Source organism: Mercenaria mercenaria, chromosome 5, assembly GCF_021730395.1.
Source record: "Mercenaria mercenaria strain notata chromosome 5, MADL_Memer_1, whole genome shotgun sequence".
Lineage (NCBI taxonomy): Eukaryota > Metazoa > Mollusca > Bivalvia > Venerida > Veneridae > Mercenaria > Mercenaria mercenaria.
In genome coordinates, this window is record NC_069365.1 from 37179453 (window position 1) to 37251541 (window position 72089).

The following is a 72089-nucleotide window of genomic DNA, read 5'->3' on the forward strand; positions in this document are numbered from 1 at the left end:
TGCTATTTTAGAGGCTTAAATTTTTCTTACTGTTTCCAGTATTTATATAAAAAATAACCATGCAGCCAGGGTGCCAGGCTAGCCCACGCGCACAGGTCTATTAACCATTACATGAAGGTAAACATGTCTAATGTTGAGCGTACTTTACTCTTGTATTCGTCCATTGTTTTGAATCCTTTGCGAATGTGTAACAGGAACGCAATATTACGATATGATTACATTAACACTACGATGTAAAAGTCGTAACAATGAAACCACCATGGTGAAAAGTCGGAGGTATGATAATGAAAGTTCGAAATAATTTGTTTCGACGTTTAATGTTTTCATCATCGTAGTTTTGACTTTTTACCATCGTAGTTTCGTTATTTCGACTTTCAACATCGTAGTATAATTATTTCTTTCGTTTTTCCGAGCTCAAACTATGCGGCGTTGGCCCTTACGGGACACCGTAAAATGTACAGTTATTGATTAAAGTTTCCGCATGAAGCACATGTATTGAAGGAATATCGGATTTCCACAAGCAAAATTTCATACCACTGTTTGGTCTACAAAAAAACAAGTTCGTTTCAATCTCCCTTTAAATATCCCTTACGAAATTGTCAAAAAACTGCGAACATGCCGCGAACATACCTATTCGCAGGAAGTATTCGCGGGATATTCACTGCTACCCGCGATCATGCCGCGATTGATTTGATACTAGTTCGCGGGATATTCACAAGAAGACCAATGATCGCGGCATGTTCGCGAGAAGAACTTAGAAGATTATAACCTTTTGGTAAACTGTTAATGAAGGGCTTTGATAAGAGCAGGTAACTGTAGATCAATTAATTTGTAACATTATCTGTAAGGTCACAGTATGAGTCTGATAAGTTAATTACAACCAGAAGGAAATCTGTATGCATTACAGACCTTTTTCATTTATAAGTGAATGGTGATAGGAATATATTCTTATTTGTGGTAAGTCAGAAAATTTATGTTTAATATCTATACTCATATATCTGAATAAACACGAGGAATTTTGAAAATGAAATAAATGCTTAAACTTTTTCAGAGCTGAAACAGATTATCTAAAAATATATATAGAACTAAGCTTCATAAGTTAATTAACATGTTAAACTATGACAGATTTGTAGTCATACATATAACTTATAAGCAGTATGGAGAAAAAACATTGGAATGAAATGATTACATGTACTGAGACACTTATTATAATTATAGTTGTTATTGAATAAATTCAATTAACAGTTATAATTCAAGTGTATTTTATTTAAGTTCAAAATGTACCAAAAAGGATATAAAAAGCTCAGACACTGACAATTTGAATTTGTTACAGCCTCAGTGCTCAAGTTTATTCAATAAATTTATATCCCTGATTCCTATTAATTTATTTGTTTTTGCACTTTTTCTGTGCACAATTTCTGGCCAGGTTTTGCTTAGTAGTCATGGTTTTCAGCTAGTTCGCGGCATGTTCGCAGCAACTAGTTCGCGGGATGTTTGTAGCAACTAGTTCGCGGGATGATCGCAGCAAATTGTTCGCGGGAAGCTCACAGCTACTTGTTCGCGGCAACATATTCGCGGCAAAACTAATTTGCATGTGAAAAGTGAACACCAAACGAACATCCCGCGAACATTATATCAGTTGTATCAAAAGTGTTCGCGGCATGTTCGCCTGATATTCGCGGCATGATCGCAACAAGTGTTAGGGATATGACAATACTTTATCATAAACAGTTAAGTGTTTTAAAATACATTGGTATTCAACTTACATCTTTTATTTCGTTAATCTCTTCCTTTAAAGAATCTAGAGTTTGTTTATATGTTAGCTTGCAAATTTCCAAATGTTTACTTTTTAACTGCTTTTCCTTTTTCTTGATTTTTTCTCTGTATTTATGCAACTTTTTTAAGTCTCCAGAAATCGTAGTGGCATGTAGTTTCAGCTTGTCTGTAGAGTGATCGAAGTCTGTAGATCCATATGTATGCTCTTCCGGCCTGTTAATATTTCAAATTAAACATGCTATCAACTTATGTATCAAATATTAATCAGGATGTATGTTACCTCTGGTATTGTATTGTTATCTATTCGTGTTGACATACCAACATTTATAAACCTCTTTACTTTAGTTACATTGTACATTTGATTTGTATTTACATGTACAATTTAATCGAACTTAATAGCAGATGTTATAACACAACAAGAAAATAACAAATGTAATATTGAACATAAGAAATTTTAACCTTCCTTGTATCAAAATGTCAAAAAACAACTTTAAAAACGAAAGTGATAAAAAATATTAAAAGCAAAAATAATATTGAGAAAGAAAAAAGGTTTAAACAAACCTTTTATCTTCTAAAAAAACATCATTTCCACTATTGAAGCGTCTCCCTCTTTCCCTTGATAAAGACATTTTCCGATTTTTCGAATATATTTTCTCTTTGCAGACCGGGAAGGTTAAATCTGTATATATATTCCCTTTACCTGGCGATCAATAACGTTAGAAATATTTACTTCCCCTGATATCTTACACACAAGTTCACGGGGCGGATCAAGAGGGCGGGTTTCGAGAGAGGATCAAATGTATGAAGATATCATTAAAATGATGAATCAAAGTTGTATCAATATAGGGTAATAATTATTTGCTAAATACATAACACCAGCAGCTCCAAGGTTCGAGGCTCTATGCTTATAACTTTGCAATTACTCACATAGAACGCGAGGTATAAATCCTCCGTGGGATTATAAGGCTTCGGTCTTTTTCCTGCTTTTTAACAAAAATCCTATCGTAACAGCGAATCGCCTAGAGAGTCGAAATAAATACCCGCCAATTAACCCCTAACAAACGAAACAGTAAACAGAGGAACAGGAATAGATTGTAAAACACAAATATGCTTACGTAAATATATAAAAAGCAAAACCTACGGAAACGTTAATGTACATACTCAATGACTTCACAGATGTCAACAAAGCAGCACAGGGGGCAGTTATCAAACCAATCTGTCTTTTGGCAGATTCAAGAGCTAATTTTCATGGAGTCTCAACCTGTCTCGCCCTCGCACAATAAATGAGGAAATCAGCCAAGTTTATAATAGTTTCCGTCATCGAAGTGATGCGTATTAGCTTCGTTGGTGCAATAGTTTGGAATATGGTGCAATCACAATTGTTAAGATGATCGTTGTTGCTAGGTTACATATTTAAAATTGTATTATAGACAACGATCTTGTCCCTTATGTTAACTACGATCTTTGCCTTCTTCCTTGACTTCTAACCAGTACTCGCTCTCTTGGCTTTCACTGGATAAGAATCCCCGGGTTAGGAGTAATATTAATATTTTTGTTACAATAGCTAATTTAGTATGTTGTTATATAGGGTAAAATGGGGGTGAATTGGACGTTTAAAGAAACACTGTTATGTACTTTTGTAGAAAGACAAAGTATAAACTTGATTTATTGATATGTCACTAAGGTCAACCTATCCAATATATGAGGAATATATACAATGACTGTGTAATATATAATTTTCTATTTTTGTATGATTAGTTATACCCATATCAAATAGCTAAGAGAATCGATCCTTGCATTATTTCTCTATTCCATCGGGAAAACCTTTACCATAAAAGGCTATGTTTCTGAATGTTCTTTCAGAACATCTTATTAAGGGAACGTAACCTGTATTTCAAAGTGTGAAGTGCACGGGTTATCCCATTGTTCCAGTTATTGTTGACCTCATATATCACACCGACTTTATCGAAGTCAGTGTGTAGGCCAGCAGCGAACAAAAAACTGTTTCAGTCCTCCTGTTAAATATACAAGGTCTTGCCAAAAAACTTGATGATGGAGATTTTCTTAATTTAAAAGAGGAGTATGATTTGTTAATTTTCACTGAAACTTGGTGTACTCAATTGACAAATATCAATTTAAAAGGATTTGAGTGTCTTAATTGTCCAAGATCGAAAACCAATAAAAAGGCCAAGCGTAATAGTGGAGGAATTATTGTTTACTATAAAAATACATTGTGTGGATTGATTGAGCTGGTGAAACATGACCGTAGGGGTATATTGTGGTATAAGATTAACTCGGGTGAAAAGAGCTTATATTTTGCTGTGTGCTATATTCCGCCGGAGGACTCGTGTGTTTATACCAGCAATAGTTCTTGTCTTTTCCAATTTGACTTTTTTGAGCAGTTATCGGAAGATATCCAGTCATATAAACAGCTAGGCGAAGTATTTATCTGTGGCGATTTGAATAGCCGTACCGGTGAATCGCCGGATTTCGTTACAGATATTAACCTATCGAGATTCGTAAATACTCCACAACTTGACAGTTACAATATTCCGATTCGTGAATCAGATGATAAAATGATAAATGCTTACGGCAGAAAACTCTTAACGTTGTGTAAGGAGAATGACTTATTCTTAACAAACGGTAGATTAGAGACTGGGAAATACACGTATCATTGTGTAAGTAGGGGTAGACATGGCGCAAGTGTTGTTGACTATTTGATCACTAGTGCGGAAAATTTTAAAATTATTTCTGATATGTGTGTGCGGGATTTGAACGAATTTTCAGATCATTGTCCTATATCATTTAATTTGCTTTGTGAAAATAAACGCATACAAAAAGAGAATGCACAAACAATAACAAAATTAAAATGGGACCCAAATGTAAAAGGTGATCTATTAGATCTGCTTGAATCAAAAAGAAACATTTTTAATGACTTGACAGAAAATATCATGGAAGACAGAGGTGAAATTAGTGATAATATTGTATCTTTTACAAATGCTATTAACGAGTGTTCTTTTCAGATGTTTGGTAAAGTTATTACTGTCAAAAATGATAGTACCCAGAAAAATAGAAATCCATGGTTTAATAGTGACTGTAGAAATGCAAAACGTCAATTTATGCAAGACAAACGTACACTTAAATCAAATTATTCAGAGTTTAATAGACTTAAGTTTTTAGAAAGTAGAAGATTATTCGTAAATGTAAAACGTAAAACCAAGAAAACATATTTTTCAGATGAAAAACGTAAGCTATCTGAAATGAGTAGAAAATCGCCTAGGTCGTTTTGGAAGAAAGTTAATTGTTACAGAAACAAAAATTCTTGTAATGATGATATAAACTTAGATGAATTTGCTACATATTATAACAATTTGTTAAACGCGGATAATGCATCCGCATATGATACAGAAACATTTAATTTTGATATTCCTGAGAACAATAATGTATATATTGATTGTCTAGACAAGTCTTTCACACAAGATGAAATAGAAAAAACTATTTCTAGCTTGACGCGAAACAAAGCACCAGGATATGATCAAGTAGTTTCGGATTTCTTTATTGATTCAAAACAATTCATTTCACCCTTTTTAGTAAAGATATTTAATAAGTTATATTCAGATGGAAATTACCCCAGTTGTTGGACAAAGGGTATTATTGTACCATTGCATAAAAAGGGAGACAAATCTAACCCTGCGAATTATAGAGGTATAACTCTTGTTAGTACAATGGGGAAAATATTCTCTCTTGCTCTTCGTAATAGATTGAATAAGTGGTGCGAAGAACAACATGTAATGATTCACAATTTGGTTTTAGGAATAATAAAAGTACATCTGATTGTGTTTTTATTTTACATAGTATTATTAAGAAAATAATTTCAAGTAAACAATCTTTACATTGTTGTTTTGTAGACTATGAAAAGGCATTTGACACTGTAAATAGGGAAGCTTTATGGTATAAACTTACACATATTGGATTAAGTTCTAAAATTTTGAAAATCGTGAATTCAGTGTATGCACAGGTAACAGCATGTGTCAGAAATTTTACGACACTGTCAGAGTTCTTTGACGTCTCTTTGGGCCTTAAACAAGGAGAACCCCTTTCTCCTATTCTCTTTCTCCTTTACGTGAATGACGTCACATGTAATATGAATTTTAATGCATTGACGGAAACCGACTTAAACCAACTATGTTTGTATATGCTTTTATTTGCAGATGATATGTTATTATTCACAACTACGCCAGAGAGCCTACAGGCTCAGATTGATAGTCTTTATATGTATTCACTAAAATGGGGATTGAAAATCAATATAAATAAAACAAAAATTTGTATTTTTAATAACAAGAGATTGCAACCTAATGTACAATTCTTTGTAAATAACGAACCGTTAGAAATTGTTGATTCATTTTGTTACCTTGGGGTAAAATTTACCCGTAACGGTAATTTTACAGAAGCTATCTCAACATTATCCGATCAGGCATTGAGAGCTTTGAACGGTCTTTATTCATTTTTTTTCAAGGGTAAAAATGGACGTTAAAACTAAGCTTTTACTGTTTGACCGAATGGTTATGCCTATTCTTCTATACTGTGCAGAAATATGGGGAGTATATAATGTAAAAGATATAGAAAAAATACACATGCAATTTTGCAAAAGAATACTAGGGGTAAAAACTCAGACACCAGATATGGCTGTCCTAGGAGAGCTAGGTAGATATTCTTTGTCAGTTATGTGTAAAGAAAGAGTAATAAAATACTGGTTTAAAATTATGAAAAATAAACAGTCTATCATGTACAAAATATTCATAAATGAAAGAGAACATGTGAATGGAACCAATTGAATACCATGGGTTAAATCTGTGAAAAAGTTTCTAGACGAATTAGGTTTTGGGTATATTTTCTATCAGAACGATATTGATGGCAAGTTATTTCCTATGTTAAAACAAAGATTGAAAGACCAGTTTACTCAAGAATGGCATGCCTCCATAGAAAGCTGTACAAAACTAGAGTATTATAGAAAAAGTAAAACATCATTTGGTTTTGAAAATTATTTGACTTTTTGCGAAAATGATCACCTAAGGAGATTAATCACATGTTTTCGTTTATCATCTCATCGTTTAGCTATAGAAACAGGGAGATAATTATAATGGTGTAGAAAGAAATAATAGAACATGTCAAAATTGTACCAATTTAGTTGAAACTGAGTACCATTTTATTATGTGTTGTCCTAAATATAGAGAGCTAAGAAAAATGTTTTTACCAAAATATTGTATGAATTGGCCAACAATTGAAAAGTTTATTACACTTATGAAAACAAAAAATCAGAGAACCATAGTTAAGTTTGGAAAAATTTTAAAAGCTGCATATAAATACATGTAACACAAATAAATAAGTAATAAAGTTCATGTTCTTCTGTTCTGGTAATACGTACATAACGCTTTAGTTATAATAGGTATATCTCTGTATCATTTACACAACAGCCTACCCTTCTCAAGAGCTCCGATGTTAACTTTCCCAAATTGTTTATTTGTGTACGTTCTATGTCTGCTTTTAGGGAGAAAAACAATCAGTTTTAAATAATAATGGTAATATTTGGCACATACTGAACGCCCCTCGTATCCCTATACAGTAACCAAAGCACAGCACTGAAAGTGCAGACAGCAAGGAGTTCATTGCAGATCATGGATGTCAGTTGGACAAAATAATGTATACACTCAGTAATACCAGACTATTAAGTACTACCATTGAAGTTATATACATTCGAAAACCCTCTTTGTTTTGTTGGTTTCGTGCCAGATTTCAACAGACTTTAAAATTCAGTAAGAACCAAGTTGAAGGAGATATCAATATCTCATTTTAGTCCATGATGTCTAGCTGTTGAATGTTGATAATTACAGTTACTGCTGATGCGCAAGACCATGACTAAGACATGATTACTCGTAATAACGAACTTACAGAAAAATCAGATTAACATAAAAGCTATCCGACCATTATACTAACTGTACAATAATAACAACGAGGAGATGACTACACAATAATTAAAATCTCGAAAACTTGCTTCCAGTGGTTTGTCGAAATTGTGGAGACACTTCAGAAAAGGAATATTGTTTTCGAAAGGATTTTTTTAACAAATCCGAAACTTGCACCGAAAAACAAATGGCCATATTGGGATATATATATTGTATTATATTGGCTAATTGTATAATCATTCCAAAGCACTAACGCTATTTTGGTATTTATCCTATCACTAAGGGAAAAAATAAAAGTATTTTTTTCTAAGTCGGTATTTAAACTGATTCCATTTGTAGTCTGTTCCACTGATCTGTCTGAGCAATGTAGCGTCAATTCAATTCAATTCAATTTATTTGCATATTTATTTGCATTATATGGCCTCCGGCCCAAATACAATATATACAACATGAGATAAACATACTGCATGAGGTTATGACATAAACAGTTAGACAACATAGTCAATGTTAAACCATGATGACGTATTATAGTTAACAATATATATCAAAAGTCATTTTTAGCTCGACTATTCATAGAATAGTAGAGCTATTGGACTCGCCTATGCGTCGGCGTCCGCGTCAGCGTCCGCGTCAGCGTCCGCGTCCCGATTTGGTAAGTTTTTGTATGTAAGCTGGTATCTCAGTAACCACTTGTGGGAATGGATTGAAACTTCACACACTTATTCACTGTGATAAACTGACTTACATTGCACAGGTTCCATAACTCTATTTGTTTTTTTTTTACAAAATTATGCCCCTTTTTTGACTTAGAAATTTTTGGTTAAGGTTTTGTATGTAAGCTGGTATTTCAGTAACCACTTGTGGGAATGGATTGAAACTTCACACACTTATTTACTGTGATAAACTGACTTACATTACACAGGTTCCATAACTCTGTTTTGCTTTTTTACAGAATTATGCCCCTTTTTCAACATAGAAATTTTCGGTAAAGTTTTTGTATGTAAGCTGATATCTCAGTATCCACTAATGGGAAAGGATTGAAACTTCACACATTTGTTCACTGTCATGATATGACATGCAGTGCAAATTGTCAATAACTCAACTTCGCATTTTACAAAATTATGCCCCTTTTTTCAACTTAGGGGTTTTGGGTTAAATTCTTATATGTAAGCTAGTATCTCAGTACCCATTAATGGGAATGGATTGAAACTTCACACACTTGTCCACTGTCATGATAAGCACTGTGCAGGTTCCATAACCCTATTTTCCTTTTTTACTAAATTATCCCCCTTTTTCGACTTTCGTATTCATTCAGTTGACAAGGCTGTTGAATAGTCGAGAGTTACTGTCCTCCGACAGCTCTTGTTAACATTTCTAAATATTTGTTCCTTTCTTTAAAGGAGTAGTAAAGATACATGGCAACTTTTCTAATTAAATTCACATTTTCGTCTGACATCAAAGCATAAAACTTTTCCAAGGTTGGATATTGACAATAATACATAGGTAGATATCTTGTACGAATATCAGCATATGAAGGGCATGATAACATGAAATGATATTCATCTTCCAGTACAGTTTCACAGTACAGACATACACGATATTCTCTAGATATGTTATAATGTCTACCTTTTTTATATCATTAAACAATGTGAAGAGCTACGGAATCTTGCCATACAGTTTCTAAATTTCTCAACATCTATAGCAATAATAAATTTTTCAACTCCAAAACAATATTTATAGTTACAATATTATTGCAGTTTAATATTGTCTCTACACCTTGACTGCCAGTTTTGAATGAACTGGTCTTTTAAATTTTGAACATACTAAATTAAAAATAACCTTGGATTTGCAACATTTTGTGTTTCCTATACATATCCAAACCCGTTGCTGTATAAGTTACACTTAACATCTGTAACCCAGTTTTCATACCATATATTGTCATAATACATAAGCATTTCATAGCACAATCTTGTTATTTATCTTTGGGAAGATTAAGTAATCTTAATCAATATTTAATACATCATTTTGAAGCATAAATGTGCATAGGATATATCCCTGTATCCCCAAGTATCGACTGATCAACTGAATCAAAGGCTTTTCGAAAGTCTATGAAAGCTACATATACAGGATTCCCTTTCATACATAAGTATCTATTAACAATGAAATATAAAATAAAAGCATTATCAACTGTAGTATAGCCCGCTCTAAAACCTGCTTGGGATTCCGAGAGTTTGTTAAAAGCCTCAACATAAAAGGTAAGTCTTTTAGTAATTATTGAGATATACACTTTACTAAAAACATCTAGTGATGCTATACCCCTGTAATTATCAGGGCTGCTATAACTGCCCTTTTTGTGTAGTGGTTTATTGACTGATTTTGCGCAGTTATCTGGAAATTCACCTCTAGAAGATAATCTATTAAAAAGTTTACATATAAATGGTAACAATACATGTACGCCATACACTAACTGCCTGGGTACAAGGCTTTATTTATATTCAACGCTTTTACACTATGTAATATCTTTCAGTTGTAATCTCAGAGTTAAAACAAATAACTGTTCAATATCATCAAAATTTGTATCTGTATCAAAAGTGACACATACATTGTCACATACATGGTAATTTTCTACAGTATTCGAAAATAAATTACTAAAGTGATCATACCATTTGTCCAATAATATAATAATCTCTGATTTAGGTTTATTTTATACCCGTTTGATTCACTCTAGAATTTTCTGGAGTTCTTTACAGAGGACTCAACTTTATTTAAGTATTTTCTGTTGTCTACATACATTTACTTAAGCATTCAAATTCTCATCACACCTGTGTTCCTGAATCTTTTCAAAAGCTTTCTAGTAGTACGTTTTGCCTGCTTACATTCTAAATCAAACCACTCATTGCACTTTTTTGGTTTGCCTTTTCTTCTAACCTTTTGAACACTGGTACTACTGTTGCAAATCACAGTTTCAATTCCTGAATTACTGAATTTACATGTGTTTCATCATCTGACAACATAGTTTCTACATTTGTAAAATACCCATTTAGGATGTTTTCAGAGAAAGAATTTAAGTACTCCTCACAATTATTCTGATTTAGGTCATAAAACATTTACAATTATTAACAGGTATATCACCTTGATCTATCTTCAAACCCAACGATAAAGGAATATGACTACTTTCAGTGCAAGAATTGATCTCAAACAATGCAGTTTGTACTTTTTGCCCAGATCTCAGAGAATTTCTCTGCTTTCACCTAATCCATGCATTTAATTTTATGTCCGTTTAATGGACATTAGTTAATCGAAAGCTGTTTATTGAGACAAGGTGCAAATTGGTATGATCAGTGTTAATGCCTCGCCTAACTATGGTCTAAGAAACCACTGCATGGCTATCCTATCTGCAGAAATAAGACTGACTAGATACTTGAGTTTATAATTTATCTATCAACTGGCTGAAAGATTCCAACAATAATACACTTTGGTTTTCCATCTGTTTGAGTACAGAATGTTAAGCCAAATGCATGAAAAATACTTGAATTTAACAGTTCTTGATTTTGTTTTATTCTTTATGAACACAGCACTGTTTTTAAAAGTATTCATAAATTTATCTGAAGGCAGCATAAAGTTACTGGAATTATAGCTGTAGTAAATATAAAAAAGGTTTTATGGATAAAAAGCTTCGAGTGCATGGTATAAAGTTTTATGGTACATTCAACTTCATTTGCACGAACTCAGCCTGCTATACTCTTGACCTATGGTCCTTATAAAACATCTTTCTTCATACGGTATATAATTAATGTGATTTTTTTAATAAGCATAAAACTGTTATTCATAACATTTACATACTTTCTTTAGTCAATTGCTTAGTAAGATATGCCGTAGATCATGTTTCTCTAGTAATTCTTACCTAATTATATTTGAAATTCAGTTGGTTCGAACTGCCTATGGCTCGAATAAATTTGAGGATTTCTTTTTTTCGAGAAGTGAGTTTTGAGTTGGAAAAGTGAATTTCGAGATGGAAAAGTAAGTTTCGAGTTAAATTTTAAACTCACCCCTGTGGGTTGGAAACCTTGCTTGTGGTGCAGAACTCTCGGGTGAGGAAGCCATCTAGCTGGATGGTTGTGCATGGCACAATGCATGGAGAGGCACCTCGGATCTTAGTAGGGTCTTCCTTTAGTACCATGCATGGAGGAGGACCTGGGGTCTTCCTCTGGTACCATGCATGGAGGGGCACCTAGGGTCTTCCTCTGGTACCATGCATGGAGGGGCACCTGGGGTCTTCCTCTGGTACCATGCATAGAGGGGTACCTAGGGTCATCCTTTAGTACTATGCATAGAGGTGCACCTGGAGTCTTCCTTCAGTACCATGCATGGCGGGGCATCTGGGGTCTTCCTCTGATACCATGCATAAAGGGGCACCTAGGGTCTTCCTTAAGTACCATGCATGTTGGGGCACCTGGAGTCTTCCTTTAGTACCATGCATGGAGGGGCACCTGGGTCTTCCTCTGGTACCATGCATGGAGGGGCACGGGGGTCTTCCTTTAGTACCATGCATGTTGGGGCACCTGGAGTCTTCCTCTGGTTCCATGCATGGAGGGGCACCTAGGGTCTTCCTTTAGTACCATGCATGTTTGGGCACTTGGAGTCTTCCTTCAGTACCATGCATGGAGGGGGACCTGGGGTCTTCCTCTGGTACAATGCTTGGAGGGGCACCTAGAGTCTTCCTCTGGTACCATGCTTGGAGGGGCACCTAGGGTCTTCCTCTGGTACCATGCATGGAGGGGCACCTAGGGTCTTCCTTTAGAACTATGCATGGAGGGGCATCTTGGGTCTTCCTCTGATACCATGCATGGAGGGGCACCTGGGGTCTTCCTTTAGTACGATACATGTTGGGGCACCAGGAGTCTTCCTTTAGTACCATGCATGGAGGGGCACCTAGGGTCTTCCTCTGGTACCATGCTTGGAGGGGCACCTAGGGTTTTCCTTTAGTACCATGCATGGAGGCGCACCTGGGGTCTTCCTTTAGTAACATGCATGGTGGGGCACCTGGGGTCTTCCTTTAGTACCATGCACGGAGGGGCACCTGGAGTCTTCCTTCAGTACCATGCATGGAGAGGCACGTGGGGTCTTCCTCTAGTACCATGAATGGATGGACACCTGGGGTCTTCCTCTAATACCATGCATGGATATACTATGCATGGAGGGACACCTAGGGTCTTCCTTTAGTACCATGCATGGAGGGGCATCTGGGTTCTTCCTTAAGTACCATGCATGGTGGGGCACCTGGGGGTCTTCCTTAAGTATCATGCATGGTGGGGCACCTAGGGTCTTCCTCTGGTACCATGCATGGTGGTGCACCTAGGGTCTTCCTTAAGTATCATGCATGTTGGGGCACCTGGAGTCTTCCTTTAGTACCATGCATGGAGGGGCACCTGGGGTCTTCCTCTGGTACCATGCATGGAGGGGCACCTGGGGTCTTCCTCTGGTACCATGCATGGAGGGGCACCTAGGGTCTTCCTCTGGTATCATGCATGGAGGGGCACCTGGTGTCTTCCTTTAGTACCATGCATGGAGGGGCACTTGGGTCTTCCTCTGGTACCATGCATGGAGGGGCACGGGGGTCTTCCTTTAGTACCATGCATGTTGGGGCACCTGGAGTCTTCCTTGAGTACCATGCATGGAGGGGCACCTGGGGTCTTCCTTTAGTACCATGCATGTTTGGGCACTTGGAGTCTTCCTTTAGTACCATGCATGGAGGGGGACCTAGGGTCTTCCTCTGGTACCATGCATGGAGGGGCACCTAGGGTCTTCCTCTGGTACCATGCATGGAGGGGCACCTAGGGTCTTCCTCTGGTACCATGCATGGAGGGGCACCTAGGGTCTTCCTCTGGTACCATGCATGGAGGGGCACCTAGGGTCTTTCTTTATAACTATGCATTGAGGGGCATCTGGGGTCTTCCTCTGATACCATGCATGGAGGGGCACCTGGGGTCTTCCTTTAGTACGATACATGTTGGGGCACCAGGAGTCTTCCTTTAGTACCATGCATGGAGGGGCACCTAGGGTCTTCCTCTGGTTCCATGCATGGAGGGGCACCTAGGGTCTTCCTTTAGTACCATGCATGTTTGGGCACTTGGAGTCTTCCTTAAGTACCATGCATGGAGGGGGACCTGGGGTCTTCCTCTGGTACCATGCATGGAGGGGCACCTAGGGTCTTCCTCTGGTACCATGCATGGAGGGGCACCTAGGGTCTTCCTCTGGTACCATGCATGGAGGGGCACCTAGGGTCTTCCTTTAGAACTATGCATGGAGGGGCATCTGGGGTCTTCCTCTGATACCATGCATGGAGGGGCACCTGGGGTCTTCCTTTAGTACGATACATGTTGGGGCACCAGGAGTCTTCCTTTAGTACCATGCATGGAGGGGCACCTAGGGTCTTCCTCTGGTACCATGCTTGGAGGGGCACCTAGGGTTTTCCTCTTATTACCATGCATGGAGGCGCACCTGGGGTCTTCCTTTAGTAACATGCATGGTGGGGCACCTGGGGTCTTCCTTTAGTACCATGCACGGAGGGGCACCTGGAGTCTTCCTTCAGTACCATGCATGGAGAGGCACCTGGGGTCTTCCTCTAGTACCATGTATGGATGGGCACCTGGAGTCTTCCTTCAGTACCATGCATGGAGAGGCACCTGGGGTCTTCCTCTAGTACCATGTATGGATGGGCACCTGGGGTCTTCCTCTTATACCATGCATGGATATACTATGCATGGAGGGACACCTAGGGTCTTCCTTTAGTACCATGCATGGAGGGGCACCTGGGTTCTTCCTTAAGTACCATGCATGGTGGGGCACCTGGGGGTCTTCCTTTAGTATCATGCATGGTGGGGCACCTAGGGTCTTCCTCTGGTACCATGCATGGTGGTGCACCTAGGGTCTTCCTCTAGTACCATGCATGGAGGGGCACCTGGTGTTTTTTTCTTGTACCATGCATGTTGGGGCACCTGGATTCTTCCTCTAGTTTCAGAAAGGTTGGGAAATCATCAAATGACATATTTTCGTGTCAGTGTTATGTTAAACGAAAACACACAAAATATGTACTGTCCAACGAAAACCTTAATGCATGAATATTTGATCACCACTTAAACTTATTTTCCTTGAAAAGCTCAAATACCCAAAATTTTATGCAGCTTCTTCAACCCACGTCCTTTAACAAGTGCATGTACTTATTTCACATCTGCCAGATAAGTAGTGTATCTATTGTGAAATTGGCGAATTCACCTAGATTTTCCGCCTTTCCAAACAAAACATATGAAAACGCTCTAAGAATCTGAAACCCCTTATCTAATGTATTGTTTTATAAGAATACTTATAATATTTTCTAGATGTTCACAAGCACATACAGTAATTGTGGTCTAAATTCTTAAAAAGAAACCTTGAAAACCTTGAAAAATTAAACAAATTCCTTGAAAAACTACAAACTATTATCTGATGAATTGTTCTTCCACCGCTATAAACCATTTATATACCTGGTACTAACAATATATCGGTAATTATTGGTTTTCAACCGATATTGCGCTAAGTTCAGTGATTTGAATATTACTTTCTTTTCTTTAAAACAATGCAAAAAAGCACTTACATATCTTAAAAATGATTATCTCTAAGTGAATTGAAAAAATAAGTCAATTAATTTGGATGGTATCTACTTAGTGTTGCGATCATTCTGTTAACTATGTATCAACAACAAGAGCCGTCAGAGGACATCAACGCTTCATTCTACAGCTATATGAAAGTCGAAAAGGGGCTTAATTTTATGAAAATGCAAAGTAGAAGTATGAAATCTGTGAATTGCATGCCAGATCATCACAGTGAACAAGTGTGAGAAGTTTCAATCCATTCCCATTAGCAAGTACTGATAAGCCAGCTTACATACACAAACTTAACCAAAAGTTGCGGTGTTAAAAGAGGGACATCATTTTGTAAACAAGAGGGTTATGATGACCCTATATCGCTAATGAGGATTTCTATTATTCTAGTAGTGAGTTTCGAGTTTAAAAATGTTAGTTTCGAGTTAAATTTAAAAAAGTGAGTTTCGAGTAAAAAAAAGTGGGTTTTCGAGTTTAAAAAAGTGAGTTAAGGGAAGATCTGGGAAGCACAAACTGTGGTTTGAAATGAAATGGTACGGCCTGAAATACATAGTTTGACGTGGTATGCGTTCTAAATCCAGTTAGACCTCAGATATTTCTGTTAGTTCTATTTTCTATATGTTCTGTTACATTTGTGTATTTTCGGATATTTTGTTTGTCGGCTAGAACACGACAGATACGCCAGGTTCATTTATAATACTTTTCAGCAATGAATTATAAAAGATAATAGGTAAGGGTAGATTTCTTGGAAGAACAACACCACAAACACAGCCTCATTGACCCGCATTTGCAAAGTAAGCCCACAACAAATAGAAGCTGTAACGGAAAAAAATATTACAGACAGGTTTCTTCAAAAATCCAACCATTATATGCTTAATGAGTTTAAATAAAAGTCTACAATATATATATAATTTTTTAGAACGAATATCATTTTGTGCTGGTTTATGACGCATTTACACTTTTGACACAGCAGTATATACCGTCATATTTTACGCGGATGCCAAGCGTGTTCAAGCTAACAGAACTGTTTTGAAGCACTAATAAGACATTATTACATCATTTATCAAAGCAAATGTTTAAACCCTTACACTGCTAAATTTCTATAATGAACTTGTCCATCTTTCAATTAGAATAGTACCATTAACTGTTAAAAGGGATGTTTACCAAAAATATACTGGCTGAATGGCGAACAGTGCAGATCATGATTAGACAGCACGAATATACAGACTGATCATGATCTACACTGGTCGCAAAGGCAGAATTAATCGTGTCCAGCCTGGTACATGACCGAGCAAGTTGGACCACTTGAACAAAGTTGGACTGTACTATATTTCGTTGAACAATTATTAAGTTATATATTAATGTTTCTTGGTACATCTCAATATCAAAACTTTCGAAACAGCAACATCTAAATTAAAGACACGTGTTTTTTCTTCAAAATCATGTAAACTACGTAAATGATGTGAATCATAAGGATATTTTTGCTTATTTTTAACAGAATTCGCTCATCTGACTTTGACTGTATGACCTTAATTGTGTACGACACGTTAGATCATAAATGGTTAGATCTGTAGGTTAGTGCCTTTAATACGTTTTCAATAAAACAGCCTGAAACACTGTTAAAACTAAATCGCTTTCTCAAAGGGACTGGACTCCAGATTTTGGCTAAAAATGATTTTCTTTTAAAGCTGAAGGTTTTTGTCATATTACGACTTTTATAACATGAATGTTTATTTCCATTTTTTTTATCCACTTGATGCTCTATGCATTTTATCTTGGTCAAGCAGTTTAATTAGGAAATAGAATATGGAAATTCATGTAAATAGTATTCTTTATAATATTATTTTCAGATGATATAGAATATTAGAAATTATTTTCTTCTGCAAATAATTTACTTTATTTTGCAAGAAAAAGTTGTCAACACCGTTGCTATGCAGTTACGTCACGATCACAAGGCAATTGGAGATCTTCGGATATTATCGTCCGTTACGCATGGTTTCTAGCCAGCATGCTATCATTAAGCCGGGTATCAGTTCTACCAACGGTATATAAGCACCAAAAGTCCGTGCAAATTTCTCTTTCTCGATTCAAGATAAACTACACTGCTAAAAGCTCAATTTCACAGCTGTAAACTCAATTACGTTTATCATGCCACGTGGTCGAGGCGTACGGAGGAGGAATTTTGCTGCTGCTGGGCCAAGGCAGCAAGGCGCTGCTGGTCGTAATCCTAATGCTAGGCGGGCACATAACGTAAATAATGCCGATGTCAATCCTGTCAATGATGATGCCGTTTCCGGTGGTCAAAGATTGGTCGATTCACATTGCCAGACGGACTCTCCAAATCCGGTGGTAGCTACACGGGGACAGAAGCACACGAGCGAGGACCTCGATGGTGCAAGCAACAGCTTATTACAGCCAGATGCGGGTAGGTCTATTATTGGTTTTGAAACTATTATTAGGGATTCGGGTGTTCTGCCTCCGAACAATTCACATCAGTGGTCAGGTCCCGATAATTTAAGTCTCGGTGTTGAAAATACTGCCCAGGGTATTAATGTCCCATTTTTCCCCAGTCTGTTTTCCAGCCTACTTCAGGCGGCTTGTTTACGCCGCCGGATATGCGTTTAGCAGGAGATGATCTGGCCGCCCATGTTCCGACGTCAATTAAACAACAAATTTGCAAGGGTGAATACACTAATTTAGCTCTCTTATTGAAAGGTGCTGTAGAACTGGTCGAATTTTCCAACAGCAGTGTTCTCAGATTAGTAGATTCCGACGGCCATATTGAGGCTTCCAAAAAAGTTTGTAAGGATAAAATCGGTTCTATCGAGTGATGGACCGATGCCTTCATAATTTACGCATCTATTTAATTGTCCACACATTCTGATAAAGTTTACGAACTTTTGCATTACATGTTTACCATCAGAGAGTGTGCCGCGCGTCAAGGGGGATTCGCTTGGCGGACCTATGATGAACAGCCTCCGGCAAGCATTAGTGCCTTCCCCTTGGTCAGTTATTAATAACGATCTATGGTGGCGCTGCGTCCAGGTGCGGGACAGTTCTAGGCCGACAACCCTTTTCAGCTATAAATGCAATGACTTTAACCAGTCTAAATGTAAATGGCCAAACTGTAGGTTCGCACATCTCTGTAAAATATGCGGCGGCACGCATCCGGCTGTAATCTGCTCCAAAAATCAACCATATACTACGCCAAATGTTAATAGATTTCCGACGAATCAGGCATTTCGCGCCCGTTTATATTATCGATCCTTCAGAGGCCAAGGTCGGGGACAGGCACAAAAATAGAAATATTTCACAAGAACCATGCAATCTCGATGTATTTACACTAGCATTCTCACCAATTGATGTTTCAGTCCTGGAAAAATATTTACAATTTTATGATCAAAGCGAGGCGGCCTTTCTTCTGGCTGGTTTTAAAAATGGATTCCCAATACAGTATAGTGGCCCCCACAAAGCTAGGGATTCTCCTAACTTTAAAATCTACAAAGTTGAATCCGGATATTATTCAGAAACAAATAAACACGGAAATTGAAGCTGGCAGAGTAGCGGGCCCCTTTAAAGATCCACCTTTCCCTAATTTAATTGTGTCTCCTATTGGCCTTGTTCCTAAGAAAACTCCAGGTGAATTTAGGATGCTACATCACCTCTCTTACCCTCCTGGAGGGTCGGTCAATTACTATATTGATCCAAATGAATGTTCAGTTCAATATACGAGTTTTGACGAGGCCGTCAAATTAGTTCAAGACCTAGGAAGGCATTGCAAATTATTTAAGGTAGATATTAGGAGTGCCTTTCGTCTAATACCGATTACTCCTTCAGACTTTGAGTTATTGGGTTTTAGGTTTAATGGTAAGTTTTATTTTGATAAGGCACTTCCTTTTGGAGCTTCAATAAGTTGCATCACTTTCGAAAGATTTGCAAGGTTTTTAGAATTTTTGGTTAAATCGAGACTAAATACGGCAAAATTAATTCATTATCTTGATGACTTTCTAGGGGCGCCAAAAGCAAGGAATCTTGCGCCGTAGCATTAAACTGTTTTCAGTCAACAATGTCTGAATTAAAGGTCCCGTTAGCCACAGACAAAACCGTAGGTCCGGTTGAAGTTTTGGTATTTTGGGGGTTAGAATTGGATTCGAACGAAATGGTTGTTAGAATTCCTGTGTCAAAATTGCAAAAAGTTGTCCAAAAAATCAAGATCTACTGTCGAAACCTAAAACAACGTTGAAAGCTATGCAATCCCTTATTGGCTCCTTGAATTTTTGCTGCCGTGCTGTCGTAGCCGGCAGGCCGTTTATTCGTCGCTTGATCAATGCTACTTGTGGTCTCACAAAGCCATTCCATCGGATACGGATCAATAAAGAAATCCGCCTTGACCTACAAATGTGGTTAAATTTCGTTCAAAATTATAACGGGATTTCAATGTTTCACGACCGCTTTTGGGCCACAAATGAGGACGTTCAGTTGTTTACGGATAGCGCTGGGGGCCAAGACAGGGGTTTTGGAATATATTTCCACGGCCAATGGTGTAATGCTAAGTGGCCGGAATCATGGCACACATCGGGAATAACATCTGATATTACGGTTTTGGAATTATTTCCCATTCTTGTAGCATTATTTATTTGGGGCACTGACTTAAAAAACAAAAAAATCAGGTTTAATTGTGACAATATTTCGGTAGTTCATATTTTGAACAAATTGTCATCAAAATCAAATCGTACCATGTGTTTAGTTAGATTTCTTACATTGAAGTGTTTGCAGTTAAAAATCATTGTTAAGGCAAATCGTATTCAAGGTCGTTCAAATATTGTTTGCGACGCATTATCTCGGTTTTAGTGGGACAGATTCAGGCAGGTCGCTCCAGAGGCAGACCCAGTCCCCCGTCAGATACCTTCCTTTCTTTGGAATATTTTCAATTTAGAGCCGGGCTATTACAGTCTGGAACAGCACCGAACTCCCTCTCAACCTACAACGTAGCGCGAAACGTATTTAGACAATTCAGACAAATTTACAAATTAGGTGATTTTTGGCCAGCCCCAATCAAGCACATAGTTGTTTTTATTTCTCATTGTTTTGAGAAAGGACTTTCACCGAAAAACATTTCAACCTATATTTCTGGTTTGAATTACTATCACAAATTGCATGGTTATCATGTCATCACTAGTAATTTTGTTATAAAGAAAATACTTGAGGGTTGCCATAGGAAACGTATTTCTAGGGACAAAAGAGCACCGCTAACTTGGAATGTATTAGTTGCAGTGTGCTCGGTTTGACCACAGGTCGCAATTAATCATTATGAGTCAGTTCTATTTTTGGCATTATTTATAATGGCCTATTTTGGTTTATTCAGAGTAAGCGAGTTAGTCGCCCCAAGACCTGGCGTGGGTGGCCAAATACAGTTAAGTGATGTGTCAATTTTAAGAAATGATACACACATGTTAGTCAAATTATACCGCTTCAAAACTAACCAGCGCTGCAATCATGTTTCTATCAAACTTCCAAGTGTTAAACATCAATTTTGTCCCGTTAAAGCTTTAACAAACTATTTGTGCCTTAGACCAAACGTCCAAGGACCCCATGTTGTCACGTGAACGGCATACCAGTCTCAAGGTCACAGTTTCGTGCTAAATGCAAGGCTAGAACTCAATATTCAGGACACTATAGGTCGCATAGCTTTCGAATAGGCAGAGCAACTGATTTAGCGCAGGCGGGTCTTTCGGCTGAAGTAATAAAAGTCATTACGTCGCTGGTCTTCAAAGTCTTATAGAACTTATATTCGTAATTAGCTTTCTTTTCAATATTTAGTGCCCACTTCGGCCGACGTCAGCAATTAGCCAAGAGTTTATAATTTAATTTTACTACTTCTTTATTTAGACGCTTTGATACTGGGTGATTCCATCACTTATTGGGCCGGGATTAGAGCTAAAGCTACTGGAAAACCCAACCTTCGCTTGCCAGGTAAGACAATTGCCTGGTGGGCCGTCAGGGGTCTGCACTGGTTCTCTTTTTGCCACCCTATTGAGGCTGCAGTCCTGCTCTCATCCCCACCCAAAGCCATTATTATTCATTTAGGGGGAAATGACTTGACCTCTCTTTCAATTTTCCAAATTAAAAACCTAATCAACAGAGAGGTTAAATACCTAAGAACAGCCTTTCCTTCAGCAACAATTATTCGGATCGATATACTGCAAAGACGGGTGTGGGATGGCGCAGTCAATCCGTGGTGTACCATAGAGAACAAGCGTACAAGGGTCAATCGCTGGGGCAGATATTTGGTCCGCTCATCTGGCAAACATGATATTGTATCTCCTGACATTGATTCTGCAACTAACTTTTGGAGACAAGATGGCGTCCATTTAAATAATGTCAGTTTAGAGTTTTATCTAGACTATATTAGAGATGTACTGGATAACAATTTGAAGCAGTAGTGTTAATAGTTTAAGCGCTTTGGATGTAAAGCTTAATACTTCTGCTATAGAAGTCTGCTGAGCTGGAAATGGGAAACTATTTCATGAAGGAAAATTTATTTTGCAAAATGTCCTTTAAGAATTTTTGGGGTATAAATTTCTGGAAATTTATTGTGGCGTAAAAATTCTGTCGGTCGAGAGTTGAACACGCGAGCCAGCAAAATTCACTGCTTATACACAAAATTATTTTACTATTTGATATTGTATGGTATCTGTCTGTCGAATTTTCTCCTAAATCGATGTTGGGGCCTTGGCCACATTCCCGTCGGTTTGGGGGCCTATTCGACTGACGTATTTGTAGTAATAATACACAGCGTAATTTGAATCGCGGTTAGATAAATTTTGATTGTAAGCCTGCAATTCTGTTTGCGTTTCTAGGTTTTGCCCAAGTGATCTGGCAATCCTAGCTTGCTTAGTTTACTGTTGCGCTTGCCATATTTGCCTAGTTTGCGTAGTTTATTGTTGCACTTGCCAAGTTTTTGACTTGATTGGTTTCAAGTAAATTTGCGTCTTTGCCCGTGGATTCCAGTGATAGCTTGCCTTATTCGCAACAGGTTTTGCCATTTGCTTATTTTGCTATTCATGTCTGACAGTTGCTTCGGCACTCCCTGTCATAATATTGCAGGCTTGGACAGTTGCTCCGGCACTCACTGTCATAATATTGCAGGCTTGGACAGTTGCTCCGGCACTCACTGTCATAATATTGCAGTCTCGTTACTCGTTTTTATGGACAAAAATTTGCTTCGATCCGCACTTCGTTTTTACTCATTCAGGCTCGCTGGTTCTTCTCGACCGGCTGTGTTTGGACAGTTGCTCCGGCACTCCCTGTCCAAATATTAAGTGGCCTTAAACCTCCAAACTTACAATAATAATGTTATTATCTACATTACTTGTTACCACTTGTGAAAAATGTCATATAATGTAATGTTTTACATGATTCTTATTGAATAATAATGATAAATCGTTAAGTATTTGGTTTTATTTACTTTTCGAATGATAAAATAATAAACCCGAGGCTTAATTAGAAAATACAAAATGTTTAAGATATATAATAATTTTACTTGGCGTTTTCATTTGCCATAATTGTAAACAAACATCTTTTTGAAATAAATTTCACAAGATTGAATTATAAAAATACAGACTTCCTTTTGTAATAGATTATTGCTATAACAATACATGTACAGATCAAAATAATCCAGATACAAATACACTACACTAAAGCACTATTGTGATGACCTGTGGTCCCATAACTCTACAGGTGCCAGGATTTTTACTGCTATAGTGATAAGGTTAATTACTTCACAAATAAGCAGGGGCCCTAGTAGTTTCTACTACGAAAACTGGGCTAAAAGAACATACTGAATGTAATTATATCAAACAAATGTTTAGTCACAATATAATAATCTATGACACTACATCCGTTATTGTTAATAAAAGTGAAGCCATCATCTCCACCATATCTACCAAAGTGGCCATTCACAATATAACATGAGAACACTTTACAAAATTCTAACAACTCGTGTCCAAATTTAGATATGGGGCAAGGGACAGTATATTTGAAAATTATACATCTGCGTTGGTACCAGTGCTAAAATCATTAAATTGCAAATTTGAGAATTTCCCGGAATGTGTTGAGCGGATGTAACACATATATTTAGCACTACATCATGTGACATTTGCAGCCTGCCGATTCCGTTGTTTTTATGATAAAAACGATTGTGGACACTAAATTTTGAGGAAAAATAACACAAAATGCACACCTTGCACGACCTGTACCGCATGATCTGCAAATGACTGATCTGAATCATATGTATAGTTTTAAAGTATGTGACCAGGCGAAAATAATGGTGGGAAGAAAAGTGTCTCATAACCGTTTACTTTTTCTGCAAATTTTAGCTGAATCTGGATGGAGAGCTGGAAGTGAAATTTTCAGTGCTTGGCCTATGGGCATGTGATGTAGCTCAAGTTGCCCGAGTCAAATGTTTAAAATGTGGAAAAAAGCATGTTCCGAGTTTTTCAAGAGAACGATTGTTTTTATTTTTACGCAGGTAAGAGTCTATCTTATTGTTAGTTTTTATAAGAATATCACAAAGTCATTAAATTTTGTTAAAGTTAAATTCAAGATGGCTGCCATATTGTTTCGTTCAGATGTTTCAGGAGCGGATGAATTTTCAATTCCGTAATATATGAATTTATTTTTTGCTTCAGATGTTAATTGTATAAAATAAGAGATGAGAACGTGTGTTGTTATTCAGGTAGGTTGTATGAGTTTCATGATAAATAGAATAACAGACAACTGTCTTTTGATATCAATGTTATTAGGCTCCGCGGAATTGGCCCCTTCCAGACCATATCAACCTCGACCTGATATCATTGATTTCAAAAGACAGTAGCTTGCTATGCTCTATTTGAAAGGAATACAGAAATTTATTAGTCCCCTACTGGTTGAAAACCAGTTTTGGGGACTATAGGAATGCGCTTTTCCGTCCGTCATTTCATCCGTCCGCAATTTCGTGTCCGGTCCATAACTTTGTCATCCATTAAGGGATTTCAATATTACTTGACCCAAATGATCCCCATGTTAAGACAACGTGTCATGCCCAAAATCCGGACCTCTAGTTTAAAGGTCATGGTCACAATTGGAAGTCTAAAGTCAGCAGGGCATTTTTTCTGTCCGGTCCATAACACTGCCACCCATGAAAGTATTTTAATATTTCTTGGCACAAATGTTCTCCATGATGAGACAACGTGTCTTTCACAAAACCCGGACCCCTAGCTCAAAGGTCAAAGTCACAATTAGAGGTCAAAGGTTAACAGGTTTCTTTTCCTGTTCGGTCCAGAACATCAAGGTATTTTAATATTACTTGGCATAAATGTTCCCCATGATGAGACGATGTGTCATGTGCAACATCCAGAACCCTAGCTTAAAGGTCAAGGTCAAACTTTGAGATCAAAAGTCAATGGGACATTTTTCGTGTCCGGTGTATAACTTTGTCATGCAAAACAGGACTTTAATATTACTTGGCGCAAGTGTTCCCCTGGATGAGACAATGTGTCATCCTGTCCAGTCTGTAACTCAACAATCCTTAAAGGGACTTTAATATAACTTGGCACAAATGTTCCCCATCATAAGACGGAGTGTCATGCGCAAAAACATGGTCCCTAGGTCTAAGGTCAAGGTCACACGTAGAGTCCAAAGGTCAGATACAAGAATGACTTTGTCTGGAACATTTCTTCTTCAAGCATGAAGGGATTTTGATGTAACTTGGCATAAATGTTCACTACCATGAGACGGATTGTTGTGCACAATAACCTGGTCCCTAGGTCTAAGGTCGATGTCACACTTAGAGGTCAAATTTGAAATTCAAAAAATGACTTTGTCTGGAGCATTTCTTCTTCATGCATGGAGGGATTTTGATGTAACTTGGCACAAATGTTCACCACCATGAGGTACCCTTGTTTTTTAGAATTATATCCCTTTGTTGTTACTATAAATAGCTTATGTTGTAACTTATTAATTACAGGCCGTAGGAAAAAAGTCGAAACCAGTTTCTGTGGTACAACATGCATGTTACATCATCCAGTTTTAGGTGTATTTTGACCTATCCCTACCTTGTAAATAGTTTTGTGTGGACTTATATTATATGGAATCTTTTTTTAGGATTAATTTTCCTTTGTTTTTACAATAAATAACTTATATGATACCTTTTTTGATAATCTGCCAAAAATGCCATCTGAAAACAACTGTAGGTTTTTATTTGTACAAATTTTAATCCAACTGTGTTGTTACAACATATTTTATATATAGTACAATATTGTTATTCATTATTGACAGATATCAGTTCGTTATGGTATACTGTAATAGAGAAAATAAGGTGCCTTCCAGAAGGGGACCCTGTATTGCATGGCAATACTTCATTTACTTAATAAATTGGGGTTAAGAGGAAACGACTGAGATAAATTTTAGTAATACAAATGAATAAAATTTTGGACGAAACGTTGCTTTGCTTGTTTGTTTCCTGTATATTCAATCCATACCGGACACTAGCCTCGTAGGGACACGTATTGTGTCCTAAGCGAGACACATGGCCTGGTGGAGAAATAGGTAGATAACTTCATTTAGTTATTATAAGATCATAAATACAATAATATATATATGCATCACATCTAGTAAGACAATGGTTGAAAAATGAATTATTCTAAATATGTGCAGAAATTCCTACAACTAATTTTACACACAATGCTAAATGTATAACACAGATAATAAACCAGAGAAAGAAATTTTTCATTTAACTTATAAAAGAATCAATGTCAATAATTATTGATAGAAGAAATAAACACAACCATTTTGAATTATTTCAAATATTGACTATGCATTATACATACTGTACTCTCCGCTGGTCTCATACTAAAGTAGCTTAAAAAAACACTTATTTCCAATATAGCCCTCGGCACGTTAAGAAGGGAAGGCACAAAAGCACCGATTAAATATATATGTTGGGTAGAAATCTAACACACAAATGAAAAGTACCATTATGAAGAGGAAATGAAAAAGAGTGTGCATCTTGAGTAAGTATATGAGTAATAACAACAAGTGAATTTAATAGCAACATGAAATAATGTATGATTTCGGTTTGCTCTAGCGAGTACTTTGCATTCTTTAAGATGTGATTTTAAAGCAGATTTAAAACTTTATTTACTTTTTATATATTTAAGCTATTGGGCTGATAATTCCATTCAGAAATTGGCTATTAGAAGAATGTTTGTGACTCAGAAGATGACTTTATAGAAATTACAAATTTGTTTTTGACTACCTTTAGCCTTCAAATGTATTAAAGTTTTGTTTCAAATAGTTTGGACATTTATAATCTAAAATATTAAATGCATGATTCAGATGGAGTTGCTTTGCTGTGTCGCATATTTTGAGAGTTTTGATCTTTTTCTAAACCATCATTATTAATATTACTTATTGTAGGTAAAACTAAAATTTAATCGGTTTATTCTGTTTTAAGAAGCCAGTATAGTTCGATTGCAATGTTTTATTCAGACTTGAATACCGAAATGAACAAGAATAATTTGAACTGCATTGAACAAGGGTAGACTCTGTGGTCATTTTTTGTTTTTACAGTAAAGTTAAAAAAAAATACAATGAATAATATGAATTAAAAAAGAATTAACACTTAACAAGTCCCTTGTATATACAAATAGGACCTTTTCAGAATTTTACTGAAGAAGGAAATATCTAATGAGTTTTCACGTACGTACCCCTATGTCGGCTAAATCATGATAACATTCAAGTCATACATATTTGTTTGCAAAATAAATACCTGTTGTTTCTTTAGGGATTACTTGATTTACTAGTAATTGATTCATTATTAAAACGACGAATACTTGACATGATTTGTCGACATTTAACTAGGATAAATTAAAAAGCAGGACGCGCAATTTTAAAGGAAAACAATAGGATCCATAAATCATGTCAAATGATGGAAAATATTTCATGATGGACCTGTCAATTCTTTACTTATGGGTGAAACAGGTCTCATAAGCGTAAATACGACTAGCTTCTACTGATTATAAAAACATACCGTACGATTTGTTGTGAATTAACTGTTGTTGTACTTTTAGTAGTTCAACCGCCACCCTTGTTTAAGAGCAACATTTAAAAAACACGTTTTTTTCATCCTCAAGTAATAAGTAAGTAGACTCGCCCAGTTTAATCAATCTAGAGGCATAATCGAACTATACGAGCGTCTATTTCACCCGATTTACATTCGGAACATTTTCACGCGTTTCGGGCTTTATCGTATGTTTAACACGGGATTTTTGAGCCGTCCAAACATGTTGGAAATGTTTGTCTCATTGTTTATTCTTTTTAATAAAACTGTTACTGCTTTCATTGTTTACCACTTTTTTTCCACCCTTGCCCGAAAAAACAGTAATGAGTTTGTACACTGTTCAGACAACTGTGCTCTGTTGAAATTTAACCAAACACAAGTTTACCTGCATAAACAGAAAGCATGATATGTCGCCATGCGCGGATCAAGAGAGGGGGGGGGGGCGGGGTGGTACCGGGGGTCCGGACCCCCGCTGGAAAATCTTTAAAAAAGGAAACAAGACAAGAAGGAAAGAAAATGTTTTTCGAAAAAGGCAACATTAGGACTGCATGTAAAGTATATGCGGCTGCTGCTACATACGACCCCGACATAATTCATATTATTTATCTAAAAGAAACTAAGAATTTTACCTTCAAGAAAGCTTGATTTTATCATTTTCCCAAATTTAACAAGTCAGTCCATAAAACTGTCACAGAATGCAAAAAATGAAGTGCTAAATTTCAAAATGTCCAGTGGGGTGTGGGGGGGGGGGGGGGGGGGGGGGGGGGGCAGGGGATCGGCCCCCCTCTGGGAAAATTGGCTGTGTCCGTGCATGGTCACTATACCTGTCCAGTACTGGACATTACGGTAAACGCTTCTTTCCTGCACAAATGACAATTTTGCAACTTCTGTCCGGTTTGTACAAATTTCTGGCCGCGATAAACCATTTGACTTGTTTTAATATGGTTTATCTCATTAACTCTCCAAAATTACCGCATTAACTCACATAATGAAATCTTTCTTTCAGGAAACAGTTTATTTCTCTTGAATGCTATAACTATTCGTGCGACCTGGGGGTATGCGAATATGAGATATGTATTAATGTTACACAATTCTGGAACGGACTTATAACGTTTTATTGGAAAGAATAGTGTTATAAATTTTTTATAGACTGTGGTACAACATAACGTTTAATATTATTAATGTTTCATAAAATATATGTCAGTTCTACAGATTTTTCAATATGTGTATACGAGGGGAAGTTTGCTCTGAATGCAAAACGTTCTCAAACATACAACATGAAAGATACTCGGCAGTGTACTAGCAATTAAACTAACGACTCTATGCAAATGAAAAATATACACGCATTTTATAGGCCTTGTACAAAGTAAACAAATTTCACTTTATCAAATTATTGTTTTTATAAGTACTTCAATACACATATCGGCGATGAATTAATTATAACAAATATTTCAATAAATGCACTAACTCGTGTTTCAAACAATGTAAACGCGAACTTGTGTCAATATTGGGCAACACGTTTTTCGGACAATTTGTTCAGTATTTAGTTTTTACACGTTTTATGCTAGAATAACGTTAACGCATGTTTCTTTCAAGGTATAACATCAGCAGAATCCCTCGGTATCCTGCAGATGTTATAACATGAAAACTAGGTGTTATACCTACATTAAAAAGCTCACAAATGTCTTAACATTTAGTATCTCACACAAAGTAAGACATGCATTCTAACTAAATAAAGAAGACACAAACTATCTCTAGCTCCATAAACAAATCAATACAGAATATATTTTATTAAAGAAAAGTGCTATGTTTAAAGCAAATATAGCAAACTTAATATCTTATTACATGCTTTGCAATATGTTGCAATTTTAGGATAGTTTTTAAATATTTTTCCTTGATTGTTAATGACCCTGCTCAAACACGTTTACAGCTAATGAAAATTATAACATAAAGTGTTTGATAACACTTGAAATAGTCATTAGCATAAAGTCAGTACAATGCGATTTGCCTTACGATACCTTATTGTATCAATGACGCACCAACCCGCAATCTCATCTTCGTATTTCTTTCAATATTTTTGTGGGGGAAAATGAAATCAAATAAACACGTATCACGCGGTCTATATATCATATCTGAAAATTCGGTAGCCATTTCTACTACAACCATTTTATCAGATACAAATATGTGGAATAAAATTAAAACCAAATATAAACGTGTCACAGGTTCAAAATATCACTAACCGTATCTTCCAGGACCATTTAACGCAAGGACAAATATGCTGTAAATCATAATATGTGTTATTGAGTCTATTGTGAGTATATATTTCTTGATGTATTATTGTGTCATCAAATGTTCTCTTGATATTTATCCTGGTGCCAATAAAGTTTACATTAGAAGTCTGTAGAATGACTGGCAGTCCCTACTGCATATCCACGTCTTCCATAGACAGTCTGGCTTGCATTCATTTCGGTTGTTCTTCGTGTTGAATACACGGTCTGTGATTTTTGTGTGTTACCTGGTATCCTAACCTTACTAGAAGAGAAACCATCACTTTGAAGATGAATATTTTGTCTTTGCTGGTCCGGAAGTGTTAATGGTGGATGGTGACGTTGCCCTCCCTGATTACGTGACGTTATTCGGGCGGCTGGAGCTGCTTGCACTGAAGTCTTTTGCAGTGGAGCTTGTGTATATTCGGCATAACCTCTTGTTGATGTCGGCTTATGATCACTTCCCTGTGCAATACCTTTTGCGAGTAGAGCACCTCCCTCATGAAGGTACATTGCTGGCCATACAACATACTCTACATACTTCCCACGTTTTGTGTAATCTTTGAACGTATTCGTATCAAATTCGACAGGTGACTGTGCACTGAGAATCAGGGGTGGATCTTGCACTGCACAAAACCAGCCAATTTCTACACAGCGTGATAGATAATCCTGAACCTCTGTCGCTGGATGGTTGGGTAACAGGATCCTTGACTTTATAATCTGTGTAAATACATTAAGTTAGTCAAACTTTTATTTGTCTACTTCTCTACTTTCTCCACTGGAATCATACATTACAATAAATATCAATTCTATAGAGACGAAGTCTCTTGAATAATGTTTGATCATTAGTAATTTTAAATCTTTCGAACGCTAAAATCTACAACTGTGATACAATTTTCTTTTGCAAACGACATTCATAACATTAACCAAAACAAGAAACAGTGAAATCTTTATGAATCAAACATTGTATAAGTAAGATTTTTTTATTTTGTTTTCCTGAGAATTTAAGTAATCCCGACAGTTTTGGTCATGTTAGTCCAGGAAAACTTGAACTGAACTTTATAATTGAGTATATACACGATACTCTTGTTGTAGTTTCCAGTTCGTAAGGGTTCATTTAATTAGAATCCACTGCATGATACTTTGTCATCTTTTGGGATGTTGTTGTATTTAAGAAAATTCAAAATGGCCGCAATCGTCCGTCATGTCATGTGGTTTACTTTGAAGTGAATAATAAGTAACGTTATTTTCTTGAGATTTATTATGGTTCTATAATGATAATTGTTGTATTTTGTTCATTGAATGGAGTATACACAATACCCGGTGGCTTTCGTTCCGAGGTCCTTGCGAGACATTATGGGAAACGTGAAGTACGATAATATAAAATATTATGTTTTGTTGATGTTTTGTTTGCTGTATCTTCAACTTGAATAAAGGAATTCTCTTGAGAAATAAACTTATGTTATTTTTCAGTAGGCACGCAATCTTTCTTGAGCTATAATTTCTGTTTGTTTTTAAATCCAGTCCATATAATATAATGTGCCTCGATTAATCAATTTCACACACGAGCAGTTCACGGGTGTGGTCATTTTGGTCATTTTATATTTCAAACCGGTTTATTCCTTCACAAATAACTAAGCTGGCAAGTCGACACTTCGTGTACAAAAATTATGTTCATCACATGTTTCAAGAGCTAGCGTTTTCCAGTGATGTTGCCACAGATTCTAATAATTGAGGTTGAAAACGCAAATTTTCACACTGCTTATACAGTCAAACCTGAACGGCTACCCATAGTGAATAAATGGAATGTCTTTGAACATTTGAAGGTAAAAATCAAGAGAAATAATGGTCAAATACAGCTTGATATAGATTATATTGTCATCTTTGAAAGTAAATAAGCCGGAAAATATGATATTGTTAAAGAAATGAATGTTTGCACGTGACTATTAGGTAATTAGATATGATATTCAATGTACTATTTTATGGGCAAATTTTATTTCATAAAACATTTGGTGACCCTCAACACATTTTGTGCATTTCGGTATGGCATATTGTATACATAATCATTAGCATACTTTAGGCAATCAAAGCAAAATCCATCATCATTACGTTGAGCATTCGTTGAGCATATTGGCCTCGTAATTTCGGTAGCTGCATTTGCCTAGCACTATGCATTCCCCTTGCATTGTCTAGTACATGTGCGCTTATCATAAATAGAGCTTCATCATCATAGCGTTGTCTATTTTGTTTCTATCATTTAGGCTAGAAATATATCATTTCATGCTTCATGTCATGATACTTCTATCTCATACAATATGCCATGATATTTCATTAATTATATATATATAACGATATGCTTTGTTATGTTTACTATGCTTTCATTCACCATTAATTTATTTCCCAGTACCAACACGTGTTTTCAATAAATATATAGTAAGTGTGTTTATACTTAAATCTATTAAGTGAATGCATTAAACGTACTGCATTAATTTATAAATGGCAAAGTAAAATTTACGTAACAGAACAATTTGGTAACAATGCTATGTTAACATTACATTATGTATCATGTAAAAGGATATGTCACATGATTGTACTGACTTCAGTAAGTTCTTCATTGAAATGGAATAAAATAAATGAGAATCTGTATCTGATAAATGTACATGCATGCAACTAGTTAAACATACGTAATTAATGGCACTTCAAGATAAATGAATGTTCTGTTACTTGTCAGTTGTCAACATTAAAACAAAAAGAAACGGTAATGAATGTTTATAGGTTACATCTCTTATTTAAAAGTTAGAGTTTTCAAATGATCAATATGAAAAGTATGATGAATACTATTAAATATCTAAACAAGAGGACCATGATGGTCCTGAATCGCTCACCTGTCTCAACATGACCCAGTTTTGAACTGAGTATGACATCGTTGTTTCTATTATTTGACATAGTGACCTAGTTTTTCAGCTCATGTGACCCAGTTTTAAACTTGACCTAGACATCATCAAGATAAAAATTCTGACCAATTTTCATGAAGATCCATTGAAAAATATGGCCTCTAGAGAGGTTACAAGGTTTTTCTGTTATTTGACCTTATGACCTAGTATTTAAAGGCACGTGATCCAGTTCTGAAATTGATCTAGATATCATCAACTTGAACATTCAGACCAACTTTCATACAGATCCCATGAAAAAAATGGCCTCTAGAGAGGTCACAGGTTTTTTTTTATTTGACCTACTGACCTAGTTTTTGATGGCACGTGACCCAGTTTCAAACTTATCCTAGATATCATCAAGGTAAACATTCTGACTAACTTTCATGAAGATCCATTGAAAAATATGGCCTATAGAGAGGTCACAAAGTTTTTCTATTTTTAAACCTACTGACCTAGTTTTGGACCGCACATGACCCAGTTTTGAACTTGACCTAGATATCATCAAGATAAACATTCTGACCAACCTTCATAAAGATCCCATGAAAAATGTAACCTCTAGAGTGGTCACAAGCAAAAGTTTACAGACGGACGGACGCACGCACGGATGGACGACGGACGCTGCGCGATCACAAAAGCTCACCTTGTCACTTTGTGACATGTGAGCTAAAAAGGGTTACATTGTATAACAGTTTTATAATAATACATTCTCTTGAAATAGAATTTAAACTTCAAATGGTTGAATCGTAACGAATTTGCAAAGTTGTCATGTGAATGGAAACACCAAATGGTTGTAAAAGTAGTTTTAAACAAAGATCCATCAAATCTGACTAGTTTAAGATAAAGTTTTAGAACGGCGTAGTTCTATTAAATGCTTGTTTAGAGCAGCTGTACACACTCAGGATAAGATAAAGTGTTCATAGCGGTATTTCATTAAAAAATAGATCGTTTTACATAAGGTTAACATTTGCTGATAAAAAAATCCCTATTGATGACAATGTGTCATACAGCAATTTCTTGTTCAATATAACTCAATGACAGAAAACTGCAAGAAGAACTTGTGTATACTCTACTGTAGTCTCTATTCTCTATTATTCTACTGGACGATATGGTGACTTTTTAGTTTCAAACAGTAAAGGAAGACTCAAATTCTCCTCTGTACATCATTTCAGGAACAGGGGTCACCTAGGTAGAACTATTGTCTTGCAAATGTGAGGACCAGAACAGATTCTAGCCCACCACTTAGTCAGACGTAAGTGATTCGCAGTCATCGACCTTTACAATTCAGCTATAGAGGTCCATTCAGTCTGGAACTCATTTCACAGAAACACATAAAAAAGAACGTTGTAATCAATTGAAATTGACATGTTATTCAAAAATACCTTCTCAACGTCCTTCACAACAGCGGCCGCACGAATTTTCCGAAATTCTTTTATCTGCTGTTTCAATTGGTCCGATAACAGAAGCGTGGTTTTTGGCATTCCCGTTGCCTAAAACAAAGTAACTGTTCATGACACCTAGATTTCCATAAGGCTTTAAATTTTATGTAAAAAGCTGATAAAGAAGTTGCTTATGTAGTCGAAAGGGAGTTAATCAAAACAGTGCATTAGATAATACTTTCTAATACTTTTATCAAATATTCAAACATTATGATAAATTTGCAAGAAAGAAATGTATTGAAAATATGACTTAAGGAGAAAATAATATATTTTGTATTCATGAAAAGAAAGCCACAATTTAGACAAAGGCCTTTAAAGACAAAGCGACATTGAATTTTAGAATTTTCAAGAATTTTATTTACATACTTTTTCTTTTTCGTATAAAGTATGATATTTCCTATATAAAGATGAAATGTTGAGACACTGGCATACCTCTATTGGTGATTCAATGCTTCGTTGAACTCTTTCAAAGAAATTTTCCTCCGACAACCTGCGGCATTCACGGGAAACCCTCTGAAAAGTTGAAGGAACGTTTTGTTGTTGTTTTAATATTTGTATTCTTACGACAGAAATTATCTACAATTACTTTCATATTCATTTTTTGGATTTCCTTTATTGTTTTAACTTTGTCAGTTTATTATGTAATATGTTGCAAAAAAATACATACTCTGCTTATTATTAGTATTGAATGTAGCGGAACATGTACATGTACTTATAAAAGCTATGCTCGTAGGAACTGCATTTAGAATAACCGCTTCCGTAGTTATTCTTTAAAATAACTTATTTTGAATCGAGAAATATACTAAAATGAGCAAAGAGCAAATATTAAGGTATTTTTTATCAAATTTTACATAAATAATTATATTATCATAAATGAATGAATGCGTGAATTGTTACATGTCATTAACACCACGAGGGCATTCTGGCATGGGAGTGCCAGATAGGTTTGGCCGAAAGAGGTAAAATCACCAGAAACGCCAGTTCGTAGTACAAGAATCTTATATTCAGTTTTTTGTTACATGTTTGACATAAAGAGACACGTTTTAAAGTAATCTATTCCATCCTGCAAATTATTCTTCATACTCTTGTAGGAACATTTATTAGTAAACAGAAGTGGCATGCATGCCTCTAGGTCCTATGTGAAAAAAGTTCCTATTTACCATTAATGTATCTAACAATGTCTGAATAACTTGTCGCTCGTCCATCTTTCCTTCAAGAACATCGAATGCATCAGTCCATTGATTGTCATACAATTCTGACATTTTCTCGGCTATCTTAGTAGGTCGGTTTTGGTCACTAAGGTCAGTTATATTTGGGTTTTTATCTCGCAGCTTGCTGGATGCAATAGAACTGAGCCTAATAAAGGAAATATATATACATGTTTTAGAAAACAAATTTCGAAACCACAAGTGACTCCCGATATTGTCCTTTCTTTAAGCACTCCTAGGAAGTAAACAAAAAGGAAATATAGCGATTCCAAAATAATCATAAACTGAACTGAAATTATATGGGTTTTTAAAAATCGGAGGGAGATGTCGTTTAAAGAGTATTCTACTTTTAGCTCTGGCGCCCCCTATGTGCAAACAAACGAAACCGTTTGAACAACTTTGGTAGAGGACCACCTAAGGAGCATCCAGACCAAGTTTCATCAAAATTTATTCAGTGGTTTTGAAGGAGATTAAAGAAATTGTTGACGACGGACGGACGACACTGTGTGATCAGCAACAGCTTACCATGAGCACGAGCTATTAAAATGGTATATGTACACGTACCCATACAAGTATGAAATCGCACCCTATCTGATTAAGACCGACATTTCGGCAACCCGAGTGCTGATGAACTTTATCATGGAATGTATGAAACTGCAAGCATCATAATCATTTTGTTTAGCTTCAGATGATAACATTATAATGAAACAAAAATGTGTTCCATATTTTTAGTAAAACCTGAAAATCGAAACTAGACTCATATGGACACGAATTAGTCAAGAACGCTCTTGTTGGGAACTTTGCTCAGTTGGTAGAGCAAAGGACTATGTATTCGGACAATCCAACTATTTTCCATAATGACAGTGGTTTGCAATTATCTACCACACTTAATTCATATGGGCAAGTTATCAATTGGTTGCGGAGAATATGTCAGTACAGGTACATAATGGTTTCGATTATTAGTTGTTTGGTTACTTAAGGTATCTCTGCACGTTTGATAAACCGGAAGTGATGGCGTAACGTCAATTATCCGGATAATGTAGAGAAAAGCCTGGATTAGGCGTACGGAAATGAAAATCATTTCATGAATTAATGGCAATCTGTGAGTAAATTTAATACAAAAGCAACGTTACTATTTTCTGAAGTTAAAATACCTGACGTTAATTATAAGTACATTGTAATGATCAGTAATTCAAAATAGTGTCTTAAAACCAGGTTGAAATGTGCGGATCACTTTAATCATGGGCAAATATCTCAAAACAAGCACAGAGACCTAAACATTTTATTTCACCATGTTAAGGGCTATAATGTTTATTTACGACTGTGAGAAATTTTATATATTGGCGAATATTTTATAAAAATTGTGATTTTCCCATATAGACTCCAATTATGAAAACTTGGGTGAGGTCCAAATATTTTGAATCAGTCTATCAGGATACGAGTTATATGACCCAGGGAAGTGCCTACGTTATTAGGATCTTGAACAATGAATTGGGTCCAATCGCTGAGGTGACTATGTCTTAGACTAGCTGACAAACGATTTAAAATGTCCTTTGTTAAAACGTATAGCAAGTGAGACCAAATATCTCATACATAAATTTTCCTCTGGCTACCTTGCCTAAATGATTCGTGTACCAATGATTCTTAAATGATTTCAATTATGAGCTCCATAATTTCAGGGATCAGGCTAATCAAATGTTTCAAATTATCAATCTTCAATTAACAATAATTTGCTCAAACTCCTATAGGCTGTAGACTCTATACTTGACTAGTCTTTTTGTTGAAGTCCCTGCCAGACAATGTCTTTGAATCAGTAACATACGAGTCCTATCGCATAGATGCTCGGCCTCTGTCCTCTTAATTGAAGTTACAACTCTATATGAATGTTCTGACTCCTGGAATGCTCAGCGCCTATATGCTTTCATATACAGCATTCACGTATCGTATAGGTATATCACCGATGCCTTGGCTGTACTTCGCCAATAATGCTGAAACCTTTATAAGCTGGAAGTCTCCTACTATCTCAGTAGATTACCAAACTCTGGGTATCTGTCTCAGCTTTCCGATGCTCAGCCTATATTCGCTATCGTCTATAGCATTCAACTACCCTTAAGGTAAAACTCCTATGCGCTGGCCATATAGCTCGAAACCTTGTTGAAATTCTGCAACTCTTCTTTAGTCTATGAACTTCAAATGTTTTCTTTTTAATAATTTATCCGCCCTGACAGTGTAGTTGCAATTACTCCCTTATCAAGATACTGGGATAAATTATTAGCTGAATCCTCGATGTGTCTTCTTCAATCGCTGGATACCGAATGCCCTGTCTGTCATCCATCTACCTATTTATACCTCAGCAGACGTGCTATTTTTAGAACTTGTTTCTGATTGGTCCAAATTTAAACAAAGCGTTTTACAACGAGTAATTGCTCTATCAAATATCTGGTTCCCTTTAACTTTTGTATATGATATAATGTGTGATGCTGGGATCCAGCTATCCACACAATGAACCCAAATTTACAGCAATTCAACAATAATTATAGCAATGACAACATGAAAAGGGAGTCAAGCACTTATCAATATATTAAATAAACAAATTATTCTGACACAGTCTAGCAAATAATCAAGCATATGACTCTCTTATTTATTTGCCGATTTTTTAGTATAGTCTGAAGTTTGAAAAATCAAGGGTAAATCAAATTCTACATTACAGAGAAACTTTTGATCCGAACGTGCAGAACTACCTTAATGAAACAAGAAGGTCATAATGGCTCTAGATTGTTCATCTGCGTTTCACAGCTTACTTGGAAAGTTTTGGTGAAAGGAAGAGAATTACGCAAGGATAATGTCTGTAAAGTTATTAGTTCGCTATTTAACCTGCACTACTGTAACACGCGACCCATGAGTTCGCTATATAGCTTGTACTACTGTAACACATGTTCGTTATTTAGTCTGCACTACTTGTTCACTCTTGTATCTGCACTACTGTAACACGTACTGAAACACGTGTTCGCTATTAAGCCTGTACTACTGTAACACGTGTTCGCTATTAAGGCAGTACTACTATAACACGTGTCCGCTATTTAGCCTGCACTACTATAACACGTGTTCTCCATTTATCCTGCACTACTGTAACACGTGTTCGCTATCAAGTTTTGGTGAAAGGTAGAAAATTACGCAAAGATAATGTCTGTAAAGTTATTAGTCCGCTATTTAACCTGCACTACTGTAACACGCGACCCATGTGTTCGCTATATAGCTTGTACTACTGTAACACATGTTCGTTATTTAGTCTGCACTACTTGTTCACTCTTGAATCTGCACTACTGTAACACGTACTGAAACACGTGTTCGCTATCAAGCCTATACTACTGTAACACGTGTTCGCTACTTAGGCAGCACTACTGTAACACGTGTTCGCTATTTAGCTGCACTACTATAACATGTGTTCTCCATTTATCCTGCACTACTGTAACATGTGTTCGCTATCGAGTCTGTACTACTGTAACACGTGTTCTCTGTTGAGCCTGCACTACTGTAACACGTATTCGTTATTGAGCTTGCACTACTGTAACACGTGTTCGCTATTTCGTCTGTAATACTGTAACACGTGTTCTCTATTCAGGCAGCACAACTGCAACACGTATTCGCTACTGAGCCTGCACTACTGTAACACGTTATCGCTTTTGAGCTTGCACTACTGTAACACGTGTTCGCTATAGAGTCTGTACTATTATAACACGTGCTCTCTATTTATCATGCACTACTGTAACATATGTTCGCTATTGAGCCTGTACTATTGTAAACATGTGTTCACTATTGCAGCACTACTGTAACACGTATTCGCTATTGATCCTGCACTACTGTAACACGTGTTCGCTTTTGAGCCTGCACTACTGTAACACGTTTTCTCTATTGAGCCTGCACTACTGTAACATGTGTTCGCTTTTCAGTCTGCTCTACTGTAACACCTGTCCGCTATTTAGCCTTCCTTACTGTTATACGTATTCGCTAGTTAACATGCACTATTGTAAAATATGTTCGCAAATTTCCAAACTTCTATAGGAATGAATTCTGTTTTCTGGGTTTATGCAGGTTAATTATTTGTAAAATCACATGCAATGGAAAAGGTTCACATATACTTTATACAATGCAATGGCTACACAATTAGAAAGTTTTCAAAAACGTTACACATTGGATTCTCTTTGACTGTTTATCATCTAAAATAGGTTCACAGAAACATTATATTTTTTCAAACAAGAGGGCCATGATGACCCTAGGTCGCTCACCAGAGTAACACACCATATCAAACATGTTTGACCTAGTGACCCAGATTTGGACACCACATGACCTAGTTTCAAACTTGTCTGAGTTTTCAAGGAGATAAACATTCTAACAAAGTTTCGTAAAGATTGGAGCAGAAATGTGGCCTCTAGTGTTTTATATTTTCTTGGATTTGACCTAGTAACCTATTTTTTACCCATCCAGACCTAATTTTTAAATCTGTCCGAAATTTCATGGAGACATAATAATATATTATATTCTGACCAACTTTCATTAAGATTGGACCAAAAATGTAGTCTGAGTGTAAACAAGCGTTTTCCTTCATTTGACCTTGTGACCTAGTTTTTGACCCCCAAATGACCCAGGTTAAAACTCGTCTATAATTTTATGAAAACAAACATTCTGACAAAGTTTTGTGAAGAATGGAGCAAACAAAGTGGCCTCTAGGGTATAAATACGCTTTTCCTTTGATTTAACTAAGTGACCTACATGGCCCAAAGTCGAAATCAGACAATACCTTATGATACCAAACATTCTGACCAAGTTTAATGAAGATTGAATAAAAAATGTGGCCCCTAGAATGCTAACAAGATTTTCCTTTATCTGATCTAGTGCCCTAGTTTTTGATCCCACATGACCCAGATTCAAACTTGGTCTAAATATCATAAATGTGGCATCTAGAGAGTTAACAGACTTGTCCTTTAATTTGCTTGGGTGACCTAGTTTTTGACCCCATATAACCCAGATTCAAACTTGACCTAGAAATCATTCTGACCAGTTCTCGTGTATTTTAAACTTAGAATGTGGTCTCTAGAGTGTTAACAAGATTTTCCTTTGATTTATTCCTAGCGGTCTAGTTTTTAACCCAACATTACCCAATTTCATAATTGGCCTAAAGATCATCAAGATAAACATTCTGACTAAGTTTCATGAAGATAGGTTCAAAAATGTGGCCTCTAGAATATCAAAAGGCTTTCCCTTTAATTTGACTGGGTGACCTAGTTTTTGACCCCACATTACCCAGATTCAAGCTTGACCTAGAGGTCATCAAGACAAATATTCTGACTTATTCTCATGAGTTTCAAACTTATAATGTGATATCTAGAGTGTTAGCAAGATTTTCCTTTGATCCGGCTTTATGACCTAGTTTTTGACCTGACATGACCTAGATTCAAGCTCGACGTAAAAGTTATCAAGATAAACATTCTGACCAAGTTTCATGAAGATAGGATCTTAAATGTGGCCTCTAGAATATTAACAAGTTTTTCCTTTGATTTGACCTTGTGACCTAGGTTTTGACCTCAGATAACCCAATATCAAATTCATCCAAGATTTTATTAAGGGTAACATTCTGACCAAGTTTCATTAAGATTGGGCCAAAATTGTGACCCATATAGAGTGTTAACATTCAAATTGTTGACGACGACGACGGACGACGTACAAAGACGAGCGACGGACACAGGGCGGTCATAAAAGCTGACCTTAAGGACTTCGTGCTCTGGTGAGCTTAAACGCTCACTGAATATTACTGAAATCAAAGATTTGTGAGAAAATAAGCATTTTGCCATACTTATATGGCATTTGAAAATGAATTAGTTTTGAGAACAGTCCATGACCATAACGTATTTTGACCAAAGGTACAGCTTCTTTCACAGTCCTAAGTTATGGTCGTTTTTTTTTTATTTAAGATCGATATTAAAGCAAGTTATAAAATTTTGAACTTATATGAATCACTCTAGACACCTCATTCCTGATTTAATCCACCGCCACGAGGATAATAGAGAAGAGAAGCCAGTATCCCTAGCGCGAATCAAGGGAGGTCCTGGTACCATTTCTCATGTCATTTGGTATGACATCCACGCTCAACCACTCGGCTATCGAGGCGGTTAATTCATTTTTGTCAGATATTTTCCTCTGAATAAATTACAAACTTTCTTGATGAAATGAAACTTGAAATTTACTCTATTTAGAGACTTTCATTTTAGGCCACTTTTGGGCTCCTTTAATAAAAGTACGAAATGTGCACGTTTGTTTTCAAATATCATATAATACATAAAACCAAGTAAACAAACTAATCCCATTGTTACAGTTTAATTCCATATTGGCAACTGAATTTACAGTTACGGACTTTGAAAACGGAAATGAGATGATTTGTCTTACCAGGAAAGAAAAATAATTGACTGTTCAATTTTAATCTACAGTACGTCGTGTTATGCAATAATGACTTTACACAATACCTAATGGCGGCAAGCATTAGGTTGATACATGCTGGACTATCTTACCATCAAGAGCCGACCGTTTGGGTATTCATCGGTCAACAATGTATAAACTTTATCAACGCTGTCAAACTTACGGGTCAGGTCATGACAGGCGGTGGTCTGGTCAAAGGAGAGCAACGTGAGCACGTCAAGATGTTAATATCCGTCTACAACAAATTCCCTACCAGTTTCGAACAGCAGCAGAAACGGCGAAAACAATTCTAGGACGCTGATGTTAAAGAGTTTCCCGTTTTCAATGTCGTCAACCCTACCGCGAACTACGGCGTCCTCCTCATCGTCTTCGATTTGCCAGAACTCGATGGACAGCGGCCTATATTCGCTGATCATTGAATATATCGGTTATTTTAATGTTTTCTGATGAAATGCAAATCTTGAATGACTCAAGTGATCGGAGACAACGCCTATAGCATTGATGTGGAAATAGGAATCACCGGAATCGACAAGACAAACATTGCTTTCTAGGAGGTAGGTCGTAGAGGACGAAGCGCTCCGATGGGGTGTAATGCTAAGATGAACGCAAATACAGTGTTGAAGCCCAGATGAGTCATTATTGTGAAGTTGTTATGGAATAAAAACAAAGAGATATAGGCGTTTGTTTAACAATTTGGGCAGTTGTGTAATCTTATTCTCTTGAAAAATCATGTTATAGTGTTTTAGTACTAAATTAACATATTTTGATATGGCATCCATCTAATGAATAAATCTTTAAAACGGTGCAAAACACTTTAAATATTTCTTTTGCTTTCGTTACAAGAACACCAGACCCGATCACTATATTACATTGTGGGCTAAACTGAAATCTTCAAAGAATATTGCAAACCCGTCCACTTAGCTCAGTAGGTAGAGCGTTGGTCTACGGATCGCGGGGTCGTGAGTTCGATCCTCGGGCGTGGCGTATGTTCCCCGTGACTATTTGATAAACGACACTGTGTCTGAAAGTCCTCCACCTCTGATTCATGTGGGGAAGTTGGCAGTTACTCGCGGAGAACGGGTTTGTACTGGGACATAATCCAGGAACACTGGTTAGGTTAACTGCCCGCGTTTACATGACTGAAATACTGTTGAAAAACGGCGTTAAACTCAAAACAAACAAACAGAAAGAGAATATTGCGAGTATTTGTGTTCTAGATTATGTGCGATTTTGACGAGTTATTATGTCTGCTTGATTTGAACATGGATATCTCGTTGGTAGCTATGAATTACTTTGCAAGGAAGTTAACCTAGTCTTACGTGTCATTCCACGGCGTGACATGTTTAAGCACGTCAGAAGCAATGTTCAAATGAATTGGAATATATAACTATGAATATCATCAATAAAAGCAATCATTTTGGAAGATGTCATTATTGTGGCGATAAATCAGAAGTTTATATAAGCATTCAATACCTTTTCAAAGCTTCTTCTTTTGCCTGCTTTTCCTCTTCGTATTTTCGCTGAAGATGTTCTTTTTCAGCAAGGTATTGCTTTTCAAGCTCATCCTTTGATCGAATGATTTGTTTTAAACTGAAACAAAAAATTATCATCTTACATAAGGTAATGGGCCCATGATGACAATTGGCAATTTCTGTTTGATCACATATTCCCGTACGATATTACATCATACGGCCGTACCAGAAGATTGCTTTGTCAGAATTATCAGAGAATGCCAAAATTGCACACAGATAACATGTTAACAAACGGAAAATTACGATTATCATTACGGGTTCACTACCTTAACCCTACAGAAACATAGTCTCTGTTAAAACACTTTTACGCTAGAATGACGTCACATTAACGTGCGGTGACGTCAATGTTATTGTTGCGACCAAGAAAGGGGCATATTAGAATCGAAATAATTTATATCAAAACCGTATTTTAACACTATTTATACACTTGGGCGGTAATACGTCGTACAAATAATTTCACTCGAGCTGCGTTCTCGTGAAATTATTACGCCCGACGTATAACCACCCATCGTGCATAAATAAGTGTTAAAGCACTCTTTTGCTATAAATCATTTCTTAATTATGAAATAACAGAATGTTTTTTCCTTTATAAAATTAAAATAAATCAAACGATTCGCATTCTTAGACAAAAGACGATGGAGATACTATAACAGTAACAGGGCAAGTAAAAATTGCAAGTCATTGTTTTGCTCCTGACGAATGAATGGCTGTGAACATTTTGAATTGTATATATCATAGCATGAAAATATTAGAAACATATCATTAGATGTTGGTTCCATTGTGCAGATTGAACTTGCAATATTGATATAAAATGCTGAATTCTAATATTTATATTGTCATTTCTGAAAACTCACAACTGATAATGTTGTAATACTTATTTATGTCTGAAAGATACTTACTCATTTTTGTTTCTGAAATCAAAAGGAAGAAATGAAAATAGAATGTTCGCTATTGCAGTAACTATTAATATTCAGAGTATGTATTTTCGTGTTTTATCAATACCAATTCCATTGCTCTGACACCTATCCCAAATAAAGCTAGTGTACTGATTAGGGCAGATTTACGATAAGTGAGAGTACATGTATGAGATACATAATTATGTGACGTCGTCTTTGAAAACCGGTCCAGATGCGGCATGACGTAATATCGAGAAACTATTATGACTGTCTCAACCTAACATAAAATTATTTAAATATCACATACATATCAAACGGAATAAATTTTTTGCCATTTCCCTTTTTCAAATTACTAGTATGCTTGCTTGACGGTCATCGTACCCAGCTGCTTCAAATGATGCGCTTCTTAATGTATGTCTATCACTATGTTTCTCTTATATGCACGTATTGGAATAATAAAATAAAATAAAGGAACTAATATTCATTTTGTTTGAAATCATTCGTATTTTTTCAACCTACTTATTGATCGAAATAACATACTTTTCCAAACTGTTTTGTAGTTCATTAATGTTCTCCTGAAGTTGTTCGATTTGTCTCTCTTTATTTAAACATTTAAAACATTCTGACCGGTGATCTGTAAATGTTTCTTCTACCCTTGATCTTTTCTGCCCTTTTTTCTCCTTCAAAGAAACTGGTCTTCGTTTGCCCAAGACTCTACTCTGATCTGTAGATCCGTAGTCTTCTTTATCGCTATTTACGATCTGTAATAAACGGAGTAGTGTTTCAATGTAAATCTTTCTTTCGTCGAGTGAACACCTCAAACAGTATTTTCACGAGTGTTGTAGCCTCGAGTGTAGGTGTAAAATCTGATGTTTCACGGGTTTTCCTTTTTTACTGTATATCTTTTTTAAAAAAAGGACCCATCCCGCCCGCGTAGCGCTAAATTAAAACGGCAGCCGCAACATCATAACGTCACAGCTATAAATTGAATAAAATGTGTTTCACTTTATGATATGTTTGCACATTATTTTGCAAAGTGTTTATCATGTATCAAACTCAGAAAATAATGAAATTAACCTTCTTAATTCCGATAAAACAATTTTTTGCTTTGACTTTCGTCACAAGACGTTTCGAAAACAATATTTTTCCAATTAACTGCTGTCTTTTCTATAAAATCCATTGCATTTGCATGAAATAATTAGAAAATCGGCCCAGCAGTTACCCATAGGAAGATTTGGTTGAAGTTCTCATACAATACATAAAGGGAAACGTGACCACAACCCCTGGCGGCCGTCTTTTTTCTCAGGAATCAGAAAACTGACCACACTTGATAGATTGTCAGACAATGAACTTTTTCTATTAAATTATAATTAAAATAAGCAAACAGTTTCTGAAGAGATTTTTTTTTCAAATTTCCCGCTCTATACTGACCAAGTACTTGATTTGGCGAATATGTCATTTGGCAATTTTTGTCAATATTTGTTTTATTGGCGTTGACTGATTTTGGCGCATAACACCATAATCTGCCAAAATTAAAATCCATTACATGTTCAAATACCATGGAATAATAGCTAAATTTAAGTTAGAGAACACCATTAAAGGAGAACATCCACATTACTAGTATAAGGTAGATACGTTTATGCAAGAATTCTTATCCTCTTAACATTCTTTCAAAGTTTTCCACCCGTACTTACGTGCACGTTGTAAAAAATCCGTTTTATTACTCAGATCTTCCCTTTAAACCACGCTGTTCGGGGAAGTCCGAAACAACAGTAAAATTATTAATGATATTTTAAGTTTTTATTCATAATTTTTGTACATGATTTTGACGATGGATTTATTTTGGCGCTCTCGAACAAAACAGCCGAAACAGCCAAAATAAAACTACCGCCAAAATTAGTGCGTATACAGTACATATTGGGAATAGAAACCACGCCCTCTAGCGACAATGTTTTTCGGTAGTCATCCGAGGAACATTCTATCAAATTAGTTTGAAATTTCTGAGAAGACAATTTTTAAGTCTTTTTCCTTTGCCATGGCAACCACATTGCAGAGAATAAAATTCTTTGAACAACTTTGGTAAAAGACTATCTGAAGAACATCAAGGCAACGTTTCATTATCTTCCAGAGAAAAAGGTATGAGCAGACGGAGGGACAGGCGGCTAACGGTAAGTGATCACCATAACACTAAATTTAGCTCTAGCGGATCCTAACGGAAGCCCAGCAACCCCATTCGAATCAAAATGGAAGAGGGCCTTATAAACCCATGAGAAGAAAGGTTTAAAGGTATTTCTATTTTTAGCTCTAGCGGCCCATAATTTGAACAAGTGATCACAGAGTGATCTTGGCGCCCACCAATGTGCCATTTTTGAGTGTTCCAAATTTCAAGACTTATTGACTAGCTCAAGGTCAAATTTCATTTCCGTACACAACACAAATCTATGCATGTGGTCCAAATTTGAAGCCTGTACCTTCAAAAATGTGAAAGTAGGTCACTAGGTCAATGTCAAGGTCAAAGTTTTTTTCGGTACACAAAACTATGCATGTAGTCCAAATTTGAAAATCAATGTCAAATTTCATTTTGAAACATGAAACTATGCATATGGTCCAAATTTGATGCCTGTACCTTCAAAAATGTGAAAGTAGGTCACTAGGTCAAAATAAAGGTCAAAGTTTTTTCCAGTGCACAAAATTATGCATGTGGTCCAAATTTGAAGGCTGTAGCTACAGAAATGTGAAAGTAGGTCACTAGGTCAAAATCAAGGTCAACTCATGTCAAGGTTCATCTTGCCACTCAAAAATATACATGTGGTCCAAGTTTGAATGTTGTAGTTACTGACAAGAACATTTTAAAAGCTTTTCCCTATATAAGTCTATATGAACCATGTGACCCCCGGGGCGGGGCCACATTTAACCCTAGGAGGATAATTTGAACAAACTTGGTAGAGAACCACTAGATGATGCTACATTACAAGTATCAAAGCCCTAGGCTTTGTGGTTTGGACAAGAAGATTTTCAAAGTTTTTCCCTATATAAGTCTATGTAAACCATATGACCCCCAGGGCGGGGCCATATTTGATCCTAGGGGTATAATTTGAACAATCGTAGTTGAAGACCACTAGATGATGTCACATACAAAATATCAAAGCCTAGGCCCTGTGGTTTTGGACAAGAGGTTATTCAAAGTTTTTCCCTATATAAGTCTATATAAATCATGTGACCCCCAGGGCGCGGCCATATTTGACCCCAGAGAAATAATTTGAATCATCTTGGTAGAGGACTACTAGATGATGCTTCATACCAAATATCAAAGCCCTAGGCTCTGTGGTTTTGGACAAGAAGGTTTTCAAAGTTTTTCCCTATATAAATCTATATAAATTATAGAAATAAACAAAGGGCCATAACTCACTCATAAATTGTTGAACCAGTCTGATTTTCAGGGGGACACAACTAGGGTACCAATACATCATTCTGACAAAGTTTGGTCAAAATCCCCCCAGTAGTTTCTGAGGAGATGCGATAACGAGAAATTGTTAACGGACGGACGGACGGACTGACGGACGGACGGACGGACGGAATGACGGACGGACGGACCACGGACGCAGAGTGACTTTAACAGCCCACCATCTGATGATGGTGGGCTAATAAATATAGGAAAACCCGTATGTTGATACTACATGTCAAGTTTGATGAAGATATATCAAACGGTTCATTAGAAGATGTCGTTTAAATGTATTTTTTTCTATTTTTACCTATGGCGGTCCCTAAAAGGGAACAAGTTGAAAATTTGAGCAATGTTTTTAAGAGGACCATGCCAGAATGCTACTCACTAGGTTTGGTGCAATTCTGACCTGAAGTTTCAGAGGAGATTCCATCTCAAGAAAAGTATGAATGGACGGACGACGGACGGAAAATCTACGGACAGTGAGTGATCGCAGCAGCTCACTCCGAGCAATTTGTCTAAAAAGGGAAAATGCAGAAAATTTGGAAAATAAATAAGAAACACCTGTACTAGTATGTACTATCAAAAGTATCAGCATCTTTATGACATACTCCTTACGAATAAATGGAAATAGGCGATCTAAATGGTTATTCAAGCCTTTTCTTCCTTGATCGTGCATTAACAACATCTGTAACGAGCGGTTAAAGTCGCTGATTTTGGATCATTTGCCCCCCACTCCTCATCCCCCTCACCACCGGTGAGGCTTAGGAACCTTGTTTGGGTATAGAATTGTTCATGTGAGGAAACCATTTAGTTGGAAGCCATTCAGTAGGCTTACGGAAAGTCAGTGGTTCTACCTAGATTTCCGACAGCTCTGAGGGGCACCTCGGGTCTACTTTCAACGTCAAAAACTGGGCAAATCATCAGACACATGGAATCGGAACCTTTCGCCTGTCTCTTTGCCCTTGCCAACCGTTAGCCAACATATTTCAGCATCTCAAAAGCATCAACTATTTGTTAGAATTTCAACATGTTTTAAAATTATTTTATGTATTTCGCCCTTTAAAAGGTTCTCCCTTGTGCATGTCGTATGTCAGTGGACTGACAGTGAAAACTGTTTCACCTTTTCAACAGACCTAAATTGTACAGGAATAATTTGATAGACTCTGGTAAACTTATTTTTCTACTGATATTACAAGAATGTCACAAAAAGATAGTAATACAATGTCAATGACTGGAAGTACGACAGAAAATGATGACGGACACTACAGACTAAGCATGCCGTGGCGGGGCAAAAACGTATGTCTGTCAGACTTGGACAATTGAATCGAGGCCTTGAAAGTTATATAAAGTTACTACATTTGTATTTACAGAGACAATACGAGTGGTAATGGGTTTTAACGCCACTGAACAACACTGGTTAATACAAAACGGAAGTGGGGATAACTTCGACATCACCTAGTTATCTTGCAACGTAAAATTATGGTTTGACTTTGCAGTTAAGTACCGAGGTATTTCATTAAATTGCAACACTTTACAAGGACTTAATTTCATGAATAACATTGAACAATGGTGTACTGCTGCATTTCTGGGAGGAACCCGTGGCATTAATAATCGATACTGAGGCAGTGTCCTTTCAGGTATGGGTATGTGACAATGATAGGGATGTATTTCCATTTTTACTGTGGCCAGATAACAGATAACGGAATACTGAATGACCATTCATCTGTTCTGAACTACGTCATCGGCTAGCTGCGCGGCATAATTTCTAAGGTGTGGTGTACTGCAAGGGGGCTCTCACAGACATTTAGTAAGAATATCGTGACAACGATAGAAAGAAACTTCTATGATTACGACCTTCTGCTCATAAACTGAAACAACGTATACAAGATGTATACAAGATTTTCTTCTGACCTCTGGGATAGCATTTCACGAGGTGATTTCAGGCTAACTAAATGGCCATCCAGTAATCAAAAGGACTGATTCGATTTCAGTCACGGAAAGGGCAGAATAGTCTACAAAGATTGGTTTTGAGAATAACCCACAGTTAGAGCGCCTTAATTAATAAACATCGTACGTAGAAAGGAATCCCGGTGCGACATGCTTTTTTCGTTTTGCTATTTGCGTTTGCTTTTTGCACCGGGATTCCATATTATGCAGTTATGTACATGTTAGAAAATACTACACCCAAAACGCAAAAAAGGAAAACACGCAAAAAGCAAAAACCATGAAGCAAAACACAAAACACAAACAACAAGAATCTAGACTCAAAAATACAAAAACATCTAAAAGCTGAAAAATAAAACATATTGTATAGGGATTTCGTTAAATGCAGCCGATCTCACTGCTACTGAAATTCAAAATACTACCAATTATATATTTTTAAAGATGCTTTACGTTGGTGTCTTGTGTTGTTATACTTTCTGGTCCTTTGGGATCATGGAGTCCTTTCAACATATGTGTAATAGAGTTCCGCTAAAGCCGGTGCCAGGAAACGTGAGAGGTGTTGCACATTTCATTACATCTCATGAACAGACTCAATCAAACCGAGTCTGCTATTATTATTCTTGGTTGCATTCTTTGCTGTCAAAAGATCTTTTTACAGATTTTATTTTATAGCTATATATTTTTTAAAAAAGCAAACTAGCAAAAGACAAATAGCAAAGCGCAAGAGGCAAAACATAAATGCAAAAAGCAAAACGCATGCAAAGTTGGTTTAACAGAATGTATGCAGACAAAAGTTACAGTGGAATGAGAAAATGTCACACGCCGACGTTTAAAAATGGCCATTTGTTTACATGACCATCCTGCATTGTCTAAAGTTAGTGTTGAAACGAGTTTCCAGCCGACTAAGTCAGACCGTCCTTTGTGAAGAGTAAACTTACACATGTTCAGTGATGCATCTGAAGTAAATTTTGGGTCAGCAGTACATGTGACGATATACGACGCCTAATGCAGGCTCGTCTAGGAAAGGTTGTTAGCACCAATATAGGCTTTGTCAATGCCTAGGTTTGAGTTAGAAGCAGCACTAGTAACTGTAAAATTGCATCAGTTAGTGACACAAGAATTAGATATTAAATTAAGTGAAAGATTCTTCTTGACCTATTCTTCTATTGTTCTTGTTTAAATCAAGAATGACAAAAGGCATTTCAGGATATTTATCGCTAACAGGCTGGCTATTATACATGACATCACAACGACGGACGACTGGAAGTACATACCTACCAAGATAAATACTGCCGACTTCGCGCCAAGAGGCTTACACCCTTGCGACACAGATAAACTTGAAATATGGGCCAGAATTATTTTAGAAAGGTAGCTCGAACTAGCCGAAAAACTCTCTATTCATCATAGAGAGTGAACAATGAAATAAGCCCGTGCTTAGAACGCACGCGACACAATATAAGCATGATACGAGACTGTATAGTTTATCAATGAAGTAAATTTGTTTGCTAACTGGCATAAATTACAACGTACCGTAAGTTAGCTGCTTTGGTTAATCAGTATGCTGACTGGCATACATTACAACGTGCCGTTGGTTGGCTGTTAACGTTCAAGTCATATCTTATTCGGAATTGCAGCGAGTAACGGAAATCTGATTGTGAGTTAATTTCGAGGATCATGCTATCATAAAAAAATGATTATGACAATGATGTTGCACTGATGAGTCATGACTTAAACACTTTTTGTCGTCAAATTAAGCGTCATTTATACGTAAGGTCTACTGAATGTAGCAGCTAGACGTCTGGAAAATAACAACATACAGTGATGTCAAGGATCCTATTGATTTTCCCAGCCATCACACTCTTTATTTCTCTAGTTTCATCAAACATTAGAGTTAACTGACGTGTGAAGTCGGTTTCGAACTCAGATGTTTAATGCGAGAATAGAATAACAAGTTACTCGCAAAGATATATATTATGGCAAAACTTGCTGTCGTAGGGGTGCTATGTTGCAACTCAAAATGGTAGCAACGCATTTTGGTAGTCACTACCAACATTCGGCCGATTTTCATATTCCATCACAAAAATACAATATTAGTGACATGTTACATGTATTTCGTAAGAAATAGTTTATGATATGTGGAAATCATTTATCATTATTGTGTTCAAGCAGAAACGGGAAACTATTATTATAATAAGTGTAATTCAGTTATCCAAACAATTTTATTGATGATATGATGGCAACCGAAATTATAAGTCATGCACCGTTTATAAATAAAAGGTCCTTGTTGAAACCAAAAAATAAAGATGTCAAGTAAGCGATATACATAATTTTGTCGCATACATGTATATGAAATCAAATATACATGCCATGCACGACGACGTCAAGCTGTCTTCAAAACGTTCTGTCCGTCATTTCTCTAAATGCGTTCGGTGAATTACTGAAAAGCACTACAACTCTTAAAATGATAATTTATTCATATGTTTAGGTATGAAAGGTGAAATAATGTTCTTGAATATTTTATTACCTCAACATTAACTTTTATCACTCATGGAACACCCCATATCAAAAACTGTGACATAAAACGCTTTAAGTGTAATGGATTAATTGAGGTGATTTTGGCGGGGGTGGGGGGGGGCGGTTGCATTATCGGGGTGCTGGGGGTGACTAGTTGGATTAGCGAGGTGGTGGGGAGGGTACAACTTTGCATGTTGATAAATATTCATTGAAGGTGTAAGATTTAAGAACAAAACAATAACAAAAGAGAAAAAAATGTGGGGTTGGGGTGGGGGTGGTGGGTGACAGGTGACAGGTGTGACCAGGGCAGTGGGGGTGACCGGGTGTGTGTACACAACTTCACTTGTTGATAATATATATTTATGGGGAAAACAATGAAAGTTTTAAAAAATCTACCAACTGGTTACTTTGTTATGTACAAATATGTGTTTTTTTAACAATTGAAGGGCAATAACCCTGAAGTTAATCTGATCGAATAATAAATGTATATAATCAATTACTATAAAATAGAACAGCCTTTTTACAGGGGCGGATACAGGATTTGGTGTACAATGGATCAATCTGGTGCATTCTGGGCGTTCTGAGGTACTTTTATTGGTATTGAAAATGGACAAATGTGACAAATAACATGCTAATTATAGTCCACTTTTTATGACTTGTCAGACTTATTCTTTCGCATCTCGGAATGGAATTTCTTAGCCTGATTTATGGGGAGTGGTTACCAAGGGCTGTTAAAATAAAATGGTAAAGAGTGCTATAGCAGCTCATGCAATCTTTGTCGGATTTTTATTGTGCGAGCGTAGCGAGCGAGAAAAAATGCATTTTTTTTTTTCACCCGGAACAAGAGATAGTTACGTATGCGAGCGTAGCGATCGAGAAAAAATGCATATTTTGCACATTTTTTCAACCAGAACAAAAGAAAAATTACCTATGCTCCGTAGATTTTAGGAAGGGGGTGGAGGCGCCGCCGGGTGCGCCCCCACCCCCTGAATCTACCTTTGTTTTATATGACGTATTTTTAAAGATGCGCCGTTTTATGGCACGTACAACACTATATAGCTAGTTTTGGCATACATCGTCAATTTATGCCATGAAATATATGTATATTAGTAACTTGTTATACTATTCTCTCGTTAAACAGGTAAAAAGTCAATAGAATGGTTTTGAGAGACAGAGAGCGAACTTGAAAGTGAATGTCCGAGTTCGAAACCGACTATATACGTCAGTTAAGATATGAGTGAGGAGGGTCAGAGTGAGGCTTGAACCCACATCGATGAGGGGCAAGTGATTTGAAGTCAGCGACCTAAACCACGGAGGCCCCTCATGGAAGGTACAATATACCGTGTATTTAGCGTACCTGCCGTAAATTCGACATATACGATGGACACGGTGTAAATGTATTCAATTTCAGTAAGTTGTTACATTTCACAGAACTGTATTGTATCGATAACCATTATAATTGTTATTGCCGTTACTGTCATTGACATATTGTGTACCGTAATAAAATATTTATTTATACAAGTATATTGACCGTGTGTCGTTGTCTGTCAATCTTCAAAAATTTAGATCAGGCTTAATCTCGCGTCTTGAGATTTTAACGAACAGTGCAACACTTCATTTCCTACAAACAGAATGAATTAGGCACATATCTATATAAAGTCATAATGCTATTTTCTAAACTGATATGGTACTTACCTTTCCGATCCGTGCAAATGCATCTTTAATTTCTGTTATGGCGTTATTATATTTTTCGATACACTTCTTAAGCTTCTTACTGTGTTCCTTCTTCATTTTCCTTTGAATGTTCTTCTGTTCTTTGACGACAACCTTTGCAGCTTCGTTGGCAAGTTTTGCCTGAATAAGTAATGTGTCTGCTTCATGGTTGTACTCTTCTTTATAAGCGCTACTGAAAGTAGTATGTGTATATTGTGTTAGTTTTCATAGACCATTCTTATCTTTCAATTAGGTACAAGCATGCAAACAAAACACAAATATATACAGATTCCAGTATAGAATAGAAAGTGTATTTAGAGCGTCAATAGTTCTTTAAATATATGACTTAGCTAAGTATTGTTAATACGAAACGCTTTATCAGTATAAGATCTATCTCAGACGATTCAATCTGGCTGTAAAAACGAAGAGTTCATGCAACATTCTTATGCATGGCGCTCTTTTTTGTGAATTTGTTTTACTCCGCGTTACATCTATATCGGGGTACATGTGTTCATGCGTTATTACTCAGTTTGTTTTGAATGCTCGATTGATTCGAGATATGTTGCAATGTAATATTATATTATACATATTGGCAACAAGATGTAAGTTCTAGAGATTCACGCTGAGCAGCGACATACGAGGGGTGTTCCAAAAGTAATGTCACTTGCATCGGTTCTCCTATACTGCAAATGTTCTGATCATTTTAACTTGCTCTGCCCTTCAAAATACTCTCCGACAGCCTGAATACACCTTTTGAGCCGGTCCATTCTCTTTTGGAAGCATTGTTCATACTCTTCTATGGGAACACCCATCAGATACTGATAAACAGCAGATCCAAAGGCATTTCTCGATTTGTATCTCTTTCCAGACAGATGATATTTAAGTTTGGGAAACAGAAAATAGTCGCAGGGGGCCAGGTCTGGCGAAAACGGAGGGTGTGGAAGGACGGTAACCTTCTCTGACTCCAAAAACTCGGTCACAATGCGTGCCTTGTGAGCGGGTGCATTATCATGCAAAAGTCGGAGGTACTTAAGTCCTGTTTTGGGGCGGCGACTTCTGTAGTAGTTCTTCAATTTTCTTAGAACAACTTTTTTTTATAGAATTTTCCTTTGACCGTACTGCCTTTTGGTACCGGAATTTGAATGATTGGACCCTTATGAGTGAAAAAAATACATACAAAACCTTCTTCACCGTTCGCATTCGTTTGGCAATACTTGGGCGTCTCACATTTTTGGTGACCCAAATTCGGTTGGAATACTTCCGCTTTGGTTCAAAATAATAAACCCAGGTTTCATTACCAGTAACTATATTATCAAAAAACCTTTTTGCTGTATTTTAGGTACATGTTCAGAAGTTTTTTTGCCATTGTTACACGGGTCCTCTTTTGTTAATCTTTTAACAAATGGGGTATCCATCTTGCATTTATTTTTCTAAGTTTTAGGTGTTTCTTCAAAATTCCATGAACTCGTGCTAACGACAAGTTTGTCATTTGGGCCAGTTGCCTTAAGGTGAATCGGGCATCCTTTTTTAGCAAATTGAGGATTTTTTCGATGTTACCTTTCGACGTAGTTGTTGTAGGACGATCTGTGCGAGTTGCTGCTGTCCGGTCCTAAGTTTAGCTACCCACCTACAAATAGTCCTATGAGACATTTGACCCTCCCCATAAATGTCACACACCTCACGGTGAATATCTACAAGCTTCATGCCGAGTAGCGACCTACCTTTTATGTAGGCCCTAATTTCAAGCACATTTTCAGCTCTTTTCCCAGTCATTTTGTGTAAAGTCTAATGAATACGCTATAAAGCAATGTACACTGTACCAAGGTCAGTGAACGTGTGAGGGCGATATTTACCTCTGTTACGATTCAGTGATCATTCTATCGACACGAGGTGGTTTTGTGTACACATGACACGATTTCCGCGAAATAAAACACAAAAGACATTATTTTTGTAACATCCCTCGTAGGCGGTTCAACGGACACCACGGGCGCAACCTAATTTGGTGATCAGTAAAATTCAAAACACGTTAAAGAACGGATCATATAAGCAGTATAAGTAGTATAAGCAGTATAAATTTTTTTAGCAGAGTAAAAAACTTGAATGCTCCCAGATATGTGGAACATGCTACATGTAGAAGTGTTAAGTCGAAATTCCATTTTCGAACGAATGAATTAAGTTTTAAGCATATTAACTGGTACATAAACTTTTTAACGAGCAATTCTTATACAATTCTAAGATAAGCACCGCATAAGATAAGGCATGTCATTTTATGCAATCAAACATACTGCATGAATCTAGGCAGAAGGTCGATGAAGCGGACGAAATGATAACATACATAGATTCATGACAATTTCCCTAAGAGGGAATACACCATCGGTTATAACACATCTTTTTAACTAACTGTGTTTTTATTCAAGATATGTTATTTCAAGGTACAACCCTGCTGCACATGTGTTGTTACGCGCCTTAATATACAAATATTTTAGTTCAGTAGATGCAGAACTCATTTAGGAATAATTCATCTGTAGCAAACAAGTATCTTTGTATAAAAATCACACTGCCCGTATAATTATAATGGTCATCCCCAAAAATTAAATATAATTTGAAATCCTTTGGTATTATGTTGTTTGAAGATGCATCTATATGTTGTTATGCGCCTGAATACACACATGTTTGTATCAGGATATGAAGAAATCTATTCTTAAATATTGATATGTAAAAAGACACAAGTATATACACCGGCCGTGTATTTATAACGTTTATAACACGCCTTTTTGTTTTATAATTTGTTTTTATTTCAAGGTAATACCATGTGTTGATACGATACCATTAAATGCAGAATGCAACTGAGAATATATGCGCCATAACCTTTCATAAATTTTGTAACACTTCATCAAAAAGCATTTGAAATTTATTTGGGTGCTGTACACGCCCCAAAATACTCAAAGAACTTATATAGAATAATTATATCATTTTAGAATAAAAGTCATATTTTTCTCAAAATATATTATATTTGTTTGTTTGATTGTTTTGGGTTTAACACCGTTTTTCAACAGTATTTCAGTTATGTAACGGCAGGCAGTGAACCCAACCAGTGTTTAGTACAAACCTGTTCATCGCAAGTAACTGCCAACTTTCCCACTTAAATTAGAGGCGGAGGACACAATGTATTTTATCAAATCGTCACGGAGAACATATATCGCCCCGCCCGGGAATCGCCTCACGACCCTGCGATCCGTAGATCTGCACTCTCCCTATTGAGCTAAGCGGGCGGGCTGAAATATTTTATAATCCCTGAGATGGTATACCTCTGAACAATCCTTTTAACAGTATATATATTAATTTATTATACCAGATTTATAGGTGCAGAAGCCATTCTGAATTATTAGATATATACATAATCAAACCGCGTTTTTTATAAAATCCATACCATAAACCGTGTGATTCTAATTTGTATTCACCCATCATTATTCGGTCCTGAGTGTTCAACATAATAACATTCTATTTAAATAAGATGTACTAAAACATTTTTAAAGTATCATAAAAGGAAAGACATGATTATTTTTCATTAATATTCTCGTGTTTTTCAAAATAGGATGCTTTAATGCACGCCCTTAAGTTGTTACGCACCTGAATATTCAAACATTTTATGCAAGAAAATACAGGAATTTTATGTGTCGTATTGGTATTTATGTCTTTAAACTTACATCGCCCGTGTGATTATAGCGACCGCACGCTGAACTGTATATTTCTCACTCAAAACCTCCAACCATTACCAGCACAGGGTTGTTATCATATTTCTATAATTAACACCAAATTCAGACTTAACTGGTTTACTTTCGTTTTCGATTTACGTCAATAACAAAAAGCAAAATACACTGGATACAAGGTCAAAACATTATTTATTACAAAGATAGTAAAACAAACCTTTTTAAATCACTGCTTCTTGAAGGGGTCCATCCCTGGCCATAATACGACGTAGCCATTTTCTTGTATTTCTACGACAAGGAAGTTAAACAGTCATCCGTGAAGTAAGGTAGATATAAATATTCAAGTGCGTAGCTAGCGTAGACTTCAATACGAAACTATAGTCAATTATATCCACTCGTGTGTCGATAAAGAAAATCGGCATGATTTACTTTATCCTTATTTAGCATGTTGTAAATAGTTACGTTGCCACACTGCCACACAGGCGGTTTTGGTGATGAAATATTTTTTTCATTGAAAACAATGGAAGATGCAGTTATATTCATTATATTGTTTTGATTATATTTTTCACTGTCAATGCAAACGGTATTTGTAGTTTCGCCAGCTGTATCAGTAAGTTTCTGGGGTCAGTTTCCATAGTTAAACCAACACCGTAAATAAGCAGTTGAATATAAATGCTTTTAAAATACATCTACTCCTTTAATTCAGAAATCGTACCGGGCCGCAATACGAAACTGTCCTTTGAACTGCCCTTGTCAATTATTCTGGCCGAAAATTATAAAAACAATTCCCATAGAGTTATAAATAAATATATATTATTATAAATATCTCAATGAAATGCTTTAAAACGAACGATGTTCTGGAGACAAAAGCATGTCATCTGAATGAAAGAACACAATCTCAAAGTTTCAGCATTAATTTATTTTCACAATAAATTTGTTCATTATGCAGTATTTTAACCAGGGTATTCCATGTCATTCTGACAGTAATCTAACCCTAAACTAACCCTCCCTCTCTCTCTCTCTCTATCTCTCTCTCACTCAAATATACGTTTGTATGTAGAAGAAATGCCAGACTGCCCATTAAGTCTGAGTATATCGAACTGTAATTATGATAAAATTCTGTTTCACTATTACTTCTTGACATGTTTGACAGGTAAACACATTTTTGGGAGAAATAAAAAATAATAAACCTAGGTTCAATAATTTATAGTCCCAAAACCTAATCTTCTTTTATAAAAATAAACTAAACATACCCTTATATGCTATAGAATGAATAGTACATTGTGTTTGAGCTGAGTTTTTTGTACAATTTTGAAGAAAAAAAATATTGGTTTTGCAGCAAATATTTACTCCTTTTTCTACATTCACATCATTTCTTTAAAACTGTGAAGCTTTAGGAACTGCTTTTTTCTTGGATACGCTTCCTTTAATTAGGTAGAGATAAGAAGATAACTGTACCTTATTACATTCTATATTTGATACAGAACCAGTCGGACGGGGATCACTTGTATTTACAAGTTCATTCTATTTGATTATAGTCTGGGAATTAAAGTTATCTCTTATTACATAATGTTATTTTTTCTTCTTCTTTCATTACCGAAATGTCGCCGATCACGATTTTTTCCTACATCTGATTTAATATCCGGTCCTTTCATAACTTCCGGTTAGCCCCTGACGTCCGGTTCGAATTGATCCCTCGGGAGCGATGTCAATAAATTAGTGTGTGTGTGTGTGCGCGCGCGTGTGTGTGTGTGTGTGTGTGTGTGTGTGTGTTTAACGTCTTTTTCAACAATTCTTCAGTCATATAAACGACTGTGTCAACTTGTAGCAGTGAGCACAATGCCCAACTTTATAGTGCTGCCTCACTGGAATATCACACCGTAGACAAGTGGCATGATACCCCACCCAGTCACATTATACTGACACGGGGCTGGCCAGTCCTAGCTCTATCCTCTTAATGCTGAGCGCCAAGCGAGGAAGCTGCTAGTACCACTTTTTACGTGTTTGGTATGACGCGGCCGGAGATCGAACCCACGACCTCCCGCACTCGAAGCGGACGCTCTACCACTAGGCTACCGAGGCGGTTCAGTAAATTAGTAGTGCAGGCTTCTCTGTTAGTGGGAACGTTTGCACTTTTGTGATTTTCATAATATGTGTCAGAATTAAATGGATACTTTAACTCTTACCTAAAAGCGGCTGATAAAATATATACACCTGAAGATTCTCCCCTTGGCTCATTCAAAAGTATGTGAAATTATGAAATGGATCAAATGTAAGGGTTATTTCTAATTGAGGTTAATGAGCTCAGACATTATAAAAGATAAAGGAAAATAGCAGAATTGCCAGTATTGGAACTATTTCTGAAATCTGCAAAGCTATTTTCAATTTTCTCGAAGACCTTTAGCTTATATCGATATTTTAATGTTATGTTAACCATTTTCTTAACTTCTACCATAAGACAGAGTAGAATCATTAAAACAAAGATTTAAAAATACCGATTACAATATGTTCCTTTAATAATGGTCAACTCTGTTACAGAGTATTGAGAGTAATCTGATTCTTTCCAGCTTAAATAAGGGCAATGAAATGAACCGTGTTGGTTACAAATATAACTGTCTTTAATAGCATTTTGTTCAATTTATTTATTGAAAAAGCAAGGTAATAAGAAGTGTTGGCTATATATTGTACAACGTGCACATTATCTGTGCGTTCAGACGCAAACGACCAAGTGAATTTCCTTTAATATTGAAGAAAGTGCGGAAAAAACTGATCTCGGTCTGCTTTAAATCTATCATTCCACTGTTAACAACCAGAACACAGAAATGTCAGTAGACATTGCGAAACTTATTCGATAAGAATAACACTTATTGCAACCAATAAATAAATTCCTTTGTTAAACATAAATTAATATTATCTAAAGGATGCTGATAATGGAAAATGAGAGTCGATAATGGGACAGACTGGGAATTTCAAAGAGTCTGACATGATTTGTTAAGATAGTTCTCATTGGTCAATATGCAGACATAATGAAGATGTCGTTCAATATTTAGGTCTTTGAAATGTGGTTCGGTAAATTTTAAAAATATTTCAATTACCAAATACATTTCACTGTCATCCACATTCTCATCCACTAATTGCGCTCAATGTGTTGATGATTGGGAAGTTTTCTCTAGTTGAAACTCACGAGTAATAACGCAGGAACATAACAAGTTAAGAAACGTAATTGTATTTATTCAGTAATAGAACAAACAATTAGAGAATATATATCAAATTTCCAAGACACTCAAATGAACTAAAGGGCACGGTCTTAATGCGATAAGATCCTACGCGTAGAATTTTAGGAGGTGATATCGATCAGATTGACAAGACACGGTACACGCATTTATTATTAAACAAAGACACAGCCATGTAAAATAGATATCTAACCAGTACTTGTATATCTCATTAATGCTAACCCTTACCTGGATCATGATATAACGTTTTTGACTATCTAGTGGGGAAAAACCTAGCAGGAAAAGAATGGATATCCCGGTTATATCGATAAAAAACGTGCAAAGGTAGGCCAGTAAAAGGGTTTTGCATGTCTACCCTCGGGACTGCATGCTGTCTGTGTCAGACAGTCCTCGGGACGGCGTCCTGTCAGACAGTCCTCGGGACGGCATGCTGCCTGTGTCAGACAGTCTTCGGGACGGCGTGCTGTCAGACAGTCCTCGGGACGGCGTGAATAAGAAACCTCGCTTGTTCTCGGTTGTTCATTCCCCGATGTCCCTCCAGTAGGGAATGGGAGTGTCCCTCCGGTAGGGAATGGGGATGTCCCTCCGATAGGGAATGTAAAATCCTTATACTCTTACACCATCCCTTACAAGCAAAACCGGTCTACTAAATAGTTGGATGTGTACATTTTTCTTCATGTCTCTGACAGTGAAAATCATTTTCAAGCAACATAAAACTTAAATATTAAGCATTGCAACATTATAAAATCAAATGTATTATGTTGGGAATATGCGATGCATACTGTAATGTGAAAACAAATAATTTTACTACATAACATAGTCGTCAGGAAGGAATACATGTAGCTTTATATGAAAGAGGGAAAGGAGCACTGTAATACGTAAGAAAATGGTAGAAATAATGCACAGAAATGGTTTGTACGTCTAGTTAATAGAGAAAGATATATACTGTCTCAAGGTGTGGAAGAGAAATATCTAGAGAAAAGTAATGTTCTAATATGCTGTATAAAAGTTTTTTGTCTCATGAAAAATATACCAGAGCGTGTCACCTATAGTTTGAAGATGTTTTAAATTGAGAGATTTTTGTTTAGCTATATAGGGTCCAGTAGCATACAGCAATAGGCTGATTTTCATTTTTGAAAAAAAATATGATACTGACGTCTGTCTGAGAGTGTTTTCAATAGTTCAAATTATAATACTACTAATTTAGTCTATATTAATATCAATTATTGTTAATTAAAAGAATCTTTGAATCTATTTAACATACTTATGTAGTAACATGAAAAATATGTTTACACAGGCTCTGTAAATCAAGTTTACTAAACATTTCTTCCTGCAAACATTTTAACAAAATGAAATAAATTGTTAATCACAAAACCCAGGTAAACAGTGATCTATACATTGCGTCTACTTCTTTGATGGTCAAAGATCCTTGGAACGATTTCCTTATCTTCTACACAACTATCCCTAACGCAGTTGTTTGGCTTGAATAAAACTCGTTTGTGTTTTTTTCTTTGCACTGAATACTAGACTTTGTAAATTAACTGGCCATGACTGCTGCTTGTGGATAATAACGTTGCTTAGGCTGGACATCGATGACGCAATACAAGTGCGTGCTATTTACATTCTTCATAATCCTTTCGTGGAGTTTACTTATGATCGGTACCCTGTGCAATACCTTTCACAAGAAGAGCGCCTCCTTCATGAAGAAACATTGCCGGCCAAACAATATAATCGACATACTTTCCACTTTTTGTATAATTTTTGAACATCCTGGTGTCAAACTTTGATGGAGGTTGCGACTCGAGAACCAGTGGAGGACTTTGCACAGCACAAAGCCAACCAATCTCGACACAGCGTGATATGTACTCCTGCATTTCTTTTCTCTGATATTTAGCTAACTGGAGTTTTGGCTTCACCACCTGCAGGTACATACTCAGTTGTTAATCCCCGTGCCCTTAGCAATATTCTCGTCGATTGTTAGTACAAAATGAATTAAATACGACATTTATAAAGTTAAAACGTTGTATATAATATGTTTATTATCACTTTGTTTGTGTGGTGTTGAGGGGGTTATTTTCAGTTAAGCTAATTGTGGCTACATAATTCTATAATTGTGACACTAACATTTCGTGTAAAATTTTCATGAAGGTTTCGGAAGATAAAAGAATAGAAGCAGAATACTAAAATATATTTGTAAAATTAAGAACGTGGCCTTTGTAAATGATTCTTCTGCTGTTCATGAAGCCATTTAACAGCCATTTAACTGATATTACAAGGGAAAAATCACGGAAACACAACCATAGACTCGGCGAGTTATTGATACTGACATTGATTTGATACGATAAGAATACATGTAATACCTTCTCAATATCCTTGACAACAAAGACTGCACGGCTTTTTCGAAGTTCTTTGATCCGTTGTTTCAACTCTTCTGACATTATAAGTAATTGAGAGTATCGGAAACACAGCTAAATATGTATACAAATTCTTCACTGGATTCTTTCGCTAACAATAAAACACTGAGTATAAGTTACATTCTTATCTATAGTTTTCATGGTGGGACATTAACCATGGAAAATATGAGAGATCTATACCTACTTGTTGAGATATTACTTAAGTAGCAGCTTATCAAATCTTTTTTATCTATACAAGCAAGACATATATTTAAAGGTTACACAAACTATAAAATCAACAAAACTCCCACTTCTTTAAGATTTAAATTCTTTACTTTGTAAACCTTATTACTGCATTATATACGGTATTGTTATACAGTATACAATGTGGAATTGAAATCTTCTTATCTTTTACAATAATGCCATGTTGAGTGAAAAAAACCACACGTTAGTTATGATACCGTTTACCTAAATAAAATGGAAAAGGTGAGACATTTTATACCTCTTCCGGCACTTCAATACTTCGTTGAACTCTTTCAAAGAAATTGTCAGTCGACATCCTTTGACATTCATGATAGACAGCCTGAAAAATGTTAAAGAATGGTATAAATGAATTGTACAGAAATTAGTTTCTAAAGACCACAAGGGGGAGTATTTAAACTTTTAATTGTTCTATTTCCGTTGCACGTTTCGAAATGCCTGTTTATTTAACTCCAGAATGGGGGATGCTTAATCAATGGTTGTGTATATAAGGATTGTTATTTGTTTTAATTAAATTTTACACTCGTATCATGGTCATATACTACGAGTAATTCTATTTTCCATTTAAGTTACAACTATGAAACAAATTAACTCACTGTAGTAGTGTATATGTATTGTATATTTACATTCGCTGTGGAAAAAAAGGTTGCTTTCGTATAAATTCCATGAGTTGAATAATATTGGGGGCACTTTCCGCGAAATTGCATATGCAATCTTGCATCATTCACAAAAATAGCATGATGAAAACTGAGGTGCCATCGTAGCCGAATGGTTCAGATCGCTGACTTCAAATCACTTGCCCCTCATCGATGTGGGTTCGAGCCTCACTCGGGGCGTTGGGCTCGTTATGTGAGGAAGCCATTCAGCTGGCTTATGGAAGGTCGGTGGTTCTACCCAGTTGCCCGCTCGTGATGAAATAATGCACGGAGAGGCACCTGGGGTCTTCCTCCACCATCAAAAGCTGGAAGTCACCATATGACCTAAAACTGTGTCGGTGCGACGTTAAACCCAACAAAATAAAATAAATGCTCCAAAGAAGTCACTTAAATCTAAGAAGAAAAGCAACTGTTACATTAAAATATTGCTAAAACTTATTTTCCGAATGAATGTAAATATGAAAATTAAATCGACCCGACTATAATATTATTTTACCAGATTTAAGGATAATTGAAATGAAACTCAGGAACTGTATTTTTATCAGACCAGACTGCGAATTACAAAATGTGGACAGGTCTTCATGGCTGTTGTACTTAAATATTGAAAAGTAAGAATTTTTCTGACACTCCTGGAGAGAGAACAGCTTTTTATAACAAGCTGCCTTAAAAATAAAACATATTTTTATGTTAACGCGATCCATTGATTTGCAGTGAAATTTATACTCGTTACAAAGCACAAAACGTAACATTGAATCCTTAATTGAGCACACTGACATACGTTTGCATAAAGAATACGTCATAAAGAATCAGACAACAATTAAACGGATTTTCTATCCTTTCCTAATTCGTAATTTTCCTTATAAATTCGTATTCATGTAAAAAAGCTTGCTACGTATAGAATGTACCTATAATTCGGCATGGTTTTCATCGCGTAAGATGTTAAAAGGGATATTATGTTGTTTACCATCATAGTGTCTAACAGTATCCGAATAACTTGTCGCTCGTCCATCTCTTCTGGAAGCGCTTCGAATGCATCAGTCCATTGATTGTCATACAATTCTGACATCTTCTCGGCTATTTTATAGGTCTGTTTTGGTCCCAAAGGTAAGTTATATTTTGGTTTATATCGCGTAATTCGTTGGATGCCACGAAACTCGATCTGTTCAGTAAAATACATTAAAACTATTATTATACCAGATATATATAGCGTCTTTTTTCATGATAAACACGTTCAAAGGCGCTTTACAAAAGCAGCCACACGAGGCGCGAAATTCATCCTCTACTAGTACAGACACAGAGCGATCTGATTAGAGGGACATAGTGAGATAAAAACCCCAGAACAGATAGAGAGAAATCCTAGACTAGTCCGGCTAACTTAGCCTGGCTCTTTGCGAGTACACAGTCTAGTTCTTTAACGTGCCCGGTATATAGCACCGATACACGCAAAGCCATACTACAGGCCTCTAAATTAGGTGGGAGACACTCAAGAGCATCTCAGAAATTTCCAGTACCTGGACGGGGATTCGAACCCCGGACCTCTGGATTGACAGTCAAGCGTGTTACAATATCAAACTTAGAGGACTCTCGTTGAGTCTAATTTTTAAGCCAAACTGGATATTGTGTATACAAACGTGATGAAAATTCATAATATGTTTTATTTGATTTATCTCTTACAAAAACCATTAACCTCTGTATTTTGTAATCATTTATAACTACAAATGTCATTATGTAAGATATAGAGGTTATATCACTTCACTATACTTCTGTAATTACATTGCCCTTTTAGACATGACCTCGTGACAGATGTACTATCTAGAAGGCATTTAAGTACATGAAGAACCCTTAGTTATAAATCACATTGAATAACTGGCTATCCTGCCGCCCGCTGGACAAAAAAAAAACGCTGGAACAATAACCCTGCTCTAAATAGATAGGCATAGTTTTTCGTTTATTAGTTTTGATACGAAGCCAATCCTTGTAGTTCAACTTGGCAGTTTCCCCTTCACTTCTCTTTTCTATCACTACCCCTACCTCCCCCTTTCTATCTTTTGAATAAAATTAATTTTACTTGCTGGATATTTGAAGCAACCCGTTATAATGTTTTTCCGTTACTGATTCTTTTATCTTATCTATTATCTTTTGTAACGGAATGGATATGACTTAGGTGCTAATGATTTGTTTGGTTACATTCTAAACTTCTAATGGACTTCTTAAAAATTCTGTTTGAATCTGAGTCCTCTTCCTATAGATGACATATCGAACTTTCAGCTTAGCAAAAACATGACTATCCGCCGTTCTTAAATCTAATAACAGGTTTAAGATTTGAAATATTGATTGATATGGGCTCAGGTGCTTGAAGTCTATATCTACTTTATACAGATAATGATTTATTATTTGTTAATAAAAGACGGCATAATACTATGAAATACAATTTGAAAACAAATCACGTTCGAACATGTATCACTGATCATTAAAATTATTTTAATCGCCGAATCTTGATTTCAGTTTATTTCATCTACAAACCGTACGTCAATAGTGGCACAAATCAAAGTGTTATTCCACGTTTATATTTAGTAAATGACACCAATTATCACAAACAATAAGAATGAGTGGCGTATCAAACAAAGTAACTGTCAGGTAATTTGATCTTTTAAGACACTTGTTTATGTCTTTTATGAAAAAGACGGTCCAAACCTTCATTTTATTCATACTCTCTTGTTGAAAAGAAACATCATAATTTCATTGCCCACATTCTATTGTATAAAAATGAGTCCAGGGTTAGACAAAGCCTACATAATTATGCGTAACATCAGCCTAATACATATACTAAACCTGACTAACATGCTGTTATCGAAAATAGTATTCAGCGTTATGTTTAAAAATATGAACATAGTCCTAGTGTTCAATACCCCACAAAGTATGATCATACCAACCTATTCTTTTTGTGAATTTCTAGTTCCTGCAGTGCATCTGTAAGGTCTTTAGCTATGCTTTCAGACTTCCGTCTTTCTGCCACAAGATCCGTTTCAATTTGTTTCCTACAAAAATCATCAACATCTGTATCTTTTAGATAATTTATAGCTATAAATGACAAGAGAATAGAAGACGGAAAATAGTAACAAACTTGTTTAACTTCAACGGCTTGAAATGCTTTAAAATATCAAAATGTTGAAAGATATTATTATTGAAACAATTATTTTCGCAGTCGGTTTTACTTTAAGAAGTTGTACAGCTGAAATTGATATTTTAATAATTTAATTTATATTATCAGCTGCATAAAATGTGGCTAATTTAATTATCATATTTTTTTATTTTTGAATTGAACGTCGCACCGGCTTATGATAGGTCATAAGGCGACTTTCCAGCTTTAATGGTGGAGGAAGACCCCAGGTGCCCCTCCGTGCATTCTTTTATCACGAGCGGGCAACTGGGTAGAACCACCGACCTTCCGTAAGACAGCTGGATGACTTCCTCACATGAAGAATTCAATGCCTCGAGTGAGGCTCGAACCCTCATCGATGAGGGGCAAGTGATTTGAAGTCAGTGAACTTAACCACTCGGCCACGGATCAGGGATAGTGGCTCAAGTTAATCGCGATTTAAAAGTGGTGTTGGACCGAATTAAGACATACAGGAACTGAAACAATATTCTGACTGTCGTTTTCATCTTTTTAATATTATTTAAAATCATTTATAGAGCCCCCAAATTTACTTTGTATGGCATTTGCAATGGCCTAAAATATATCATATATACATACATTATAGAGCTTGGCTGACTTCCAATAATTCCCGCCTTGTGGTTAGAAACGAACATATTATGATTTTGCAAACATTCACTACAGATATATCTTCTATGCATGCCGCAGTCGAAGCAGAAATGCGTGGCTGGTTGAAGTATTCCTTTGGTTGCGCAGTATGAGCAGGGGTCAACAATAACGTCCCTCACTTAATCACTTTCCTTTTCTGCCATTTCCTTTAAATCAGACAATTGTTATTGTTAGTTACACTATTTGCTTTTTGTACACGTTGGTCTACGTATTGCAAATTTTCTATAGGCGAGGGTAAAGAAATTAGTTATAACAATTCTATATTTGTTTTTCTGAATTCCAAACATCGTATCGTACATTTTCAACTTAAACTGGCAGTTCGGTAAATGGGTGCCTAGTATATTGAACAAGCGATAATTTATCTTCCATGGTGCACCAGTCACATTGTCTCAATATTCCATATTGCTGAGATTATCAACATGTTTTATGCTTTCGTCAACGTTACAGAAAAAACTTGCTTGAACTTCCCTAATGAACATCCGGTCTAGAGGTCACGGCAGTGCGCACATGTTTGGCGAAACGTAAACAAACAAAAATAGATTTTGAAAAAAACACAATTTTACACTAAAACTCGAAATGATGAATAAAATTCATCTTGTGTATGATCTTTAATTTGAAATCGTACATTGGTCTGCATCAGTTCTATGTATTTTATTCATTTTGCACATTTTGCTGCATTTTCACATTTTAGCGAACACGTGTAGTAAAATGACGATTGACATACATTTTCACAACAGCCAATCAGAATGGTTTTGTAATCTAGAACGGAACTTCACCAGGGAAGTTCAAGCAAGTTTTTTGTGTAATGTTGAAATTACTATAAACTACGCGTTGTTTTTCTAAGATAAGATGTATTGAAAAAATGTGACCGGTACACAATGGAAGATAAATTACCACTTGTTTGATATCCATAGTACATATTTACCGCACTGCGTGTTTTAGGCATGAAATGCGCGATTGAAATGGGTTAGTATATTTTCCCGTTCACGACCATGGTTCTTATAGAATACCTAGGGGTAGGGTATAACACGTACGGAGGCATTTCCTTTCTGATCTGGCGCCAGTGGCCTGTCACGAATGCATTTGAGAAGGGCATATAATATAACAATTATAGACTTACGTTTCGGTCAAAATGTGTTTTTACGGACCTGTAAAAGCACATATTGACCTCAACATATCAAGGATCAAGGACTGTCCTTTCCGCAAGATTGCATGTGAAACTTTACATCATTCACAAAAATGGGAGAAAATGGCGTCGTTCGAAAAATTCCGCCAAAGTTTCAAAATAAACATTAAATCATAGTTTAATTTTTTTTTTCTGATGTTAAAAGTCAAAACTTTCAATGGATTTAACGATAATTTGAGCAAAAGTCAGGAATTGTATTTCCATTGGACGGCAAATTACAACTGAACGTGAGCAGGTCTTTTTGGCTGCTCTATTTCGATGTTGAAATGATCGATATCCTGACATTTAGTTTGATTTTCTGATACTCGTGGAAAGCAAACCACTTACTTCTGCAGCAAACTATCGTAAAAATGAAAATATAGCGCGATTCTCGCATTTGCAAGAAGACCCAATGTGGTTTATACCTACATAAACGCACATAAAGTAACAGTTTTAAAATTCTTGAATTAACTCCTGGCCCATATTTATAAAAGGACAACAATTATACACATTTTGTGACAGGAACAATGGTTTTCATAAAAAAAAATTCCACAAGTGTGTTTTCTGTCCTTTTCAGAGATCTAGACTGTTTAGATTTAAAGTTTGTAACTGTATGTCGAGTATAGTACATATACCATGGCATACTTTCAATAGTAAACGATATTAATTTAGGAAATTGGATTTCCTGTACATATGGTTAAAGTATACTGAGGTCACTGTTGTTTTTACTTCTGTATTTCTTGTTTTTGGATGATGGATTCCATTAAATAAATCTGCTTCAATATGTGTTATAGAGGCGTGAAGGGTGTTGCAGACTTTGTTATCCTATTAAGAGACTCATTTAAACCACGTCTGTTTTTATTTTGTATGGTTGCTTTGATCCTCCTATAGGGTTTTTTCTTACAGATTTCATATACTGACGAGACAACAACGTACTGCAAACTACGAAGAAAGGACTCAAGCCACATTTATTCAATATTTATTGCAAATATTAAAACATGGTAGTTTCATACAAAACATGTCTTAGTACTTTTAACTATATTATTAGCATTTATTAATCGTGTACAGTACAGATATCATCAATAAAATAATAGCATACAAACATCATAAATGCTAGTTTTACAATCGTTTCGAACAAAAGATGTAACATATACTTTTACAAAATAAATATAACATAACAGTTAAACTCATTCATTAACACATACTTAAGTATAATCAACAATCAAATAATGCTAGCAACATAATCCGACTCAGTTCTCTAAGCGTTGGCTATCGTTTAGTACCAAGTAGTCTACTTTGCCACATTGTGACACAATTGATAATGTTCAAATATTTTACTATGATTTTGTTCATAATTAATTAAGACATGTATAATACACTACTTCAAAATATGCTAAAAAATAAAGAAAATTAAACGTTCGTTACTAGTATAACAACAACTTTATTTCTTTACTTCTTTCTAATGTCAGCTAATAATTCCACTGCAGTTGTGGCGGCGGGGCGACAAATAAAATGTCCTCTTTTTGTAGCGTTAACATTCATGACAAGTTTCATTGAGTAAGTAGAATCAGACAAGTGAGGGGCAAGTGTATTAAAGTCAGCGACTTTAACCACTCGGCTAAGTTCAGTAAAGGCAAAACCCCTACAAACATTCGCTGACTTCAATACTCTTGCCCCTCACTTGTGTATTAGAGCCTTACTCGGATCGTTGAATTCCTCATGTGAGGAAGCCATCCAGCTGGTTTAAGTAAGGTGGGTAGTTCTACCCATGTGCCCGCTTGTAATGAAATAATGCATGGAAGGCCGCCTGGGGTCTTCCCCAACCATATCAAAGCGGGAAAGTCGTCATGTGACTGTAATTATGTCGGTGTCACGCTAATACCAGTAGAAGAACATCAATATAATTTCCAGGATTTAGAATATTGTGTAAATAATGAAAACATTAATGTTTGTTTGTAGGGATATTCTTATTGCCTTTACTGAACTCGCTCTGACCCAGTTTGCAAAATGACATATTGAATAAAACTTTTCTAACTTTAAGAATAGAACAGTTAAATATATGTATTCATTCAACTTTTATTTATTACAGAAGCATTTGAATTTATCGGAAAATGACATCAAATCAAAGCTCATCTAAATCTAAATGTTACAAATCGTTTTACTCTTGTTGAAAGAGTGAAATTCAAGCTTAAACCGGAACAAAACAATACAAAAGTGACAGTGCTTGCGTTTAAAAACAAAACATTGCTGTAATATTTGATATATTTTGCCTTTGAAAGGCAAGAAACATATAAAAACATAAAACACATGCTATTATTTCAAACCTGTGTAAACGAAAACCTGGAAACTAGTAATGTTCATATGAGATTAGTGCATAAATTTGTTGTGGAAATACATATGCATAAAAACAAAATATATCAAACCTAAAATACAAGACACTAAGATATACATCAATGAATATATACGTTATATATTACGTTTACAATGATCTAGAGATCTAAATAACTAATGCAGAAACCTTGTAGGCTTTATAATTTTTTTGGTTTTGGTTTAACGCCGTTTTTCAAAAGAATTTCAGTTATTTAACGACGGGTTAGGCTTTATCATACAAATCAATGAATTTGAAAATAAAAAATTGTTCAAAGAACATCAGTTACGTTCAAGCTTTCAATTCCAATGAATTGTGCCTCTCCCCAAATATATTCCGTCGCGGAGAAGTAGTATGCAAAATAATAGGAAACTTGTACTACTGGACAAATGCTCTGCAAAATTCGCAACGCCATTTCGTCTTACCCGACTTTTCATTTATCCACTGGGGTAAGTACATTACTCTCTCCATTTTCAATAGCACTGACCTTATTTGTGTCGTCATCTTTGCTCAAGTCAATTTTAAAAATTTGACGATAAAGTAGATTTACTATATCGTCTAAAGTGTGTTCTGTATCCATCATAAAGGGTGCATCTATTCGGTATCCTGTTACATCATGTAGGATACTGATAAATGTTA

At 36.2% G+C, this 72089-nt stretch overlaps 3 protein-coding genes across 3 annotated transcripts in view; all 3 read right to left on the reverse strand.

Annotated features, from left to right (window-relative positions):
* Positions 1 to 2503, reverse strand: part of LOC123558289 (centrosomal protein of 128 kDa-like) — a 46284-nt gene extending 43781 nt beyond the window's left edge. The window contains exons 1-2 of the mRNA XM_053543213.1: positions 2338 to 2503; positions 1767 to 1989 (exon numbers count right to left, since the gene is read on the reverse strand). Coding sequence (XP_053399188.1) covers positions 1767 to 1989; positions 2338 to 2405 — 291 coding nt within the window. The 5' untranslated portion in view covers positions 2406 to 2503. The remainder of the gene's footprint in view (positions 1 to 1766; positions 1990 to 2337) is intronic.
* Positions 2504 to 29254: 26751 nt separating this feature from the next.
* Positions 29255 to 43408, reverse strand: LOC123556872 (uncharacterized). The gene is made up of 5 exons (XM_053543214.1): positions 43268 to 43408; positions 35276 to 35471; positions 34548 to 34628; positions 34059 to 34166; positions 29255 to 30466 (listed from the first exon to the last, which is right to left on the reverse strand). Exons 1-5 carry the CDS (start codon positions 43402 to 43404, stop codon positions 29870 to 29872), a joined length of 1119 nt encoding a protein of 372 aa, XP_053399189.1. The 5' UTR covers positions 43405 to 43408; the 3' UTR covers positions 29255 to 29869.
* Positions 43409 to 44717: 1309 nt separating this feature from the next.
* Positions 44718 to 57886, reverse strand: LOC128556969 (uncharacterized). Its single transcript, XM_053543215.1, has 3 exons — positions 57766 to 57886; positions 53821 to 54031; positions 44718 to 44983 (listed from the first exon to the last, which is right to left on the reverse strand). The coding sequence occupies exons 1-3, from the start codon at positions 57822 to 57824 to the stop codon at positions 44738 to 44740; spliced, it is 516 nt and encodes a 171-aa protein (XP_053399190.1). The 5' UTR covers positions 57825 to 57886; the 3' UTR covers positions 44718 to 44737.
* Between the last annotated feature and the right edge of the window lie 14203 nt (positions 57887 to 72089).

What these genes read in the sequence shown, in the direction of transcription:
- LOC123556872 (XM_053543214.1), bottom strand. Translation starts at nt 43,404, where the DNA reads ATGATAATTTTTTGTTTCAGTTTAAAACAAATCATTCGATCAAAGGAT. An exon ending in CATTGTTAGATACATTAATG is followed by an intron (nt 34,629 to 35,275) that starts GTAAATAGGAAC and finishes TCAACTTTTCAG; the next exon opens with AGGGTTTCCCGTGAATGCCG. An exon ending in GCATTGAATCACCAATAGAG is followed by an intron (nt 34,167 to 34,547) that starts GTATGCCAGTGT and finishes ACTTTGTTTTAG; the next exon opens with GCAACGGGAATGCCAAAAAC.
- LOC128556969 (XM_053543215.1), bottom strand. Translation starts at nt 57,824, where the DNA reads ATGGCTACGTCGTATTATGGCCAGGGATGGACCCCTTCAAGAAGCAGT. An exon ending in AGAAGCAGTGATTTAAAAAG is followed by an intron (nt 54,032 to 57,765) that starts GTTTGTTTTACT and finishes TACTACTTTCAG; the next exon opens with TAGCGCTTATAAAGAAGAGT. An exon ending in CATTTGCACGGATCGGAAAG is followed by an intron (nt 44,984 to 53,820) that starts GTAAGTACCATA and finishes CGTTTATTACAG; the next exon opens with ATCGTAAATAGCGATAAAGA.